The 55,000-nt window shown below is 40.2% G+C and overlaps 1 protein-coding gene and 1 pseudogene across 1 annotated transcript; both read left to right on the forward strand.

The window, feature by feature from the left end:
• The first annotated feature begins 9,310 nt into the window (after positions 1–9,310).
• Positions 9,311–19,309, forward strand: LOC139317550 (vomeronasal type-2 receptor 26-like). Its single transcript, XM_070944645.1, has 5 exons — positions 9,311–9,616; positions 11,235–12,089; positions 12,535–12,762; positions 17,998–18,124; positions 18,414–19,309. Exons 1-5 carry the CDS (start codon positions 9,311–9,313, stop codon positions 19,307–19,309), a joined length of 2,412 nt encoding a protein of 803 aa, XP_070800746.1.
• A 9,917-nt stretch (positions 19,310–29,226) lies between these two features.
• On the forward strand, positions 29,227–44,815 carry LOC139317528 (vomeronasal type-2 receptor 26-like; annotated as a pseudogene).
• Positions 44,816–55,000: the final 10,185 nt, after the last annotated feature.

Raw genomic sequence — 55,000 nt, forward strand, 5'->3', positions numbered from 1 at the left:
GGCAGCAGTGATGGGCAGCACCAGCACCAATCGGTGGCAGTGATCCCCGCAGCCTGGAACAGCTGATAGGAGGTATTCCAGGAGGCAGATCCAACCGCCAATCAGCTTTTTGTGTTAAATCAGTCTGTGCTGAACCTGACCATGCTGTTTGCTCTTTGATGCAAGGAGGCAAATTGCTGGGAGGCAGAGTCAGAGGTAGATTTTTTTTTCTTGTTTTCCTCCCCAAAAGCTAGGTGTGTCTTATACTTCAGAGCATTTTATAGTCCTGAAAAATATGGCATATATCTATATATATCAATATATCAATAAATCAATTTATCAATATCATCTATATCTATATCATCTATATCTATATCTACAGTATTTCTTTATTATTTGCTTAGTTATGAGGCATTACAACACTGCTCCAATCCCAAAGGACTTTAAGAAACTTACAGACCTGCTCCTATTATTATCTGTTCGCTCACATAGGGCCGCTCTCCTCAGGGTTCCGACAGCGAGCCAATGTCACCTTGCTGTGCCCAGGGGTAGGGCGTTCTCTGTGGGTGCTCCCACCCTCTGAAATGAATTACCTACTGAGCTCCGGACGGCTCCTGATCTCCGCTCCTTCCGTCGGGACTTGAAGACTTGGCTTTTCAAACAAATAGGCTGTGACTGATTCCAGGCTTTATTATTTACTACTAATTAATTATTTGGATTAAATTATGATTTTATTGTACTTGTTTCTTAACTTGTGTTCGCCACCCTGAGTCCTTCGGGAGAATGGCGGCATATAAATACATGTAATAAATAAATAAATAAATAAATAAATAAATAAATAAATAAATAAATAAATATTACGACATTTAAACCAAATGTCATAATAAAATTGAATTACAAATACAATAACTGAAGAACTTAAAGACTTTCCCAATAGAATAAAGGGGTGTGTGTGGAAGTCTACAACAGGATGGGTCCACCTGTCTTTGGATTTTTGGATCAGGGATTTTTTAATGTGCTTCCAAAAATTCATCAGGGTGGAAGTCAGTATTCTATTGTTCCAGAGAATTCCATTTTTACAGCCACAGAATTAGCACAATGTTGTTTAATGATAATTTTTTCATTGGAATTGTTTTTTTCCTTCTAGCTCCTATATAATTGTCAGTTATGGGCCCTTTGGTTCTGAGCCCATGGATGTCATCATCCTATTTCTTACTCAAAGCCTCTAAGGAGCTTCACTGAACATCCATCAATTTCTCTTATAATTACCAGCAGAGTCTCGGTAATGCAACTTCTTCTCAAATCCTTAGGGATGTCCAAGGGACAACCCCCCCCCCCAAAAAAAACCAGGTGATGACTGAGAGGTGCTATTAGTTGTGGAGCCAGAGGGCTAGAAATGTCACATTCTGGGAAAGAATATATATGCAGACTATTCTGAATAATGAGACCTTCTCTTTTTAATGTTTCATTGTTGCAAGTGGAACTGGTTGTTATCTGGTAATGAAAATCTTCTTGAAAAAATGGTATTTTTCCTGGCAGTAATAGCAGTCCTATTTCCAGGGGTTACATGCTTTATTTCTCGTACTAAAGCATGTGCCGTGGGGGAAACCTCAATTTATTAAGCACAAGTATTTTCTGCCAGGAGATTTCACGATAGCTGGGATAATCTCTCAGTTCTACATGCCATCTGATCGAGTGGATTTCTGAAGACATCCATCTGAAGAACTGGTTGATGAGTTCATGTAAAGACTTTCTTTTTTTAGCTGTAGCATGTCTCAAACCAGATATCTTTCTCTAAGCAGATGCCTGGACTGAGTTAACTAGTGGTATTGCTTACAGCAGAAATTATTTCTCCTGGTTTCTTGCTGGTTAGTTCCTTCATTCTTAAGCTAATAGAAATGGATTTTGTTAGATCAGGCGCAGGAAATGAAGACGTGACCAGCTCGATACATTAAGTAACTTTATTAGTTACAAGTAACAGACAAGACAAGACTGGAACTGCGCTGCCGGAGCTCTCCTTATATTCGCTCCGGCAGTCGCACCGCCCCTGACAGGGATTCAAACTTTCCCGCCCGGTGGCTGGCGGCCAATCCGGGCAGATGTCCTTATAAGGACATAACACTCCTCCCCCCTTAGTCCGGGAACTGTCAATCTTCATCAATAAAAGTCACGTAATCACGCAGGTACGTAGGACGCCTCGGCACCCTAGTTGACCTGCGCAGTCTCACTTCTTCCTCGTCCCCGACCTGGACGGACGGGGCTTCTGTGTCTCCTGGTTCCCTCCCCGGAACCGGGTTCGGTTCGGCTGGCGAGTGTGCGGGGTCACCCTCAGCGCCTCCGGCCAGACCGCAGACCTTTGATGGCTGGTTCTGATGGTCTTCCTCCTGGCCTGTGGATCTGTCGTCTCATCGCGGCTGCTCGGTTCCGACCCGGGAAGAGCGTCTGAGTCTCGGTAAGTCCCAGGCTGTCACTTGCTCCTCCCCAGTCTCCCGGGTACCGTGGTTCGGCTGCGGTTTGGCTGGTTGTTGTTTGGTGGGTGGTCCGGATCGGTGCCCTCGGGTCTGGTCTGCCAGCTGTGGGTGGTGTTGTCTCGTGTCGCGTTGTCCGACCTTGCAGGTGTGGCGCAGGTCCCCTTGGTTGGGCTGGTGTTGGCCTACCCCGTCGGGTCGGCGGCGGTCGACCTGGCCGGGCTGTTGTTGAGTGGCTACCTCTGTGGATCGGCGGAGGTTTCCCCTGCCGGGGTGGTGCAGATCTCCCTGGCCGGGTTGTTGTTGGCTTTCCCTTCGTCCTAGTCCCTGGTCTACCGCCGGTTGGTGACTGGGGTCGTCTGGGTCGGGTTGTTGTTGCCGGGCTGTCTTCTGTGTTGGGCGGGGGTCCCCCTCGCCGGGGAGTCATATGCCACCCTCACCCATGGGTAGTGGGGTGCCCGTCTTGGCTAGGTCCCGGTCTACTCGCCTGGAACGGAGGTCTCCCTGGCCGGGCTGGCGTTGGCTGCCTTCACTGGCGGGGTGCGATGCTTCCCCTCTGGGCAGGTCCCGGTCTACTCGGGGACTGGGTTGGTAGTCCCTTGCCCTGTCGTGCCGGGTGCCCACCTCGCTGGGTTGGTGTTGCCATCCCCCATGTGGCTGGCCCCGGTCTACCTCGTTGGACTGTCGACGTGACAGTGCCTGGTAGTGTGCTTGGCCGGCCTTGCTGGGATGGCGGTGGTCTGCCTCGCCGGGGTGTGGTAAGCCTACCTCGTCGGGGTGTTGTAGGCCTACCTCGTCTGGGTGTTGTAGGCCTACCTCGTCTGGGTGTTGTAGGCCTACCTCGCCGGGGTGTTGTAGGCCTACCTCGTCTCGGTGTTGTAGGCCTCCCTCGTCAGGCTGGTTTTCGTGTGCTCCCCCCCACCTTTTCCGGAGCTGGTCGATGTGACGTCTACAGACCTGTCCATCTTCCAGCTCCACGGTGTAGGACTTCAGGCCAGTTGTGCTGTCTATCTTCCCCTTCAGCCACTTAGGAGAGCCGTTGAAATTCAGCGCGAAAACTGAATCTCCCTTGCTGAAGGCGCGAAGCGGGCGGCTGGCGGTTGCGGTCACTTCTGGGCTGTATTGGGGTGCAGCCGGTCCAAGGGTGACCTCAACCTTCTGCCCATCAGCAGTTCGGCTGGGCTCTTGTGGGTGGTGGCATGCGGCGTGATGTGCTGGGTGAGGAGGAAGTTGTCTATCCGTTCCTGCCAGTCTCCCGTGCCCATCTTGGTGAGTGCCTCCTTGGTGAGTCTCACCATCCGTTCCGCTTGTCCGTTCCCAGCCGGCCTGTATGGGGCAGACAGGGCATGGCGGATGCCCAGTCCTGCCAGGAATGATTCCATGGCCAGGGATGTGAGTTGGGGCCCGTTGTCGGAGACCAGCACATCCGGTAGTCCATGAGTGGCGAAAAGGCGGCGCAGGGCTCGGATCGTTGCTTCTGTTGTGGTAGATACCATGGGTACCACCTCGAGCCACTTAGAGAAGGCATCTACCACGATGAGGAGGTGTCGCCCTTGCATCGGACCCGCGAAGTCGATGTGGATCCTCGACCAGGGGTTGCTGGGGGTCTCCCACTTCGCTGTCTCGGTTTGTGGTGGCGCTGGGCGTACTTCTTGGCACGGGTTACATCTGGAGACCCAATCCTCAATGTCTCTGTCCAGTGAGGGCCACCAGACGTAACTCCGTGCCAGGGCCTTCATGCGGACGATGCCCGGATGCCCTTTATGTAAAGTCTCTAGCGTCCGCCGTTGCAGAGTGCTTGGGATCAGCACCCTGTCTCCCCATAGCAAACAGCCCTTCATGGTGGACAGCTCCTTCTGCTTCCTGGCGAACGGGCTGAACCTCTCCCCCGTCTTCTCCGATGGCCACCCCCTGAGGATCCAGGACTTCACTTGGCGGAGTGTGGGGTCCTTTTGGGTGTGGACGGCCACATCTGCGGACGAGACTGGACAGCTGGCGTCGTCATCTATGTGGAATAGGTGGAGCGTGGGGGCTGGGTCTTCTACTGGATCCTTCAATGGGCATCTGCTCAGCGCGTCGGCGTTTCCTATGGCTGTGCCTGGCTGGTGCACGAGCCTATAGGAGTAGCCGGCTAGGAAGATGGCCCATCTCGTCATCCGCGGGGACATGAAGGTCGGGGTGGGTTGGTCGCCTGCGAGGAGCCCCAGGAGTGGCTTGTGATCGGTGACTATGGTGAAACGTCTCCCATAGAGGTATTCATGGAAGCGTTTCACTCCTGCTACGATGGCCAGGGCTTCTTTGTCCAGCTGGCTGTAGTTACGTTCTGCGCCGGACATGGTCTTCGAGAAGTATGCTATGGGGGCTTCTGAGCCATTGGGTAGTTCGTGGCTGAGGACTGCCCCCACCCCGTAGGGCGACGCGTCGCAGGTTAGCTTGATGGGTAGCGTCTCATTGTACTGGATGAGGACGCTTTTGGAAGTTAATAGTCCTTTTATGGCTCGGAATGCCGCTTCCTCTTCTGGGCCCCACTTCCAGGAAGCCGCTTTCCCCAGCAGGCGGTGGAGTGGCTCAGCAACGGTGGCTTTCTGTTTAAGAAAGATGGCATAGAAGTTAAGCAACCCAAGGAATGCCTGAAGTTCCGTTTTGTTTTTTGGGCTTGGAGCTTCATGGATTGCTTTCACTTTTGATTTGGTGGGGTGGATGCCAGTACTATCTATGAGATAGCCCAGGAACTCGACTTCCTGTACTCCTAGGATGCACTTATCACGCCTGACCCTCAAGCCCTTAGCCTTGAATCGCTGCAGGACAAGCCTGAGCCTTTCAAGGAGTTGTGCTCGTGAGTCTCCGGAGATAAGCACATCGTCAAAGTAAGGCACCACCCCTGGAACGCCTTGGAGAAGGCGTTCCATCATAGATTGGAAAATGCCGGGGGCAGCGCTGACTCCAAATTGGAGGCGGTTGCATTTGAATGCCCCCCTGTGCGTGACAATTGTTTGTGCCTCCGCCGTTTTTTTCGTCCACTGGCAGTTGCTGGTAAGCCTGGGCCAGGTCCAGTTTCGCAAAAATTGAGCCAGATCCCAGGGAATGCAGCAGATGTTGCACTACTGGGACTGGGTATGCGCTCTGTGCCAACGCCTTGTTGATGGTACAACGGTAATCGGCGCAGATGCGCACAGACCCATCATGCTTCAGTGGGGTCACAATGGGGGTCTCCCATGAGGCATGATCGATCGGTTCCAGGACGCCCTGGGCGATCAGCTTATCCAGCTGTTCGTCTACTTTCGGCCGCAGGGCAAACGGAACCCGGCGGGGCTTAAGTCTAATTGGGGTGATTCCCTTGTCCAGATTAAAGGAGATTGGCCTTCCCACAAATTTCCCCAGCTTATCATCGAAGACTTATTTGAACTCTTCGATGAGGTTGTCGAGTTCATCCCTTTGAATTTGGTGGATGCCTTCGATGGAAAGCCCCAGCGGCTTAAACCACTCCACTCCTAACAGGTTCGGTCAGCTGTTCTCCATGATTGTGATGGGCAGCTCTCTTTGGAAGTCCTTGTATTGGATGTGGATGGTGGTTCTGCCCAGGACTCCAATGGGATTTCCGCTGAAGTCCACGAGCCTCGACTTCGGGGGTTTCAGCTGGGTCTTCTTGCAGGATGGCTTCAGCTGCTGCAGATGCTGCCAGTCCATGATGGAGTAGGCGGACCCGGAGTCTACTTCCATCTTGCACGGTGACCCCTCTGCCAACAGTGTCACGTGGAACTTGGTGGTTCCTTCGTCGCTCGTGTGGGCGATGGTGGTCTGGTGCACTGCTCTGTTGTGGGGATATTCTTCTTCTCCGCGCCGGGACTGGTTCGAGGACCGTTTGGATGTCCTCTGGGTTTCTCTGCGGTTCTCGCGGAATCTTGGCCTGGGCGGTTCCGGGGCTGGATCTGTTGCTCTGCAGGCCTCGGCGATGTGTCCCCTCTTCAGGCATCGGCGGCAGGTTGCGTCTCTCCATCTGCAGGTTGCCCTGGGGTGGTCGCCTTTGCAACTGCTGCAACGTTCTCCCCGGTCACCATGTTGAGGGTTTTCCCGCCTGGGGGGGCGGGAAACCTTGTGGACGGCCATTTCCTCATCAGACTCTGATGGTGTGGTCGAGTCATCTGATGAGTTCAGGCCGGACTTGTGGATCTTGTGGATCCCTCTTGCCTTTACCATCGCGGCTGCTGCTTTCTCGGACGTTTCGGCCGCTGTGGCTTCGTCGAGAACTTCCTTGAGCGGGATCCTCTTTCGGCTCAGGAATTTCTTCTGCAGGCCCACATCCCTCATTCCGAAAACAACGCGGTCTTGGATGGCATTATCCACGTTGTCGAATTCGCAGTTGGCAGCGATTTGGCGGAGCACTGCCACGAATTCTTTGATGGATTCACCTTCCCGCTGGTTTCTCTGTTGGAAGGTGAACCTGTTGGCGATCGGGGTGCCTGTGGGTGCGTAGTGCTCCTGTAGGACTTCCTGCAGGTCATTCCAGGACATCTCCTCAATGTCCCTGGGCGCCACGAGGTCAATTGCCATCTCCAGGACATCGGATCCGCAGTGAGCCAGGAAGAGGGCTCTTTTCTGCTCGTCGTCGAGGTTCTGGTAGCCGTTCCCTTGCAGGAATTTCCGGAATCGGACCATGTACGACCTCCATTTCTCTCGTGCCGGGTCGAATGGGTTCAGCGCGGCAATCGGAGCTTGCGGGTTTGCCATTCTGAAGGTCGCTGTGGTTTAGTGACTTCAGCTCGGTTGGCGATCGTGCCACGAGTCTTGCTCAGGTTCTCTTCTCTAGTCCTTCATCGCCAGTGTTAGATCAGGCGCAGGAAATGAAGACGTGACCAGCTCGATACATTAAGTAACTTTATTAGTTACAAGTAACAGACAAGACAAGACTGGAACTGCGCTGCCGGAGCTCTCCTTATATTCGCTCCGGCAGTCGCACCGCCCCTGACAGGGATTCAAACTTTCCCGCCCGGTGGCTGGTGGCCAATCCGGGCAGATGTCCTTATAAGGACATAACAGATTTCAACTGATACATTTTACCTGGCAAATAAATTACAAACACACATACATATGCACATGTTTAAGACAGATTTAACCCCATTTGCTTTTGTTCAAATTCTATATTCATTTTCTTTCTGTGGAATGAATCTTCAGCGCTCTACTATTGAAACACTGTTTATAGCTAATCGAATGTCAACCTTTAAAAGTTTAATTTTTCTTCTGAATATTAGGGAACAATGGCATTTTGTAGGACTTTTAATTTGTTTGTTTAGCATGTATGGAGTACAAATGTAGGGCTGCCCCAATGAAACATTTACATTTCTTCCTAGGATAAGTGATTCCAGAAAAAGAGTTCCATACATCACTTGTGTGGAACATATGAAGAACGGTTGCAGGAATTGGGTATATCTAGTTTAATGAAAAGAAGGACATGTTACAATGTTCCAATATCATAGGGGCTGCCACAAAGAAGAGGGGTCAACCAATTCTCCAAAGCACCTGAATGTAGGACAAGAAGCAATGGGTGGAAACTAATCAAGGGGAGAAACAACCTAGAATAAAGAGAAAATTCTCTAGCTTGCTTTACTTACATCCACTTTAGGCACAGGAGTTGAGGAGCTTAAATCTGTAATGTTGAAGGAAAAAAACACTGTGTATTAACAGCCCCAATCTTTGTTGCTACAGCTTCCTTGTAAGTGAGTGAGGAGGAGAAGCAGTGAGTGGAAACTAATCAAGGAGAGAAGCAACCTAGAACTAAGGAGAAATGTCCTGGCAGTGAGAACATTTAACCAGTGAAACAATTTGCCTCCAGAAGTTGTGGGTGCTTCAACAATGGGATTTTTAAAGAATAGATTGGATAATCATTTGTCTGAAATGGCACAGGGTTTCCTGCTTGAGCAGTGGGTTGGACGAGAAGACTTCCAAAGTCCCTTTATTTACGTATTTATTGTTTATTGGTTCTATTTATATGCCACCCTTCTCCAGAGACTCAGGGCGGCTTACAATGCATTAAGCAATAGCCTTCATACTTTTGCATATACCTGCTTAGTAGGGCTTTTGGCCCCCTCTAAGTGGTGTTTTTTTTTATACAAAGTCAGTTTATTACTCCCACAATCCGGGTCCTCATTTTACCTACCTCGGAAGGATGGAAGGCTGAGTCAACCTTGAGCCTGGTGAGATTTGAACTTGCAGTAATTGCAGGCAGCTGGCAGCTAAGTGCTATTTAACAGCACTTTAGTCCGCTGCGCCACCAAGGCTCTTTCAACTCTGTTATACCGTTTGTTCTCGAGTAAGGTTCAAAATACATTTTCTTCCGCTACCCATAAAAGTACCCAAGGTGTACTTTTACAATATCCAATTACAGGTGAATCATAATGTTATTATTAATATTCCTTCAAGCAATCCATCAGTTTCCTAGTGAATACTTTTTAGGAATCATAACACCTGACTTAGAAAAATAATGTTTTGTCCAAGACCATTTTCCCTTTGATCGAAAAATAATGTTTTAGAAGACTGTAAAATTTCTCTCTCTCTCTCTCTCTCTCTCTCTCTCTCTCTCTCTCTCTCTATATATATATATATATATATATATATATATATATATATATATATATATGTATGTATGTATGTATGTATGTATGTATGTATGTATGTATGTTGGTTATTAATTTATAAATTAATTCCATAATTCAATCCATCTGTGGCAATGGGAAAAACTTTGGGGTTCTAATGCACTTACATGATTTCTTGCATGGTACTATACAATCTGTTTTTTTCTGCATAGCATTTAGCTGAATTGTAAAGAAAGTATGCGGCATTCTTTAAGAGAATAAATATGATTTGTAATGTATCTGTGTAGATTTTTTCTACAGAACTACCAACATATCCTGGCCTTGGTTTTTGCTGTAAAGGAGATCAGTGAAAACAATCACATTTTATTCAACATGAGTCTGGGTATGCACCTCTCTAACAGTTATTTCATGGCAAGATGGACCTACTTGGCTTCAATGGAGCTCCTCTCAACACGGGACAGATTTATCTCCAATTATAAGTGTGATACTAAGGACTGGGCAGTATCTGTTATTGCAGGACCTAACTCTCACATCTGTCCCTTCATGGCAAATGTTTTGAATGTCTACAAGATGCCCCAGGTAAGATTTGCTCTTGAAATACATATCATAGGCTGTGACAATAACTTTGAAGGATAGGAGGAAGAACTGTAGCCTAGAAAATGATCTGGTTAAAAAAAATCTTTGAAAAAGCATCTCAGAATTAACTCTAGGAAGGAAAGAAGGAAGGAAGGAAGGAAGGAAGGAAGGAAGGAAGGGAGGGAGGGAGGGAGGGAGGGAGGGAGGGTTAGGGTTAGGGTTAGGGTTAGGGTTAGGGTTAGGGTTAGGGTTAGGGTTAGGGTTAGGGTTAGGGTTAGGGTTAGGGTTAGGGTTAGGGTTAGGGTTAGGGTTAGGGTTAGGGTTAGGGTTAGGGTTAGGGTTAGGGTTAGGGTTAGGGTTAATCAAGTCCATGAATACTTAATATTATTATTAAAAGATGGTGAGAAAAATTATTGATGAAAATACAGTGCATTAACATTTCTATTAAGTGTATTTATAAATTAAGGAATCATAGCGTTTTAGTTAGTTTGGATTCAGATTTAGTAGTAAATCGAGTATAGTACCTAAACATATCTGCCACATGGTCGCCACCACATTATTCATCATATTGATGATTGATGAATGTAACTTTGTAGGTGAAACCAGTAGGAGGGAAATGCTTTCAGACTTGTAAGATTGTGGTTTCATGGTCTGGATTACCTCAAATGATTGACATCAATCTTGCCCACCTAAAAGTGCTTCTCCCCTCAGCTGCTTTTACACTTCAGTGAATTAGGGAGAATCAATTCTGAGATGGTTATAACATTTCCTGAATTAGATGGTTATAACATTCTTCTTTTAATTGTTTTTATTAAAGTCTATTATATGATAAAACTGTTTTCTGATTTTTTTAATAGCATTAGGGTATACGAAAAAACTACAACCTCAACCTTTTCTTTACATTTCCAGTTAATGCATTTCTATAACAACAAAGTTGATCAAATCATCAAAATCTAAAATCAAAGTTTCATTTTTTTTTTCCATTTTAAGTGTAAATTCAGAAGTGGTTTCCAAGTGGAAAGAAATTAAGTTAATTGTTCCCTTTAATTAAAGCTGTCGATTTTACCATCTCTGCTATCTCGGTCACAAATTAATGCATTTCAGTCTTCAGCTTTGCAATTATACTATTTCTAAACATCAGTTTTTTATGAACAAGATTTATTTATTTATTTATTTATTTTATCGGACTTATATGCCACCCTTTCTCCACAAGGACTCAGGGCGGCTCACAGCAATAAGCAACAAGAAGTCCAGAATAAAATTCAAACAATAAAAGAAACTAAAATTCCCATTAAAACCCCATTCAGTCCAGGCCAGCCTGGCGAAACAACCATGTTTTAAGGTTTTAAGATTACTGTGTTTCCTCAAAAATAAGACCCTGTCTTATATTTTTTTTTGAACCCTGAAATAAGCGCTTGGCCTTATTGCCATGACTCAAAAGCCCAATTGGGCTTATTATCAGGGCATGTCTTATTTTGGGGAAAACAGGGTAGATATCTTTTAATGCTTGCATTAATGTTTACAATAAAGATCATGAATTAAAAACATATTTTTCAAAAATAATCAATACTTAATTTTGGAAAATCATATCTCCCCTCCCCCCCTTTTTTTCTACATTTAGCTGATATATGGATCTTCTCCTATGAGAGATGACCAGATACAAGCAGCTTTCTTCCATCGCTTTTTCCCAGATGGTGACCAACAGTTTGTGGGTATTCTCCAGTTGCTGTTGTATTTTAGGTGGACATGGATTGGGTTGATTCTCCAGCGTAATGAGAGTGGAGACAGATTCATTCAAAATTCTGTTCCGTTGTTTTCCCAACAAGGTATCTGCTTTGAGTTCATAGGAGAGATGGCCAAGGAAACATTTTCTAATGACATCACAGCAGCCTTTAAAGATTTTAGTAAAATGTACATTGTTATCATGAAGAGCACTACCAATGTCATTATCCTATATTGTGAAAACCAAGTCACCGTCATTGTTAGAATGTTGCCCTATTATACAGAATTTGAAGATATGCCCATCGAGAAAAAAGATAAAGTTTGGATAATGCCAGCCCAGATGGAGTTTACATTCCTTCCCTTTCAAAAAACCAGGGGTATGGATGTCTTCCATGGTGTTATAAGTTTTGAAGTTTCTTCCAAGGAGATTTCTGGATTTAATAAATTCCTTCAGATGAGAAACCCAACGTCAGAAGCGGAAGATGATTTAATGAGACTGTTCTGGAAAGAGGCTTTTGAATGCTCTTTTCCTAAAGATAAGTTAGATGAAGATGCTGGGAAGCTGTGCACTGGAGAAGAGAAGTTGGAGAATCTACCTAAGTCTGTGTTTGACACCACCATGACTGGACAGAGTTACAGCATCTACAATGCAGTTTATGCTGTGGCACATGCTTTACAAGCCATGTTTTCCCTCAAACACGGGACAAGGTCAGAAGTTGGGAGAGAAATTATTTTGACTCAAAAGGCATGGCAGGTAATAAGTGACCCATTGCTCTTCTCTCTAATGCAGTGCTCTGCCCTACTCTAATGGATACACCAATGACACTTATGATTTTAAGTCTCCTGCTACTCCGTTTTCCATATCCTTTTGGGACCTAGAGAAACCTTTGTAACTGTGAATAGATAATAAGGCCACAACAATGATACAACAATATGGAGGAAAGGATTAAGACGCAGCAATATGTGGCTGTTTGGAACAGGTTCAAAACACCTGTGGCAGGGGAGAAACATGGATGAGGAGTTAACAAACACTAATTCCATTAATGTACTCAGTTGTATTAAATCAATATCCATAACTTAATACCATTGAAATTGATCTCCCTCCCTCCCTTCCTTTTTTCTCCTTCTCCCTCTCCCTTTCCTTCTCCCCTCCCCTCCCCTCCCCTTCTTGTTAATTACCAACCTTTGCTTCATTTTAGTTACATCACTATTTGAGAACCATGTCATTTAATAACACTGCAGGAGAGAAAATTTCCTTTAATGAAAATGGGGATTTAAATACTGGATTTGACATTATCAACTGGGTCACATTCCCAAACAAGACCTTTGTTAAAGTCAAAGTTGGAAAGATCGACCCAGCAGCTTCTCCAAATAAGCTATTCACCATTTCTGCACAAGACATCACCTGGCCTACCATGTTTAACCAGGTATTTCCTGCTCTGATTTCAAACTGTGTATTCTTCCCCTTCCCTTCTTTTTTCCAGAATTATTGATTCAAATGGACCTTACTCTTAAAATTGTCAGGCCAAAAACTGCAAAGATGAAGAAATAATGACCAGAAATTTTGAAATAAAAACCTTAAATCACCGTATATATCACTATAGCAACATAAGTTATACAACATAAGAGCCTTGGTACTACAGTGGTTTAAAGCACCCTGTTATTAACACAGCTGCCTGCAATTTACTGCTGGTTCGAATCTCTCCAAGGCTCAAGGTTGACTCAGCCTTCCATCCTTTCTAAGGTAGGTTAAATGAGGACCCAGTTTGTGGGGGCAATAAGCTGACTTTGTATAAATATACAAAAGTATGAAGGCTATTGCTTAACGCATTGTAAGCCGCCCTGAGTCTCCGGAGAAGGGCGGCATATAAATCAAATTAAAAAAAAAAAAAAAAAAAATAAGTTAAATCTTTATGGTTTTAGCGGAATTTAATCCAATAGCTGCTATCTATTTCTGCTGGCATTTCAAGCTTGTCTAGTTTAAAAATATATTTGAAAGCTGCTAAAGTAATTAAAGCTATTTATCATATAATTCACAAATTAATAATGAGACATATGAAATATTTCAATTTGTCTATTAAACAGTCCCATTCATCTGAACGTTGATTTTCCCCACAAAAAATAACATTTTCCCTTAATCTTCTCTTTTCTTTTCTTTTTTCCAATTTTTATTTATAAGTACAAACTAAACAGAACAATGAAACGTACAAAACAAAAACATAAACATCTATTTCAATACATGTCCAGTTTGTCGCAACTGTAATATACATTTCTCTTTGTATTTTGACTCTTCCTTATTTGGTCGTTCCCTTTTGTCTATCTACTATAGATCTTTGTTGACCTATGTCTGTTCTTTGTTTCCATCAAACTATATTTGGTCATTTTGTTTACTTCCTATTGCTTCATCTCTTTCCTATCTTTCAACCAACTATACCATTTTTCCCATACTAGGTAAAAGTCATGTTTTCCCTATTTTGTAATTCCTTTGTGAGTCTATCTAATTCCGCACGTTCCATAGTTTTATTGATTACTTTATCTGATGTTGGTATATCACTACTCTTCCAGTGTTGCGCGTATAGTATTCGTGCTGCTGTTATCATATGTATAATTAAATATGTTGTTTCTTTTTCGTAGTGTCCATTCACTATGCCTAATAGGAAGATTTCTGGTCTTAGTTCTATCTTTTGGTGTGTTATTTCCTCTATTTGTATTTTGATCCTTTGCCAATATTGTTTCGCCATTGGGCAGGTCCACCACATATGGTAATAGGTGCCTTTGTGGTGATTGCATTTCCAACATGTTGATGGCGTGCCGGGGAACATTCTTGCCAATCTGGCTGGTGGCAAGTGCCACCTATAAAACATTTTATAGAGATTTTCTTTATAGGATACAGACATTGTCAATTTATAATTTATTTTCCATAGTTTTTCCCATTTGTCTAATTGAATACTATAACCGAAATTTTTTGCCCAGGTTATCATATTTTCTTTCACTACCTCTTCTTCTAATTTAAATCCTCATAAGTAATTGTAAATTTTTTTTGATCAATTTCTCCTGTGTCCCTTGCAAAATTTTATCTAATTTGGTTTGACCTTTTTGGAATTCAAATTGAATTAAATTAATTAAATTAATTGTTAAACAACCGGGGGGAACTAAGAACGAGGCAAAAACTAAAAGAGATGGGTACAGACATTGACTGGTGGCCGTATGCACAAATAAAATCAAGATACAATAAAGATTCGGCTCAATTTGAATTCTAATCTTCTCTTTTCTTAAATAGCATGTCCAGATTTTCACGTTTCCATTTGCAAATCTTTGTTTCTGGGGAACAGTCAACCTCTATTTGATCCAGTGATTGATTATCCTGACTTGGAAATGCCCAGCCAGGGAGAAAGAAGGAATCAAGCAGGGAATTAGCCTTGAATCATTGCAAAGTTACAAGCAATCAAGGACCCGCATCCTCCTAAGCTCCATGGAATTTTATTTATCTGTTTCCCAAGGAAAACAAGAAGTCTGGAGAGATTCCTATATTATAGGTAGTATTGCCATAAAATAGTCAATCAATCAATCAATCTATCTATCTATCAAAATAGAGCTGGAAGGGATCTTGGAGGTCTTTTAATCCAACCACTTGAACTAATTGAACAAGTTGTTTGTCCAGTCACTTTTTGAAAGAGCACCCACAACTTCTGAAGGCGCGCACGCTGTTCCATTGGTTGATTACTCTCATTGTTTTGATATTTCTCCTTAGTTCTTGGTTGCTTCTCTCCTTGGTTAATTTCCATCCATTGTTTCTTGTCTTGCCTCGTCTGCATCATATACAGCTATCTATCTTTTTCTTTCTTCTTTATCCTCAGTGTCCTTATTTCCAAGACATGCATTATAGATGGCAAGGCCATCTTTGAAACTTGTCACCAAAATATCCTCATTCTTCTTCCCTTTTTAAAAAGTTGTGGTTTGGTTTCTTTCCTAGAGATAATCTCTTCTACATGTCTTCTGTGTATTTTCCACTTTGCTTGTTATTGAGTCCTTGGAAACAACCTCAACATCCTTTCCTTTATTACTTTCAGTTGTATGTTCAAACAAGCCTGCAGCTACTTGTTATACTTTTTTTCTTATTTGTTTTAAAAACATTATTTTTCTCTTTTACTTTCAAGATGAGGGATGAACCACCATTCTTCTTTTCTTCAGCAACAGATGAATGTCCACCTCCCATTTTAGGTACACTGGAAATAGTATGATTGTCCTCAGCCTATCCTAAGGTGCTGGGAAGGCAATTTCTAATCATGCTTTATTTCCCCATATCAAAAGCAAAGGTTCCCCCATCTGCTATCTTTCATGTGTATGCTGGTTTACTCTGGCAAGTATGCCCCCCCCCCACCATCTGCTTTCTTTCTTCAATGGTCTTTCATCTGGGCTGCTGTTGTGGCCCGCCAGCGGCCTGCGCAGATCGTGGCTGATCCCGACGACGCGGAGGCTGGTGTGGTGTTGCGCCAGCAGCCGGCATAGCCGGCACTAGCGTTGGACAGAGAGGAGGCTGAAGAGGATGTGGTGCCAGAGGCAGAGACTCAGTCAGGGCCTTCAGAACCTCCAGAAGCTCCTTCAAGTGGAGATAGCGAAATGGAGGAGCCTCTCCTCAATGTTCGAGCACGCAGGGTTGCCAAAAGGCAGGAGTGGCTACTCAGGAGGAGGAGGTCTCCTTGAGAGTAAGGCTTGAGGATAATTGGCCACTCCCTTAGCCTATTTAAGTCACATGCCTTTAGTAAGTTTCTTGCTAGAAACAACTTGTAATTATCGTCAGAGCATTTTTGGAAAAGTCTTATCGTATCTTGCTTTCTGGGCTGATTGCCAACCTTTGCCAAACTTTGGTTTATTCTTGCTACTTAAGAAATTTGATAAGGACTGTTGGTGTGTGTCAATATCCTCGGGAATCCGGAGCTGGGGCAGAACAGCTGCCTGGATGATGATGATGATTCTTGTTGTTGTTGTTCTTGTTTATTTGGATGATTTTCAGCAGTGGAGTTGTGAAATTCTTTTTTAAAAAAAGGATCAGCAGTGAAATGCAGGAAAGAGAAATAAATACTCTAGATGGGTGTATAGATTTAGAAAAGAAAGGCCAGTGGTGACATGACAGCAGTGTTCCAATATTTGAAGGGCTTCCACAAAGAAGAGAGGGTCGACTTATTTTCCAAAGCACCAGAAGGCAAAACCTGAAACAATGGATGGAAACTAGCCAAGGACGGAAGCAACCTAGAACTAAGGAGAAATTTTCTGAATGAGAACAATCAATAGCTGGCCTTCAGGGGTTATGGGTGCTCCCTCACTGGAGGCTTTTAAGAAGAGACTGGGCACCCATTTGTCTGAAATGGTGTAGGGTCTGTTGTTTGAGCAGGGGGTTTGACTAGAAGATCTCCAAGATCCCTTCCAACTCTGATGATGATGATGATGAGGAGGAGGAGGAGGATAATGGATGGGGATTCTGTCAATGTCCCCTCTTTGTCCAAAATGACAGGAAGAATGGTGAAATTGTTGTTCTTACTTTGTTACTTTTCCTATCAATTCTTGAAAGACATGGGTTCTCAAAGGAAAACAATTGGTGCTTCCCTTCCTGGCATGGAAGGGAAGGAAAAAGGCAAGGGGAGAATCCCATATGAGGAACCATGCATGGTCCAGACAGAACACCTGGCCACTGCTGTGGCCAAAGAAGAGGACAGAATTAAAATTTGGGGGAAAAGAATAATTCATCTCTATTTCCACTTGATGTATACATGTGAAACAAGTTCTTATGGATAATAGCTAAATGATGCTATTTTCTTAGTCTTCCTACCTTCACGTTTGATTCTAGCTAAATATTTACATTCACGTAATATAACTGTTCTAAATCAGAAGGCAATTTTGGGACATCAACATCATACTTTCATTTTGTAAAAGGTCCTTCATACATCAAAAAAACAAAGATAAGGGATAAACAAATAAAATCAGATTTGAAAAAAGAAAAGGCTCAAGAAAGAAAAAGAGTGAAAGTATAGGAAAGAAAGAGGAAAAGAAGGAAAACTGAAAAAGAATAACTTCCAACTTTCTTTGGTACAGAAGAAAGTAAAAAAATATAAACACAAACTCCTACTCTAAGATTAACATTTGTCTACATTTAGCACCTTTAAGGTGCATGGACTTCAATTCCCAGAATTCCCAAGGCAGCATTAAGTTCACCCATTTTAAACTTGCCAAGACTGAAAAGCGCTGATCTACAGATAGGGATTTTTCCATTCCTCTTTTACTGGTTCTTACTTACATATGAGCAATCATAGTGCAAAATTCTCACTTCCACCCAATCCCAGAGCAATGATAATACAAAACCCTCACTTCCACTCCATAGCAACCACAATTCCCTCACTAACCAGCTCTCCAACTCTTTTCTCTTGCGTGCAGGGCAACAAAAGAAGACCATGTGACTGTCAGTTTAAAAAAAGTTCAGTCAGACCTTTCAACTTCTTGGAGAAAAGACCTCATGAAGTTGGAAGGTCTGACTGAACTTTATAAAACAGAAGGAAATTTTGTGACATCGAGATCCTACGTTCATTGTGTTAAAGTAAAATCCACAGCCAAATACAATGTTCTGAAACTTTTCAGTTTTAATAAATCCTGGTTTCACTTCTTGATAGGTTCTACCTCTTTCTCTTTGCAATGACCATTGCCATTCTGGGTCCAGGAAGATGAAAATAGAAGGGAAGCCATTTTGCTGTTATGATTGCCTTCCATGTGCAAAAGGGAAAATTTCAAACCAGATGGGTAAGAGCTATGTCGTGCAAAACTATTCATTAACTGTGATTCAAAATGCTAATTTTCAAACTTCCTATAAATGACTTCTAATGTGGTGATCGAACCAATGATATAGCTATATAAATACTAAAAATGAAAGGGTTACCACAAACAATATGTAAGTATCTGCATATTTACAGATTCCCACTAAATACAAATAGGTATTACTTATTTAGGAAATATTAAATCCAATAATTAACTCTCAGTCCTGCTACCTGAGCATTTCTAGAAATTGACCATGATGTTTTGTTTTTTGCAGATGCGGTTGACTGCTTTCGATGTTCAGAAGACCAATATCCAAACAAGGCTCAAAATCTTTGTATTCTAAAAACAACCACCTTCCTGTCTTACAATGAGCCACTGGGAATCACCCTGGCCAGTGTTAGTCTCTTCCTTTCTTTCATCACAGCTTTGGTGCTGGGGATTTTCATTAAACAGAGGGACACCCCCATTGTCAAAGCCAACAACAGGAGCCTCACCTACATTCTTTTCATTGTTCTCCTGCTCTCATTCCTTTGCAGTTTGCTCTTCATTGGGCAACCTGGCCAAGCAAAATGTTTCATGCGACAAGCTGCTTTTGGCATCATATTCTCTGTAGCCCTTTCTTGCATATTAGGGAAAACAATCCTTGTTGTTCTTGCTTTCATGGCCACCAGGCCAGGTTCCAAAATGAGGAAATGGGTGGGGAATAAACTGGCTTTTTCTATGGTCCTATTTTGCTCCCTGGCACAATTTATCATTTGTACAGTGTGGCTGACAATTTCACCCCCATTCCCAGATTCTGACATGCACTCTATAGCTGAAGAAATTGTCTTAGAATGTAATGAAGGTTCAACCACAATGTTTTATACAGTGCTTGGCTTTCTGGGGTTCTTGACTGCTGTCAGTTTCACTGTGGCCTTCCTAGCTAGGAAGTTACCAGATAGCTTTAATGAAGCCAAATTTATCACCTTCAGCATGTTGGTCTTTTGTAGTGTCTGGATATCATTTGTTCCCACCTATTTGAGTACCAAGGGGAAATACATGGTGGCTGTGGAGATCTTCTCCATTTTGGCTTCAGCAGCTGGATTACTGTGCTGCATCTTTTCCCCCAAGTGCTATATTATTATTATGAGACCTGATTTGAATACAAAGGGACACTTAATAAAAAAATAATCCAGAATATGACGTTCAGTTTTCTCATTGATTCAATGCAGCCCTCCCCCCTACTCTAACAAAATAATACAAAGTGACATTTATTTTCTCTAAACCGAATTCTCTATCACCTCATTTGATCTTTCAGATACTACCAAGAAGTTAAAGGACTTGCTGAGGCCTTGCCCTGATCACTTTCATGACTGCTGTTGTTTCCTATGGCAGCCTTTTTCTACTAAGCCATGCCTTCTCAAAGTATCTATAGCACAGCAGAATTCCGTTTTCTTTGATTCTCAGAATGTACCTTCTTCTGCATACCCAGTTATCCTTATTTCCTTTTCCCAACAACATATATTTCTTGGATCCAAGTAATGGATTTAAGTAATGAATCAAGTTAACATTACTCAAAGTAAATCCTTCTAATTCCTAAAGATCTGAGTAATTTATAGACATTGGCTCAATTAAGCTTTGCTCCAGCATATGATTATTTCCCAGGCTGCTTAAGGAAAAGTGATACTTATTGTTAGACAAAATAGTTAGGAAACCAAAGACACAGGAAAAACTCATGACTTTGCAGCTAGGCAGCATAAATAAATGAATAATAATAGACACCCCCCCCCCCCCAAGATTAAGAGAATAGGAGTTAGGTCTAACTGGGTAGAAGTGTTTCATTAATACATGCCAGTATGAATCAGAACTATGAGTAGGTTGTGGGAAAATGTAGTTTTATAGAACCTTAATGTATTTTGTAATTATTATTTTTAGATCATAGATTTTTATTTTATTTTTTATTTTATTTTTACTTTTCATTTGCCACATACCACTTTGTATGTGGAGGTAGAGATGGCAATAAGCAATTACATAGTCCTTGATATTCTAAAATATTAATAGTGGATAAATTGATTGGCAAATTGACCATTCATTTTGGTCATGTTGTTAAAAATGTTTAGCTTAATCATTTAGTTCTCAGAATATGGAATTACAATAATTAAGAATATGTAAAAAGTAGTCTGTGCTTTGCATTAAAATATGTTGAAAATTATGACACTGACTGATCTAACTTTAACTGTCTTTATAATTGTAGCCCAGTTATGAACTTAACTTCCAGTACAAAGAATAAGTCAAGTAGAATGATATAACTAGATTAAAAATGACAGAATAACAGAGTGGAAATGGACCTTGGAGGTCTTATCTAACTCCCAGCTCAAGCAGGAAACCCCATACTATTTCAGACAAATGGTTGTCCAATTTCTTCTTAAAAACCTGTGTTGGAGCACCCACAACTTCCGGAGGCAAGTTATTCCAATGATTTCTTTTTATCAAAAGTTTTTTTTTTTATCTTATAGACAAACAAACATAGAATACATAATCCAACATTCAGTGTATCATCTGAGTACATCTTTTGTGTCTTTTTCTTACTCCTCCGATATTTATCATTTCTTAATATTATCATTTCTTTAATTATAACATTTTCCCCACATTTCTTAATTTTCTATTAATAATTTATACATTTTTATACTTGCTGTTCTATTAATACATCTATCTATCTTCTTTCTCCTCTTTCTTCATTATAACATTATCCTATCTATATCCCTTCTCCAACCAATCATAGAATTGCCCCCATATTTTAAAGTATTCCGATTCCTCTCTTTCTTTAACTATCAAGGTCAATCTATTCATTTCTGCACAATCCAATATTTTCTTAATTATTTCTTCTTCCATAGGGATTGTCTCCGCTTTCCATCTTTGCGCAAATACTATCCTTGCTGCAGTTATAACATGTACAATCAAATATATGTTCTCCTTACTAAATTTCTCTGGTAAAATACCCAATAGAAACAGTTCAGGTTTTAAATCTGTCTGTTGTTGTATCATTTCTTCTAACCATGTTTTGATTTTCATCCAATAATTTCTTACTTCTGGACATGTCCACCACATATGATAGTATGATCCTGGTATCTGATTACATTTTCAACATTTTGCAGATTTATCTTTAAACATTTTTGCCAGTTTTCCCCATGGCATATGCCATCTATAAAACATTTTATATTGATTGTCCTTATATGCTGTGGACATTGTTAATTTATAATTCCTTTCTCATAGCTGCTGCCATTTATCTAACTCAATTGAGTATCCAAATTTTTTTGCCAAGGCTATCATTGTTTCTTTTACTTGTTCTTCTTCTAATTCAATACTAAGTAAATAGTTATATATATTTCTGATTATTTTTTCATCTGTTTCTATGAGTATGTTACCCAGTTCCATCATTTCGAAATAAAAACCATATAATTTAGCATCTTTTTCATATCTTGCTTTAATTTGCATATGAGTATACCAGTCCATCTCAATTTTCTGCCCCAGCTACGGACCCCAAAGAACGCAGCATACACAAAGTCTGTACAAACCTTAATTTACTAATTAAGGACTACTAATGAGCTTTCTTAGTAGTTTTTTGAATACAAGTACAGTTTAAATCAGTCTTTTCTGAACAAGGGCTGCTAATTTAACTTCATTAACAGCCGACAAAAATCCAAAGAATAATAATTCAATTCTGAGGCACAGTATTTCAGATAACCGTAATCTTACTGTGGTTGGCAGAATGCCCAGAAGCAATTTGCAGGAAAACTGATAAGAGAGACACAAGAGCCGAATCAAAACGTTTCTGGAATCAAGACGCGAAGGAATATGAATGAAGTTGTTTCCTGCAAATTGCATCAGTCATCGTCCTTAAATAGGCTAGGGGAGTGGCCAATTAGCCCCAAGCCTTACTCTCGAGGAGACCTCCTCCTGAGAAGCCACTCCTGTCTTTTAATAGCTCTGTGCGCTCGTGCATTGAGAAGAGGCTCCTTCTTTTCTTCCTCTTCACTTATGGGAACTTCTGAAGGTTCTGGAGGCCCTGGCTGAATCCCTGCCTCTGGCACAAAATCTTCTCCAGCCTCCTCATTGCCTGACTCGAGCGTCAGCTGCACAGGCTGCTGGCGCAGCACCATACCAGCCTTCTCGCTGTCGGAATCAGCTACTAACCGCACAGGCAGCTGATGGGCCACTACAATCAATCCCTTGATCTTCTATTTCTTGTTTCCCTTTCAATTCCCCCTTATTTGTTAAAATATCTTTATATCTAAGAATATTTCCAATATTAATAATGTTTGGATGTATTAGTGCTTCCATTGTTGATAACCATGCTGATATTTTCATATAAAGTTTATCTCTAATCTTCTCCCACACTAATAGTAATGCATTTCTTACATAATGTCTTTGAAAATAAATATGCATCTTACTTGTACCATACCATAAAAAGGCATGCTATCCCAATTGCAAATCATGACCTTCCAAAGTCAATAGTCTTATATTTTTAGACCAATCCATTCTCTCATCCAAGTCAACGTTGCTGCCTGATAATACAGTTCCCAGTTCGGTAGTCCAAAACCTCCATGGAGTCTCGCATCTTGTAAAAGTTTTATTTTAATTCTCGCTTTCTTCCCTTGCCAAATAAATTCCCTTACTATTTTGTTCAGATGTTCAAAATATGTCTTTTCCACTTTTATCGGTATTGTCTGAAATAGGAATAATAGTCTCGGTAATATGTTCATCTTTCTTATTGCTATCTTTCCCATTAATGATAACTGTAGATTTTTCCATTTCTCCAAATCTTCCTCAATTTGTTTCTTTAGTTTATAATAATTATCTTCCTTTATCATTACACATCTTGAGGTTAAATATATTCCTAAATATTTTACTTTCTTCACAATTTGAATATTTAAATTCTCCGTCAATTCTCTTTTTCTCTTTTTCTGTAATATTTTTGACCAGTATTTTTGTTTTGTCTTTATTTATTTTTAGCCCTGCTACCTCTCCATACTTTTCTATTTGTTCTAATAATTTAGGGTGCACTGTTTGAGGGTCCTCCAATACAAAAATAAATCATCTGCAAAGGCTTGTAATTTATATTCTTCTTTCTTAATTTTCATTCCTTTTATTTCTTCATTTCGTCTTATGTTTCTATTTAACACTTCTAATGTTAATATGAATAACAATGGTGATAGTGGACATCCTTGCCTTGTGCCTTTCATTACATTAATTTTTTCTGTCATCTCTCCATTTATCATTATTTTTGCTGATTGTTTTTTATAAATTGTTTTATCATATCTGTAAATCTCTCCCCAAATTCCATTATCTGTAATTGTTCTATCATAAATTGCCAGTTTACGTTATCAAATGCTTTCTGTGCATCTAGGAACATCATCGCCGTTTGTTTTTCTGAGTGTACCCCATAATATTCCAAAGTATTCAAGATTATCCTCATATTGTCTCTAATTTGTCTCTTAGGTAAAAACCCATTTTGATCCATCTGAATAAGTTTGTTTAACAGCCTTTTTAATCTATTCACTATTATTGAAGCAAAGATCTTGTAATCAACGTTCAACAGTGAGATCGGTCTATAATTTTTAACTTGTTGTAAGTCTGTAACTTCTTTAGGTATAAGTGTAACATACGCCTCTGTCCATGAGTCTGGTATCTTTGTCTTCACCAATAGTTCATTAAATAATTCCAACATTACATTGCTTAACGCATCTTGAAATGATTTATATAATTCTGCTGGTAATCCATATGGGCCCGGTGTTTTCTCATTTTTTTTTTAATTGCCTCTGTCAATTCCATCATCGATATTCTTTCTTCTAAGGCTTCCTTATATTGTTCAGGTATTTTAGATAAATCAGATTTCTCTAAAGATTGTTTTATTTTTCTGTCAGGTATCATCTCTTGTTTATATTGTCTCTCATAATAGCTTTGAATTATTGTTTTCTTTTCTTCATTTCTATAACATATACTTCCTTTTTCATCCTGTAGTTGGTTAATTAACTTCTTCTCTTTTTCTTTTTTCATTTTATATGCCAACCATCTACCTGGTTTATTTGCATTTTCAAAAAAGTTCTGTTTAACGGATCTCAATTTACATGCCAAAGATTCTTGTTCAATTAAGTTTATTTCATGTTTTTTCAATTCCATTTGTTTTTTAACTTTATCATTTTGTGGGGTTTTTTTTGTAATTCTTTCTCTACTCTTTTATGTTCTTCTTCCAATTTTTTCTTTGTTTGTCTTTTCTTTTTGTTCTTTTTTCCCAAATATGTTATTGCCAGGCCTCTAATATATGCTTTCATTGTATCCCATACATTCTGAAGTGATGCATCTTCCTTTTTGTTTATTTTAAAGAAAAACTCCAATTCTTTTTCTAGGAATTTTTGAAATTCTTTTTCATTTAAAATTGTTTGATTCAAAGTCCATCTATATTTGTCCTTTCTATATTATTATCATCAGGTTATGGTCCGCCGAAAGATTTGAATCAATGTTTATTTCTTGTATATTGTCTATTAGGTCTGTTGGCATCCATATCATAACTATCCTGGACCATGACAAGTGCCTATTTGAATAAAAAAGTATATTGTTTTTCTTTCAAATGTCTATTTCTCCATACATCTTGTACACTTAATTCCTCTATCATTGTAAAGAAAGCCTTCAGCAGAATTTTTCTGGGTTTTTTAAAATTTATTTTTTCATTTTATAGTCCAAATCAACATCAATTACTTCAATGAAGTCACCCATTATACATATATTTTCATATTCCAATTCTAATGTTTTTTTTATGTAGTTTCCCATAAAATTCTTCCTGATTATCATATAACGCTATTAAAAATATTTGTTTGAGCTCTACCTGCCCCCGCCGGCTCTATCTCCATTTCCACATGGAAACGGAGTTTTTTCGAGCCGCCTTTCAGTTATAAAGGCGGCTCTTTACAGGCAATGGGGCCGGCGGTCCCGAGGGATCGTCTGGCGGTGGCGAGAAGCAAACCGGAAGTCCTTGTTTGAAGTTCATTCTTACTTCCACCATCAAGATCTTTCCTTCTTCATCTACAAATATTGGTTTAGGCTCTAATTTTTCTTTTATGTATAATGCTACTCCTCTTTTGCTTTGTTGTATCAATGAAGTAAATAAAACTCCTAGTTTTGGATATTCTAGTAATTTTGTGTGTTGTTTTCTGATGTGTACTTCTTGTAAACATATAATGTCCATTTTTAATTTTTTTAACTTGAATAGAATAGAATAGAATAACAGAGTTGGAAGGGACCTTGCAGGTTTTCTAGTCCAACCCCCTGACCAGGCAGGAAACCCTGCACCACTTCAGACAAATGGTTATCCAACATCTTCTTAAAAATTTCCAGTGGTGGAGCATTCACAACTTCTGCAGACAAGTTGTTCCACTTATTAATTGTTCTATTGTTTAAAGAACAATAATTAATTGTTCTTGTTTAAAGCTCTATTTCTTTTTAATGCCGAATTCAACCCATTTACATTCATTGATATTGCTTTTATTTCTTCTTCCATGTTTTACTTATTATTAACTTTCAATCTTGTTGCTCTTTGTTCTTTTGGCTCTTTTGGTCTTGCTCCTTCCCTCATTACTCTCTCTTCCTGTTCCTTTGTTTTTTCTTCTTTCTCTTTTATGCTTCCCTCTTGGTATCCAGTCTCTCTTGCTTCTCCTGCTTTTCCATCTTTTAATGGTCCCCAAAACTGCTCATAGAATGCTTTTGCTTTTTCAATGGAATCTAATCTATGCCTTTGTTCTTGCCATGTCACCAATATCCCTTCTGGTATTAACCACCTAAAACTCACTCCTTTTGTAATTAAAAGTCTTGTTAGGAAATGGTATTTCCTCAAATCAATAACTTTTCTCGGTATTTGTCTCAATACCACTATCTCTTTATCTTTATATTTGATTGCAGTATTTCTAGTTATTTGTAGTATCTCTGTTTCTATCACTTTCTTTGTAAATCTTACATGAACTTCTCTTGGTAATTTATTTCTCATTGCATATCTTGTGTGTATACTAAATACCTCATCTATCTCATTTATTATCTTCTCCTTAGGTTGTTCCATCACTTCTGCCAACATCTCTGCCATCACCTCTGGCAAATTTTCCCCTTTCTTTTCCTCTATATTTTGAAATCTTAAATAATAATCAGATCAGTCCATCTCAAGAGAGATAATTGTTTGCTCTTGATTTTTGTACACTAATTCTCTAAAGAATCCTCTAATTCTTCCACTTTCTTTTCTGTTGACTCTGCCTTTTCCTCTACTTTTTGAATTCTTTCTTCATTTTTCTGAATCATCTCCTTCACTTGTTTTAAGTCTTCTTTCAAATCATCATGGAGCATCTGTATAAGATTTTTTAAATCCATCATTTCTGATGTTTTAAGAGTTTCTGTCAAAGAGGGACTTGCTGCTGAATGCAGGTGTGCTGTGAATTTCTTCATCTCTTAATGTGATGTATCCCAGGTTTATAATCCATTTATGATTAATATTTGTAATCCAAATATCTAGTTCACCCCGATGGATGAACTAGAAAGTTTAAAAAGAAAAAAAAAAAAAGAAAAATATAAAAAAAGGTTGCAAAAAAAATCCAATCTGTCCCCCTAGAGAGAAATTATCCACAAATACTATCTGGCAAAGAAAAAAGATGGGAGAAAAAGGGAAAAAAACCAAATATATCAAAATAAAATTGTGGTCGCTTTATCATAACCCTCTGATAGTATACCTAAGAGGCATGTTTCTGGTTTAAACTCAATATTTTGTTCAGTTATCATTTCTAGCCAGTTATGTATGTTCTCCCAATCTTTTCTTCCTTTACCGCACATCCACCACATATGGTAGTAGGTGCCTGGGGTCTAGTTGCATTTCCAGAATTTGGCGGATAGTTTACTGAACATTTTCGCCAATCTGTAAAACATTTTGTATAGGGTCAACTTGTCTATGGCTTTTTGGATCAGTCATTTTTTAATGTGCTTCCAAGAATTCATCAGGGTTGGAGACAATATTCTATTGTTCCAGAGAATTCCATCTTTAAAGGCACAGAATTAGCAAAATGTTTTCTTAAATGATATGTTTTATTGGAATTGGTTTTTTTCCTTCTAACTCCTATATAATTGTCAGTTATGGGCCCTTTGGTTCTGAGCCCATAGATATCATCATTCTATTCCTTACTCAAAATCTCTAAGGAGCTTCACTGAACATCCATCAATTTCTCTTATAATTACCAGCAGAGTCTCAGTAATGAAACTTCTTCTCAAATCCTTAGGGATGTCCAAGGGACAACCCCCCAAAACAGGTGAAGACTGAAAGGTGCTATTATTTGTGGAACCACAGGGCTAGAAATGTCACAATCGGAGAAAGAATATATATGCAGACTATTCTAAATAATGAAAAGTTTTGGTTTTTTTAATGTTTCATTGTTGCAGAGGGAACTGGTTCATATCTGGTGATGAAAATGTTCTTGAAAAAGATGGTATTCTCCATTGCAGTAAAAGCAGTCCTATTGCCAGGGGTTGCATGCCTTATTTCTCATACTTCTCGCAAAGCATGTGCCGTGGGGAAACTTTCATTTATTAAGCATAAGTATTTTCTGCCAGGAGATTTCACAATAGCTGGGATAATCTCTGAGTTCTACATGATATCTGATCAAGTGGGTTTCAGCAGACATCCATCTGAAGAACTAGTTGATGAATTCATGTAAAGACTTTCTCTTTTTAGCTGTAGCATGTCTTAAACCAGATATCTTTCTCTAAAAAGATGCCTGGATTGAGTTAATTAGTGGTATTGTTTAAAGAACAAATTATTTCTCCTGGTTTCTTGCTGGTTAGTTCCTTCATTCTTAAGTTAATAGAAATGGATTTCCACTGATAAATTTTACCTGGCAAATAAAATACAAAGTCACATACAGATGCACATGTTTAAGGCAGATTTCACTCCAGTGCTTTCGTTCAAATTCTATATTGGGCTTTTCTTTTTCTTTCTGTGGAATGAATGTACAGCGCTCTACTATTGAAACACCATTTATAGCTAATTTAACAGTTTAATTTTACTTCTGAATATTAGGGAACAATGGAACTATGTAGTACTTTTAATTTGCTTGTTCAACATATATGGAGTACAAATGTAAGGCTTCCTCAATGAAACAGTTACATCTTTTCCTAGGATAAGGGATTCCAGAAAAAGAGTTCCATACATCATTTGTATGGAATATATGAAGAACAGTTGCAGGAATTGGGTATATCTAGTTTAATGAAAAGAAGGACATGTTGGCAATGTTCCAATATCAAAGGTGCTGCCACAAAGAAGAGGGGTCAATCTATTCTTCAACGCATCTGAATGCAGGACAAGAAGCGATGGATGGAAAGTAATCAAGGAGAGAAGCAACTTAAAACTAAGGAGAACTTCCCTGACAGTGAGAACAATTATTCAGTAGAACAATTTGCCTCCAGAAGTTCTGGATGCTCCAGCACTAGAGCTTTTTAAGAAGAGATTGGATAATAATTTGACTGAAATGGCATAGGGTTTCCTGACTTCCAAAGTCCCTTTCAACTCTGTTAGTCTGTTTGCTGTCAAGTAAGGTTTAAAATACATTTTCTTCCTCTACTCGTAAAAATACCCAAGGCAAAGATTAAACAGGTAAAGATACAAGACTTAGAAGTAGGTATGAGAATTACAGGTAGATCATAATGTTATTATTAATGTTCGGTCAAGCAGTCCATCAGTTTCCTAGTGAATCATTTTTAGAAATCATAACAGCTGGCTTAAAAAAAATAATGTTTCGTCCAAGACCATTTTCCCTTTCATTGAAAAATAATATTTTAAAACACTCAGAAAAATCTCTCTCTCTCAATATGTATGTATGTATGTATCTATGTGGTTATGCAATTTATACATTATTCCTATCATTCGATCCATTTGTGGGAATAGGAAAAAAATTGGAGTGCTAATGTATTTACATGATTCCTTCCATGGCACTATGCAATCTCTTTTTTTCTGTAGAGCATTTAGCTGAATTGTAAATAAAATATATGTAATGCCACATTCTTTAAGAGAAGAAATATGATTTGTAATGTATCTGTGTAGATTTTTTCTACAGAACTACCAACATATCCTGGCCTTGGTTTTTGCAGTAAAGGAGATCAGTGAAAACAATCACATTTTATTCAACATGACTCTGGGTATGCACCTCTCTAACAGTTATTTCATGGCAAGATGGACCTACTTGGCTTCAATGGAGCTCCTCTCAACACGGGGCAGATTCATCCCCAATTATAAGTGTGATGCCAAGGACTGGGCAGTATCTGTTATTGCAGGACCTAACTCTCACATCTGTCCCTTCATGGCAAACGTTTTGAATGTCTACAAGATGCCCCAGGTAAGATTTGCTCTTGAAATACATATCATAGGCTGTGACAATAACTTTGAAGGATAGGAGGAAGAACTGTAGCCTAGGCAATGATCTGGTAAAAATAATCTGAGCCCAAACCAATTTGAGAAAGCATCTCAGAATTGACTCCAGGAGGGAAGGAAGGAAGGAAGGAAGGAAGGAAGGAAGGAAGGAAGGAAGGAAGGAAGGAAGGAAGGAAGGAAGGAAGGAAGACATTCTGTAATATAAAGATCAAGATAAATATTCCCAAATACTAATACATTGAATTGCTTAATCAAGTCCATGAATAAATATTATTATTAAAACATGGTGAGAAAAAGAATTGATGAAAATATATTAACATTTCTATTAAGTGTATTTAGAATAGAATAGAATAGAATAGAATAGAATAGAATAGAATAGAATAGAATAGAATAGAATAGAATAGAATAGAATTCTTTATTGGCCAAGTATGATTGGACACACAAGGAATTTGTCTTGGTACATACACTCTCGGAATACATAAAAGAAAAGTTACGTTCATCAAGAATCATAAGGTACAAATAATGATATTTATAGGGTACAAATAAGCAATCAGGAAACAATATCAATATAAACCGTAAGGATACAAGCAACAAAGTTACAGTCATATAGTCATAAATGGAAGGAGATGGGTGATGGGAATGATGAGAAGATTAATAGTAGTGCAGACTTAGTAAATACTTTGACAGTATTGAAGGAATTATTTGTTTAGCAGAGTGATGGCATTCGGGAAAAAACTGTTCTTGTGTCTAGTTGTTCTGATGTGCAGTGCTCTATAGCATTGTTTTGAGGGTAGGAGTTGAAACAATTTATGTCCAGGATGTGAGAAGTCTGTAAATATTTTCACAGCCCTCTTTTTGACTCGTGCAGTATACAGGTCTTCAATGGAAGGCAGGTTGGTAGTAATTGTTTTTTATGCAGTTCTAATTATCCTCTGAAGTCTGTGTCACACAAACCAGACGGTTATAGAGGTGCAGATGACAGAGTCAATAATTCTTCTGTAGAACTGTATCAGCAGCTCTTTGGGCAGTTTGAGCTTTCTGAGTTGGCGCAGAAAGAACATTCTTTGTTGTGCTTTTTTGATGACGTTTTTGATGTTGGGTGTCCATTTTAAGTTGTGAAATATGGTAGAACCTAGAAATTTAAAGATCCCTACTGTTGATACTGTGCGGTGGTAGTATGGGAGGGTTTCTCCTAAAGTCCATCACCATTTCTATGGTTTTGAGTGTGTTTACTTCCAGATTGTTCTGGTCACGCCACGAGGCTACTTGTTCAACATCCCATCTGTATGCGGATTCATCATTGTCTCGAACGAGACCGATCACTGTTGTGTCATCTGCGAATTTCAGTAGTTTAACAGATGGATCCTTTGAGATGCAGTCATTGGTATATAAAGAGCAAAGATGTGGAGAGAGCAACAGCCTTGGGGGGGGGGGGCTGTGCTAATTGTAGAGGTATCTGATGTGATTCTGCTTAGCTTCACCAGCTGCTTCCTGTCTGTTAGGAAGCTTATGATCCATTACAAGTGTGTTCAGGTACCACTAGCTGGTTTAGCTTAGTTAGAAGAATGTCTGGAATGATGGTATTGAATGCTGAATTAAAGTCTACAAAGAGGACCCCCTGCAAATTGCAGGGGGTCTAACAGTGGATCCGTGATGGTTTTCAAGTGGGACAGCACTAGCCTTTCAAAGGTTTTCATAACTACAGATGTTAGAGCAACTGGTCTGTAGCTGTTCAGTTCCTTGGTGGTGGGCTTCTTCGGAAAATTAAATTAATTAAGTGTATTTATAAGTTAAGGAATCATACCTTTTAATTAGTTTGGATTCAGATTCTGTAGTAAATCTGTAGTGACCGGGGGATTTTTCATCAGGTTCACCTGATCCGCCAGTTGCGTCCCTTTCTAGATCGGGACTCCCTACACACGGTCACTCATGCCCTCGTCACCTCTCGTCTGGACTATTGTAACGCTCTCTACATGGGGCTCCCCTTGAGGTGCACTCAGAGGCTCCAACTGGCGCAGAGTGCAGCCGCGCGGGTGGTTATGGGAGCAACGTGGAGCTCCCATGTAACACCTCTCCTGCGCGAGCTGCACTGGCTCCCGGTGGTCTTCCGAGTGCACTTCAAGGTTCTGGTTACCACCTTTAAAGCGCTCCATGGCTTAGGACCTGGTTATCTACGGGACCGCCTGCTACCACCAATAGCCTCCCACCGGCCAGTACGCTCTCATATAGAGAGGCTCCTCCGGGTGCCGTCGGCCAAACAATGTCGACTGGCGGCCCCTAGGGGGAGAGCCTTCTCTGTGGGGGCACCTACGATCTGGAACGAGCTCCCCCCGGAGATACGGAGGATCCCGGATCTGCGCACCTTCCGTCGCGCGCTTAAAACGTTTTTATTTCATCAAGCTGGCCTGGCCTAAATCTTCTCCCTTTTAAAATTTTTAAATTTAAATTTTAAACACTAATTTTAATTTGTTTAATTATGGGATATTTTAAAATTTAGCCAAATTGTTTAATCTGTTTTAATCTATTTTAAATTTTGTATCTCTGTGTTTTATCTTTTGGCTGTTCACCACCCTGAGTCCTTCGGGAGAAGGGCGGTATAGAAATTTAATAATAATAAAAAAAAAATCGAGTATAGTACCTAAACATAACTATGTCATATGGTCACCATTACATTATTAATTACGTTGATGATTTGTGTTGTTCTTTTAAATGTAACTTTGTAGGTGAAACCGGTAGGAGGGAAATGCTTTCAGACTTGCAAGACTGTGGTTTCACAGTGTGAATTACCACAAATGATTGACATCAATCTTGCCCACCTAAAAGTGCTTTCCCCCTCAGCTGCTTTTATACTGCAATGAATTAGGGAGAGTCAATTCAGAGATGGTTATAACATTTCCGGAATGAGATGGTTATAACAATCTTAATTATTTTTATTAAAGTCTATTATATGATAAAATATATAATAGATATTTTTGATATCAAGAAAAGTAAAGAAAAAGAAAGATAAAGTCAAGAAAAATCAAGAAAGAAAAGGAAAAAGAAAAGAAACAAAGGTGTAGAAAGAAAAATAAAAACCAGTGGTTTCTGATTTTTTTTAATTTTATTTTTATAAATTTTCATTCATAAACATTTTTGAAATCCAGTGCATTGTCAGAGTATCATCTACAAATAGAACAAAGCCAAAGAAAGTTGGTAGTAAATATTAGCACACAAACTAATAGCAATAGTAATCATATAATAGCAGTAATAATATAACCAAAAAGTTTAAACTAGGTTTCTTCTTACATTAGCTTATTTACATTTTTATCAATTACTATGATTATAGTTATATACCTCTTTATTTTCAATATTGATAATATTAACATTCATAATCTTACTTTCTCTAATTTCTACCTCTTTTCTCTATCCATTCATAAAATTTATTCCATGTCTGATAGTATTCTGAATGTTCGTTATCTTTAATTTTTAAAATTAGTCTGTCCATTTCAGCACAGTCCCAAATTTTTCTACTTACAACCTCGTCCGGTGGGATGTTCATATTTTTCCAGTATTTAGCATATGTGATCCTTGCTGCCATCAGTATATGTAACACTAAATATGTGGCTGCTTTATCATAACCCTCTGATAGTATACCTAAGAGGCATGTTTCTGGTTTAAACTCAATATTTTGTTCAGTTATCATTCCAGCCACTTATGTATGTTCTCCCAATATTTTCTTGCTTTACTGCATGTCCACCACATGTGGTAATAGGTACCTGGGGTCTGGTTGCATTTCCAGAATTTGGCAGATAGGTTACTGAACATTTTCACCAATCTCGCAGGTGGTAAATGCCACCTGTAAAACATTTTGTATAGGTTTTCTTTGTATGCCGAGGCCATAGTCAATTTGTAATTTCTGTCCCAAAGTTTTTGCCATTTCTCTAATTCTATATTATAACTGAAATTTTTCGTCCAGGCAATCATCATTTCTTTACCTATTTCTTCCTCCATTTTATAGTTCAGTAAATAATTATATATTTTTTAAATCAGTTTTTCATCCGTCCCCATTAAAATTTTGTCAGATGCTCTTGGTTCTTTATTTACACCCCATGCTCTAACGTGTTTCTCATATCTTGACTGAATCTGGAAATACAGTCCCCAAGCTAGATCTACCCCTTGGTTCTGCAGTTGTTGCCTAGATTTAAGGTTTCTGTTTTGTTAATCGCAGTAGGGTATACGAAAAAGCTACCACCTCAATCTTTTCTTTACATTTCCAGTTAATTCAAACCATTTCTATAACAACAAAGTCGATCAAATCATCAAAATCTAAAATCAGTTTCATTTTTTTTCCATTTTAAGTGTAAATTCAGAAGTGGTATCCAGTTGGAAACAAAACTCAGTAAATTGTTTCATTTAATTAAAACTGTCGATTTTGCCATCTCTGTCACAAATTAATGCATTTCTGTCTTTAGCTTTGTGATTATATTACTTCTAAACATCAGATTTTTATGAACAAAATTAGATATCTATTAATGTTTGCATTAATGTTTACAACAAAAACCATGAATTAAGAACAGATTTTTGAAAAATAATAAATACTTCAATTTGGAAAATCATGTCCCCCCCTTTTTTTTTTCTACATTTAGCTGATATATGGATCTTCTCCTATGAGAGATGACCAGATACAAGCTGCTTTCTTCCATCGCTTTTTCCCAGATGGTGACCAACAAATTGTGGGTATTCTCCAGTTGCTGTTGTATTTTAGGTGGACATGGATTGGGCTGATTCTCTAACATAATGAGAGTGGAGAGAGAGTCATTCAAAATGCTGTTCCGTTGTTTTCCCAACAAGGTATCTGCTTTGAGTTCATAGGAGAGATGGCCAAGGAAACATTTTCTAATGATATTTCAGCAGCCTTTAAAGATTTTAGCAAAATGTACATTATTATCATGAACAGCACTACCAATGTCATTATCCTATATTGTGAAAACCAAGTTACCATCATTTTCAGAATGTTGCCCTATTATGGAGACTTTGATGATATAACCATTGAGAGAAAAGATAAAGTTTGGATAATGCCAGCCCAGATGGAGTTTACATCCGTTCCCTTTCAAAAAAACTATTGCTATGGACATTTTCCATGGTGTTATAAGTTTTGAAGTTTCTTCCAAGGAGATTTCTGGATTTAATAAATTTCTTCACATGAGAAACCCAACTTCCGAAGCGGAAGACCTTTTAGTGAGACTGTTCTGGGAAGAGGCTTTTGAATGCTCTTTTCCTAAAAATAAGTTAGATGAAGAAAACACTGGAATGCTGTGCACTGGAGAAGACAAGTTGGACAAACTACCTAAGTCTGTGTTTGACACCACCATGACTGGACAGAGTTACAGCATCTACAATGCAGTTTATGCTGCGGCACATGCTTTACAAGCCATGCTTTCCCCCAAACACAGAACAAGAGCAAAAGTTGGGAGAGAAATGTTTTTGACTCAAAAGGCATGGCAGGTGAGAAGAGATTGAATTAACATTTCCCATTGCTCTTCTCTAATGCAGTGCTCTGTCCTACTCCCATGTATACAAACACACACACACATATACATATATACATATATGTTTTCTTTTCATAGGCCTTTATGTGTATTTCTCTTTAGCCAGGTTCTTCCAAACAAATACTGTACCTTTACAGGGAGGATACATGGGTTGAAGGTGTGGCTAACTGATGAGGGCTTATAAATCCGAAATAGATCTATCTTAGTCTCCTTAGTCTCCCAATGGGCAGCAGGGTGCTTGCTGCTGCTTGAAGAAAAAAAGCCTAGAAACTAGTGGATTAGGATTTCACTGAACTAGGGCTGCATAAAAATCTTGGTTTACGTAGGAAGAACCTGGCTAAAAAGAAATACATACATATATACATATATACATATATACAAAGAAAGAAGCAGACATCCTGCGAGCTCTGGGACTTAAAATTTTAAAATAATTAAAATTTTATTTTACTAAGCTTTCATCAGCCATTTGCTGACATCGTCAGAGTATTAAACTACCATTACAGAGATCTCTGCATTTATATGCCATTAATTAATTTGGTCATTGCACGTGTAATAGGCCCTTCTAGCCGTCTCCCAGCTGTGTTGTTTTTGCTGTTGTCATGCTGGATGATGGAGGCTTGATTCCTACTGCTTTCTCCCTCCTAGCTTGCTTATCAGTGGGGGATGATGTTAGCCTGTCAACCATTGCAATTTGCTGCCTTGTCCATGACCCTGTGGTCAGCCAGGTTCGTTTCTCATTAATCCTATCTGTTACAGTTTGAGACAGCCCTGCTGGGTTGCCCTATGTTTGGTCAGGACTGACTATGCCTTCATAGGCTGAGTCTGCATGCTCAGAAGTGGGGGGTGGGTGCCATTGGTCTCTGCTCACTGATGGAAAGCCATCTCTGCTCATCCTGCAGGGTCTTTCCTAGTGTCTCAAAGCCTGGTAGGCCGGTGGCAGTTCGATATGCCTGTTGATGGAATTGTTATTGGAGAACCAGGCTTCTTTTAGTAGGCGTCCTCCTTTAGTCCTATCATGGGCAATAACCTCAGCCTCTTGAAAATCAAATGTGTGGTTGTGCTCCTTCATATGCGTCCAGATCTGGGAGCATTGTTCCTTGCGTCGGACAGCCAGTTTGTGTTTGTGTACTCTGGTCTGTAACAACTTGGCCATTTCCCCTACATAATTGCTTGCCCAATTACTACAGTTGATGCGGTAAACTATTGAAGATGTGTCCTCCTTGGGTAATGCTTCCTTTGGGCGCATCACTCTCATTCTCAGTGTTTGGTCTGGCTTATGCGCCACTTTGACTCCATGTGCCGAGAGGATGCGTGCAGCAGTTTTGGAAATCCCCTGTACATATGGGAGCACCCTCCATGTAGCAGTTCCACTGTCATCTTCAGTAGGCTGCCGAATCCTAGGCATAGCACACCTTCGGATAAAGTCCATTGAGTATCCATTCAGCTTGCAGACCTGATAAAGATATGCCCACTCCTTGGCTTTAGCTGCTGGTGTACTACAATGAGTGTCTATCCTACTGAACAGTGCCCGAATACAACTGATTTTATGTGCCATGGGGTGATTGCTCTCATTATGTAAAATACGGTTCATGTTCGTGGTTTTCTGATACACATGTGTGTTGAGACTCCTGTCTGGGTTGCGGTTGACCACCACATCCAGAAAGGCCAGCGTGTTGTTGGTCTCTTCCTCCATCGTAAATTGAATGTCTGGATATATGGAATTGAGGGTTCTTATAAAGCTGGTCTTATCTCGCCATTTAATGATGACAAATGTGTCATCGACATAATGTGCCCAAAACTTGGGCTTGTAAATTTTCATAGCCTCATTTTCCAATTTCTGGAGGACCGCCTCTGCTACCACTCCCGAGATCAGAGATCCCATGGGCATCCCCTTTAACTGTTCATACCGATTGTCTGCTTCTTTCTTTACATATATGTATAAATGTGTGTGTGTGTGTGTGTGTGTTTTCCTCTAACCAAGGTTTTTCTGCAGCCCTAGCTCAGTGGAATCACATCCACTCGATTCTGGGCTTTTTTCTTTCTGGCAGCCAGCAAGTTCTTGCTGCCAGGTGAGAGACTTATATAGATCTATTTCTGGCTTGTTAGCCATCATCAGTCAGCCACACCCACATCTCATGTATCCTCCCTGTAAAGGTACAATATCTATTTTCTTACTTCTTCGTAGGATTTATGTGTGTTTTTCCTCTAGCCAGGTTTTTCCTACGTAACCAAGGTTTTGGTTAGCTAGGGCTAGGGCTGCAGAAAAACCTTGGTTACGTAGAAAAAACCTGGCTAGAGGAAAAATACACATAAATCCTACGAAGAAGTAAGAATATATATATATGTATATGTATATGTATGTGTGTGTGTGTGTGTGTGTGTACAGTATTCATAGACATTTTGAATACAGTGTATTGTCAGAGTATATAATTTACAAAAGAAAAACAAAAAAAAGGCAGTAAGAAGTATTATCACATATATTGGTAACAGTAGTAACAATGTAACAGAGTAATTTAGCTAAAATTCTCTTTATATTGACTTATTTATAATTTTGTTAAATATATTGACATATTTATAGTTATAAATCATCTTTATCTTTAAATCATATGTAACAATAATCTTCCTTCCTCTAATTTCCACCTCTTATCTCTAACCACTCAAAAAATCTATTCCATATCAAGCAGTGGTGAAATCCAAATTTGTTTTACTACCAGTTCTGTGGGGGAAGGATATTGCAAAATCTCCATTACCATCCCACTCTGGGACCAGACAGAGGTGGTATTTGCCAATTCTCTGAACCACTCAACATTTCCGCTACCGGTTCTCCAAACTGCTCAAAATTTCTGCTACCGGTTCTTCAGAACCTATCAGAACCTGCTGGATTTCACCCCTGATATCAAGTAATATTCTGTGTCATCCTTCTCTTTTATTTTTAAAGTCAGTCTGTCCATCTCAGCACAGTCTAACATTTTCCAAATTATATCCTCATTTGGAGTATGCTTATTTTCCAGTATTTTGCAAATATGATCCTTGCTGCTGTCAATACATGCAAAATTAAATATGTGGTCCCTTTATCATAACCCTCCGGTATTTTTCCTAACAGAAATACTTCCGGTTTCAGGTCTATACATTGCTTAATCATTTTTTCCAACCAGATGTGTATTTTCTTCCAATATTTTCTTGCTTTCATACAAATCCACCACACATGAAAAAAAGTATTTGGGGTCTGATTGCATTTCCAGCATTTAGCAGACAGATTACTAATAACTTTTGCCAGTCTTGCCAGTGGCAAAAGCCAACTCTAAAACATTTTATAAAGGTTTTCTTTATATGCTGTAGCCATTGTCAACTTATAGTTCTTATCCCAAAGTTTTTGCCATTTGTCTAATACTATAGCGTAGCCAAAAATATTTGCCCATAAAATCATTGTTTCTTTGATTTGTTCCTCTTCCATTTTATAATTCAATAAGTAATTATATATTTTAAAATAAGTTTGTCATCTGTCCCTAATAAGATCTTATCAAGTATTGTTGGTTCTTTATAAAGACCCCATGTTTTAACGTCTTTTTTGTATCTTGAATGTATCTGCAAATACGGCCACCAAGCTAAGTCCACTCCTTGATTTTGTAATTGTTGTCTAATTTTAAGTTCACCATTCTCATTTAAAATGTCTTTATAGGATACAATTTTTTCCAAGTTAATGAGATTTAGATATATTAATGCTTCCATTGTGGAGAGCCAGACTGGTATTTTCATATAGTTTTGTAATTTATTTTTTTCCCATACACGAAGCAAAGCATTCCTCACATAGCGTCTTTGAAAGTATCTATGCACCCTACTACTTCCGTACCATAGGAAAGCATGCCATCCTAGTTGAAGATCATGTCCCTCTGATAACAGCAGTCTTCTGTGTTTCAAATTTATCCATTGTTCTACCCATGTAAGTACCCGATGCCTGATAGTATAGCTCCCAGTCTGGTAGTCCAAAGCTCCAATTGCTTTTAGATTCCTGTAGCATTTTCAATTTTATTCTTGCTTTTTTGCCTTGCCATATGTACTTCAAAATTATTCTATTTAGTTCATCAAAGTATTTTTTTCCCCTAATTTTATCGGTATCATTTGGAATAGAAAAAGTAATTTCGGTAGTATATTCATTTTTATGGAGGCTATTCTCCCTATCAAAGATAGCTGTAAATTCTTCCATCTCTCCAGGTCCAACTTAATTTGTTGAGTTAGTTTTATATAGTTGTGCATCTTGCTATTAAGTAGATGCTTAAATATTTCTTTACTATCTGCAGATCTATTTTCTCTGTCAAATCTCTTTTTTTTATCTGTAAGATTTTTAACTATTACTTTGGTTTTTTCTTTATTTATTTTCAACCCTGCCACTTCTCCATAAGATGTTATGCAGCCCTAGTTCAGTGAACTCACAATTCACTAGTTTCTGGGCTTTTTTTTTTCTTTGCTTTTCTTCTGGCAGCCAGCAGACCCTTTGCTACCCATTGGGAGACTAAGATAGATCTATTTTGGCCTTATAAGGCCTCATCAGTTAGCCACACCCTCATCTCATGTATCCTCCCTGTAAAGGTACAATATTTGTTTTTCTTTCTTTTTCGTAGGTTTTATGTGTATGTCTCTTTAGCCAGGTTCTACCTACGTAAACCAAGATGTTATGCAGCCCTAGTTCAGTGAACTCACAATTCACTAGTTTCTGGGCTTTTTTTTTTTTCTTTTCTTCTCGCAGCCAGCAGACCCTTTGCTGCCCATTGGGAGACTAAGATAGATCTATTTTGGCCTTATAAGGCCTCATCAGTTAGCCACACCCTCATCTCATGTATCCTCCCTGTAAAGGTACAATATTTGTTTTTCTTTCTTTTTCGTAGGTTTTATGTGTATGTCTCTTTAGCCAGGTTCTACCTACGTAAACCAAGATGTTATGCAGCCCTAGTTCAGTGAACTCACAATTCACTAGTTTCTGGGCTTTTTTTTTTTTTCTTTTCTTCTCGCAGCCAGCAGACCCTTTGCTGCCCATTGGGAGACTAAGATAGATCTATTTTGGCCTTATAAGGCCTCATCAGTTAGCCACACCCTCATCTCATGTATCCTCCCTGTAAAGGTACAATATTTGTTTTTCTTTCTTTTTCGTAGGTTTTATGTGTATGTCTCTTTAGCCAGGTTCTACCTACGTAAACCAAGATGTTATGCAGCCCTAGTTCAGTGAACTCACAATTCACTAGTTTCTGGGCTTTTTTTTCTTTTTTCTTTTCTTCTGGCAGCCAGCAGACCCTTTGCTACCCATTGGGAGACTAAGATAGATCTATTTTGGCCTTATAAGGCCTCATCAGTTAGCCACACCCTCATCTCATGTATCCTCCCTGTAAAGGTACAATATTTGTTTTTCTTTCTTTTTCGTAGGTTTTATGTGTATGTCTCTTTAGCCAGGTTCTACCTACGTAAACCAAGATGTTATGCAGCCCTAGTGTGGCTAACTGGTGAGGCTGGATCTTGCCTAATACTTCTGGTTAAGACTTCTAATGTTAGTATGAATAATAAGTATGAATAATAATGGAGATTGAGGACAGCCTTGTCTCATTCCTTTTTTTATATTGAAATTTTCTGTCCTACTCTTACGAATACACCGGAGTTTTGATTTTAAGTGTGCTGCTACTCTGTTTTCCATAACGTGAAACCCACCTCTGGTCCTAACACCTGTGACAGGGGAGAAACCTGGATGAGGGGTTGAAAAACACTAAGTCTATTAAAGAACACAATTATATCTATCTAGACCCGTACCAGTCGGGCTTCAGGCAGGGGTACAGCACTGAAACGGCATTGGTCGCGTTGGTGGATGATCTCTGGAGGGCTCGGGACAGGGGCTGCTCCTCTGTCCTAGTCCTATTAGACCTCTCGGCGGCTTTTGATACCATCGACCATGGTATCATGCTGCAGCGGTTGAGGGGGTTAGGAATAGGGGGCACCGTTTTGCGGTGGTTCTCCTCCTTCCTCTCCGACCGCTCGCAGTTTGTGTTGGCAGGGGGACAGAGGTCGACCTCGAGGCATCTCGCATGGGGAGTGCCGCAAGGGTCGGTCCTCTCGCCTCTCCTGTTCAACATTTATGTGAAGCCGCTGGGTGAGATCATCCGTGGTTTCGGGGTGAAGTGTCATCTGTACGCTGACGATACTCAGCTGTACATCTCCACCCCAGACCACCCCAACGATGCCCTTGATGTGATGTCCCGCTGCCTGGAGGCCGTGCAGGCCTGGATGGGGAGGAACAGGCTCAGACTCAACCCCTCCAAGACCGAGTGGCTGTGGCTTCCGGCGCCCCAATATAGTCAGCAGGTGCCATCGCTGACTATTGGGGGTGAATCTTTGCCCCCCACAGAGAGGGCTCGCAATCTGGGTGTCCTCCTGGACGCACAGCTGTCTTTAGAAGAGCACATGATGGCCGTGGCCAGGGGGGCCTTTTATCAGGTTCGCCTGATTCGCCAGTTGCAGCCCTTTCTGGATCGGGACGCCTTGCGCACGGTCACTCACGCCCTTGTCACCTCCCGGTTGGACTATTGTAATGCTCTCTACATGGGGCTCCCCTTGAAGAGCACTCGGAGGCTCCAACTGGTCCAGAATGCGGCCGCGCGGGTGGTTATGGGTGCAACCCGTTGCGCCCACGTGACACCCCTCCTGCACGAGCTGCACTGGCTCCCAGTGGTCTTCCGGGTGCGATTCAAGGTGTTGGTTACCACCTTTAAAGCGCTCCATGGCATAGGACCCGGGTACCTTCGAGACCAACTTCTGCCACCAATAGCCTCCCACCGACCAGTCCGCTCCCACAGAGAGGGTCTCCTCCGGGTGCCATCAGCCAAGTTATGTCGGCTGGCGACACCCAGGGGGAGGGCCTTCTCTGTGGGAGCCCCAGCCCTGTGGAATGAACTGCCCCCCGAAATACGAAAGATTTCCGACCTCCGGGTGTTTCGCTGCGCTCTGAAGACCCTGTTGTTCCGCCAGGCAGGGCTATTAACATAACGTTTTAAATTGGGGTATTTTAAATTTCTGGGATTTTAATTGGAGCCTAATTATTTAATGATTTTAAATTTTAAATTGTTGTCGTGTTTTTTGTGTTTTAAATAGGCTGTACACCGCCCTGAGTCCTTCGGGAGAAGGGCGGTATAGAAATAAAATTATTTATTTATTTATTTATTTATTTATTTATTTATTTATTTATTTATATTAAATCAATATCCATAATTTAATACCATTGAAATTGATCTCCTTCACCCCTCCCCTCCCTTTCCCTCCCCTTCCCTTCCCCTCTTTTTTAATTACCAATTTTTGCTTCATTTTAGTTACATCCCTATTTGAGAACCATGTCATTTAATAACACTGCAGGAGAGAAAATTTCCTTTAATGAAAATGGGGATTTAGACACTGGATTTGACATTTTCAACTGGGTCACATTCCCAAACAAGACCTTTGTTAAATTCAAAGTTGGAAAGATCGACCCAGCAGCTTCTCCAGATAAGCTATTCTCCATTTCTGCACAAGACATCACCTGGCCTACCACGTTTAACCAGGTATTTCCTGCTCAGTTTTCAAACTGTGTATTCTTCCCCTTCCCTTCTTGTTTCCAGAATTATTAATTCAAATGGACCTTACCCTTAACGTTGTCAGGCCAAAAACAGCAAAGATGAAGAAATAATGACCAGAGATTTTGAAATACAAAAACTTAAATCTCTGTTTAGCAAAATAATTTACTGATATATCCTCATTAAATCTTTATGGTTTTAGTAGAATTTAATCAAATAGCTGCTGTCTATTCCTGCTGGCATTTCAAGCTTCTCTAATTTAAAAATATATTTGACATGACAGCAGTGTTCCAATATTTGAGGGGCTGCCACAAGGAAGAGGGTGTCAACTTATTTTCCAAAGCACCAGAAGGCAAAACTAGAAACAATGGATGGAAACCAACCAAGGACAGAAGCAACCTAGAACTAAGGAGAATTTTTCTAAATGAGAAGAATCAATAGCTTGCTTTCAGGGGTTATGGGAGCTCCCTCACTGGAGGCTTTTAAGAAAAGACTGGACATCCATTTGTCTGAAATGGTATAGGGTCTGCAGTTTGAACAGGGGGGTTGACTAGAAGATCTCCAAGATCCCTTCCAACTCTGATGATGATGATGATGATGATGATGAGGAGGAGGAGGAGGAGGAGGAGGAGGAGGAGGAGGAGGAGGAGGATAATGGATGGGACATTCTGCCAATTTCCCCTTTATGTCCAAATTGATAGGAAGAATGGTGAAACTGTTGTTCTTACTTTGTTACTTTTCCCATCAATTCTTGAAAGACATTGAAATAGAATGTTCTGAAACTTTTCAGTTTTAATAAATCCTGGTTTCACTTCTTGATAGGTTCTACCTCTTTCTCTTTGCAATGACCATTGCCATTCTGGGTCCAGGAAGATGAAAATAAAAGGGAAGCCATTTTGCTGCTATGATTGCCTTCCTTGTGCAAAAGGGAAAATTTCAAACCAGATGGGTAAGAGCTGTGTTGTGCAAAACTATTCATTAACTGTGATTCAAAATGCTAATTTTCAAACTTCCTACAACTGACTTCTAATGTGGTGATCGAACCAATGATATAGCTATATAAATACTAAAAATAAAAGGGTTACCACAAACCATATATAAATAGCAGATCTGTATATTTACAGAATCAGACCAAATATAAATAGGCATTACTTAATTAGGAAAAATTAAACCCAATAATTAACTCTCAGTCCTGCTACCTGAGCATTTCTAGAAATTGACCATGATGTTTTGTTTTCCAGATGCGGTTGACTGCTTTCAATGTTCAGAAGACCAATATCCAAACAAGGCTCAAAACCTTTGCATTCTAAAAACAACCACCTTCCTGTCTTACAATGAGCCACTGGGAATCATCCTGGCCAGTGTTAGTCTCTTCCTTTCTTTCATCACAGCTTTGGTGCTAGGGATCTTTATTAAAAAGCGGGACACTCCCATTGTCAAAGCCAACAACAGGAGCCTCACCTACATTCTTCTCATTGTTCTCCTGCTCTCATTCCTTTGCAGTTTGCTCTTCATTGGGCAACCTGGCCAAGCAAAATGTTTCATGCGACAAGCTGCTTTTGGCATCATATTCTCTGTAGCCCTTTCTTGCATATTAGGGAAAACAATCCTTGTTGTTCTTGCTTTCATGGCCACCAGGCCAGGTTCCAAAATGAGGAAATGGGTGGGGAATAAACTGGCTTTTTCTATGGTCCTATTTTGCTCCCTGGCACAATTTATCATTTGTACAGTGTGGCTGACAATTTCGCCCCCATTCCCAGATTCTGACATGCACTCTATAGCTGAAGAAATTGTCTTAGAATGTAATGAAGGTTCAACCACAATGTTTTATACAGTGCTTGGCTTTCTAGGGTTCTTGACTGCTGTCAGTTTCACTGTGGCCTTCCTAGCTAGGAAGTTACCAGATAGCTTTAATGAAGCCAAATTTATCACCTTCAGCATGTTGGTCTTTTGTAGTGTCTGGATATCATTTGTTCCCACCTATTTGAGTACCAAGGGGAAATACATGGTGGCTGTGGAGATCTTCTCCATTTTGGCTTCAGCAGCTGGATTACTGGGCTGCATCTTTTCCCCCAAGTGCTATATCATTATTATGAGACCTGATTTGAATACAAAGGGACACTTAATAAAAAAATAATCCTGAATATGAAGTTCAATTTGCTCATTGATTCAATACAACCTCCCCCCCACTCTAACAAAATAATACAAAGTGACATTAATGAAGACCTTTATTTTCTCCAACCTGAATTCTCTATCACTGCATTTGATCTTTCAGATACTACCAAGAAGTTAAAGGACTGCCTGAGGCCTTGCCCTGATCACTTTCATGACTGCTATTGTCTCCTATGGCAGCCTTTTTCTACTAAGCCATGCCTTCTCAAAGTATCTATAGCACAGCAGAATTCCGTTTTCTTTGATTCTCAGAATGTACCTTCTTCTGCATACCCAGTTATCCTTGTTTCCTTTTCCCAACAACAATATATTTCTTGGATCCAAGTAATGGAGCTAAGTAATGTATCCAATTAACATTACTCAAAGTAGTAATTACTGAAAGTAGTAAGAAGGAGGTTGTGAGTTCAATCCTAGGTAGAGGCAGATCTAGGGTCTCCTGCTTGGGTGGAGGGTTGGACTTGATGACCTGTAAGGTCCCTTCCAACTCTGTTAATCTGTTAAATCTGTTAAATCCATTCTAATTCTCAAAGATCTGAGTAATTTGTAGAGATTGGCTCAATTAAGCTTTGCTCCAGCATATGATTATTTCTTAGGCAGCCTAAGGAAAAATGATACTTACAGGTGAAACTCGAAAAATTAGAATATCGTGCAAAAATTCATTTATTTCAGTAATGCAACTTAAAAGGTGAAACTAATATATGAGATAGACTCATTACATGCAAAGCAAGATAGTTCAAACCTTGATTTGCCATAATTTTGATGATTATGGCTTACAGCTCATGAAAACCCCAAATTCACAAACTCAGAAAATTAGAATATTGTGAAAAGGTTCCATATTCTAGGCTCAAAGTGTCCCGCTAATTAAGCCATAACACCTGCAAAGGGTTCCTGAGCCTTTAAATGGTCTCTCAGTCTGGTTCAGTAGGAATCACAATCATGGGAAAGACTGCCGACCTGACAATTGTGCAGAAAACCATCATTAACACCCTCCATAAGGAGGGAAAGCCTCAAAAGGTAATTGCAAAAGAAGTTGGATGTTCCCAAAGTGCTGTATCAAAGCACTTAATAGAAAGTTATGTGGAAGGGAAAAGTGTGGGAGAAAAAGGTGCACAAGCAGCAGGGATGACCACAGCCTGGAGAGGATTGTCAAGAAAAGGCCATTCAAAAGTGTTCGGGACTTTCACAAGGAGTGGACTGAGGCTGAATTTGATTTTTTTTAAAATTTGATTTATATGCCACCCTTCTCCGGAGACTCAGGGCGGCTTACAATGTGCTCAGCAATAGCCTTCATCCTTTTTGTATATTTATACAAAGTCAGCTTATTGCTCCCACAACTGGGTCCTCAATTTACCTACCTTAGAAAGGATGGAAGGCTGAGTCAACCTTGAGCCTTGGCGAGATTCGAACCTGCAGTAATTGCAGGCAGCTGGTCTTAATAACCAGCTTAATAACAGGGTGCCTTAATAACAGGGTGCCTTAGACCACTGTACTACCAAGGCTCTTGATTTGATCAAGGCTCTTGATTTTGATTTGATTTTGATTTTATTATATTTTTATACCGCCCTTCTCCTGAAGGATTCAGGGCAGGTGAACAGCCATAATAAAACAATATACAAGACAAATTTAAAAACCATATTCAAATAATTCAATTTTTGGCTGAATTTAAAATTCCCATTCTACAACCCTTATAAAACCATGTTAAAAACCCATATTTAAAACCCGATTAAAATTATTGTCTCATCAGACTGGCTTGCTGGAATAACAGGGTCTTCAGCGCACGACAGAAGGCATGGAGGTCGGGGATCCTTCATATATCCGGGGGCAATTCATTCCATAGGGCAGGAGCCCCCACAGAGAAGGCTCTCCCCCTGGAAGTCACCAGTTGACATTGTTTGGCCGACGGCACCCTGAGGAGGCCCTCTCTGTGGGAGCGTATCGGTCGGTGGGAGGCAGTCAGTGGCAGCAGGCGGTCCTGTAAATATCCAGGCCCTAAGCCATGGAGTGCTTTAAAGGTAGTAACCAACACCTTGAAACGCTCCCAGAAGACCACCGGGAGCCAGTGCAGCTCACGCAAAAGAGGTGTTACATGGGAGCGATGAGTCGCCCCCATTATCACTCACGCGGCCGCATTCTGGACCAGTTGGAGCCTCTGGGTGCTTCTCAAGGGGAGCCCCATGTAGAGAGCATTGCAATAGTCCAGACGGGAAGTGACGAGGGCATGGGTGACTGTGCGCAAGGCGTCCCAATCCAGAAAGGGATGCAACTGGGAGATCAGGCGAACCTGATAAAAAGCCCCCCTGGCTACGGCTGTCATATGATCATCCAACGACAGCCGTGAGTCCAGGAGGATGCCCAAGTTGTGAGCCCTCTCTGAGTCAGTGCATCAAGAGCCACCACATACAGATGGATCCTGGACATGGGCTTCAAATTTCGTATTCTTCTTCATCAAGCCGCTCCTGAACAACAAACAACGTCAGAAGCATCTTACCTGGGCTAAAGAAAAAAAGAACTGGTCTGTTGCTCAGTGGTCCAAAGTCCTCTTTTCTGATGAGAGTAATTTTTGCATCTCATTTGGAAACCAAGGACCCAGAGTCTGGAGGAAGAATGGAGAGGCACATGCTGCAAGATGCTTGAAGTCCAGTGTGAAGTTTCCACAGTCTGTGTTGATTTGGGGAGGCATGTCATCTGCTGGTGTTGGTCCACTGTGCTTCATTAAGTCCAGGGCAACGCAGCCGTCTACCAGGAGATTTTGGAGCACTTCATGCTTCCTTCTGCAGACGAGCTTTATGGGGATGCTGACTTCATTTTCCAGAAGGACTTGGCACCTGCCCACACTGCCAAAAGTACCAAAACCTGATTCAATGACCATGGGATTACTGTGCTTGATTGGCCAGCAAAGTCGCCTGACCTGAACCCCATAGAGAATCTATGGGGCATTGCCAAGAGAAAGATGAGAGACATGAGACCGAACAATGCAGAAGAGCTGAAGGCTGCTATTGAAGCATCCTGGTCTTCCATAACACCTCAGCAGTGCCACAGGCTGATAGCATCCATGCCACGCCTCATTGAGGCAGTAATTGATGCAAAAGGGGCCCAAACCAAGTACTGAGTACATATGCATGCTTATACTTTTCAGAGGTTCGATATTGTTCTATTGTTCATAGAACAATATCGGACCTTGTTTTATTGATTTCATGTAATATTCTAATTTTCTGAGATTGTGAATTTGGGGTTTTCATGAGCTGTAAGCCATAATCATCAAAATTATGACAAATCAAGGCTTGAACTATCTCGTTTTGCATGTAATGAGTCTATCTCATATATTAGTTTCACCTTTTAAGTTGCATTACTGAAATAAATGAACTTTTGCACGATATTCTAATTTTTCGAGTTTCACCTGTATGTAATTCTAGGATCTCTGAAATGCGACTAGAATTTATTTATTTATTATTATTTTATTTATTTATTTTTTTCAATTTGTATACCGCCTTTCTCCTAGTGGACTCAGGGCAGTGCACAGCCAGAACTAAAACACATACCAGTACAAAATTTAAAATTATTAAAAGAATTACATAACTGGCCCAAATTTAAAACAATTCAATTAAAACCCAATGACAATTTAAAAACTAAAAAACTAAAAAAGACTAAAAAAGGGGGAGGGGGTTCACGCCAGCCCTGCTTGATGGAAAAGAAAAGTTTTCAGGGCACGGCGAAAGACCCAGAGATCCGATATCCTTCATATCTCCGGGGGCAAATCGTTCCAGAGGGCAGGAGCTGCCACAGAGAAGGCCCTCCCCCTGGGGGTCGCCAGCCGACATTGCCTGGCTGACGGCACCCTGAGGAGTCCCTCTCTGTGGGAACGTACTGGTCGGTGGGAGGCTATCGGCGGCAGAAGGCAGTCCCGCAAATACCCAGGTCCTATGCCATGGAGCGCTTTAAAGGTGGTAACCAACACCTTTATATGTTTATCATATACATATATACATACAAACATATGAAATTTATATGTTCATCATATTTTAACTGCCTTCAATTACAATTTAAATTTGTAGTCAAGGTGTTAGGGAAAATATTAGCATGTTTCATGAAAAAAGTAGCCATGAAGAATGCTATTTAATGGATTCTTTTTATCAGATGCTCTTTTCTATTAAAGTCAGGCCTCAACACAATGATATAGTATTTTGGGGAAAATATACAAACCAGGAGCCCCCCACTGGAGGCCAAGATGGCAAAGATCTCCACGGCCACTATATATTTGCCTTTGGTACTCATGTAGGCAGGTATGAAAGACAACCAGACACTGCAAAAGATCAGCATGCTGAAAGTGATGGATTTGGTTTCCTGGAAAGTGTCTGGAAATTTCCTGGCTAGGAAAGCTGCAACAAAAGTGACAATAGCCAAAAGACCCATGAAGGTAAACATACAATAAAGCATCACAACAGAACCTTCATTACATTCCAAAATGATTTCACTGCTAAGAGAATTCATGTCAGTGTTTGGGAAGGGGGGAGAGGTAGAAAGCCAGACTACACAAAGAAGAGTTTGTACAAGGGAACAGGAGTAAACAACAGAAAGAGCTAGTCGTTGTCCTATCCATTTCCTCATCTTTGAATCTGGCTTGGTGGCCATAAATGCAAGAACCACTGTGATTGTTTTGGCCAACATACAAGAAACTGCCACTGAGAAGATGATGCCAAAGGCAATTTGTTGAAGGAGACAGGTCATCTTCATGGGTCGGCCAATAAAAAGTAGGGAACAAAGGAAGGAGAGGAGAAGGGAGATGAGGAGGATGTAGGAGAGGCTGCGATTGTTGGCTTTGACAATGGGAGTGTTGTGGTACTTCAGGAAAATTCCTAGGATGCAGATTGTGGTGAAGGAAAGCCTTTTATGTCTTCATAAAATAGGTAACTGATGGGTTTAGGAATGCATGAATCACGGTCTTTATTTGGGTAATGATCATTTGGACACTGAAAGCAATCATCCATATCTGAAAAGCAAAAGTGTATGTTAAATTATGATAATTCTGACATGTCAGAAAAGGTTATTGAGTTACATCCAAGTGAGGTTTTGTTTTCTTCATCATCAACCAATTGATGAAATGCAACCATAAACTTACTATCTGCAATGAAAATTCAGCCTCATAAGGATTATAGGGCATTTCTGAAAAACTGAACAGAACTGAAGAAGCTTCTTGAATGAAAAGTGAAATGCTTTCAAGGAAAAAACCAAGAAAGTCTGGTTGCCTTTTGAAACACACCTTTGGGACTATTCACATTTATATATCTATGCTTTAATCTCTTCTATTTACAGTGTATTGGTAGTACATATGCTCTTCTCTATGGAAGATCAATAGAGGTTAATTTACCACATTTCTCCTCATTTTTGTCCAGCTGCCTATGAGATGAGTTCAAACCTATAATGATAAAATGTGGTGCTCTCCCTTTCTGAACAGCTGGATTTTCCTGACAAATATAGTCAAAGTATTATCTTCTTCTGGGATTATTATTATTATTATTGTTATCTCTTTTATTCATTAAACATGAAACTCAGTCAAGTGAACAATTAAAAATGTGTCACAAATATGATTGACTGGTGCTAATGGTTGATACGGGTTGCTGCCACTGTCCAAAGGTATCAACCAATATCTTCTTAAAATATATGATGTTCCAAGTAGCGCAATTTTTTGCAGTTCTGCTGGTGTTATTGCAAGAAGCTGCAATTTCTTGATGTGTTTTGTAAGATTCTTGGACATGGTATCAAGTTCCCCGATGACAATGGGTATCACTGTTACAAGTTTCATCCATAACCATGTAGTTTCAATTGCCAGGTCACGATATTGCATATCCAGTTCTTTTTCTTCAATTCTGGCATCTCCTGGTACAGTGATATCAGTAAATTGTACACTTCGGCCCTCGAAACCATGATATCTTTCATGTTATGTTCCAAATGACGATCCATCTGTATTCAAAAGTCCTATAGGATCTTCACTGGTCTCATTTTCAATAACCTTTTCCATTTTGTGCTCCCATGACTTTTCGGATGTCGTACTTTTTACATAATGACCAGTGGACTAATTTAGCAACTTGATCATATCTAGCTTTGTAATCAGTTAGTGCGATGTTGCTGCATTCACATATTAAATGTGAAACAGTTTCGACTTTCGTGTTGCAAAGTCAGCAGTTTGGATTGTCAGTGGATTTTTATATCTTTGCTTTCATGGCATTAGTTTGTAGTGCTTGTTCTTGAGCAGTGAATATCAAACCTTCCGTTTCTTTCTTGATGGTTCCCATCTTAAGACATGCCCGTGTAAAGTTGTCATCACATTTTCCTTCAATGTTTTTCAAGTGCTGTCCATGCAAAGCTTTGGTTTTCCATCTGTTTAATCTGTCATCCAGCTGTTTTTCCTTATATTCTGCATTGCTATTCTTCTTCTTCTTCTTCTTCTTCTTCTTCTTCTTCTTCTTCTTCTTCTTCTTCTTCTTCTTCTTCTTCTTCTTCTTCTTCTTCTTCTTCTTCTTCTTCTTCTTCTTCTTCTTCTTCTTAACTTTATTCATTAAACATGAAACTCAGTCAACTGTGCTAATGGTTGATACGGGTTGCTGCCGGCATCCTAGGTATCAACCAAGTACCTTCTTAAAATATATGATGTTCCGAGTAGTGCAGTTTTTTGCAGTTCCGCTGGTGTTATTGCAGGAAGCTGTAATTTCTTGAAGTTTTGTAAAATTCTTGGACATGGTACCAAGTACCCTGATGACAATGGGCATCATTGTTATATGTTTGATCCATAGCCGTATAGTTTCGATGGCCAGGCCGCGATATTTCATGATTTTTTCCAGTTCTTTTTCTTTGATGATGATGATGATGATGATTAATCATTGCATAGTCAGCCAGATGTTCAAACTGGATATAGCATTTTTGTCTACCTACCGGGTCCTTGCAGTTGACCGATGGTGATTTTGTCAATGTTCAAGTGATGCTCCAGTTGTTTTGGGATTGCACCCAAGGCACCTATAACTATTGATAATACATTTTCTTTTGCCACACTTGTCCTATTTCTATTTGCAGGTCTTTCTCTTCTTTTGCTGTCTCCAAGTATTGCAGTATTGCCAGTCCACTATTCAAACTTCTGTGTATGTTTTTACTAACAGTTGTTAAGTCTGGGGTGTTATCTGGCAGGTGCTTGCTTGTTTGAAATGTCAAATCCTAGGGCACTTATTCTTCTTCATTTTTTATCTCTTTGTCTGTGTTATAGTCCCACCGGTTCTTGCTTGTTGGCAAATGGTATTATTGTAACCACTGCCCGGTGGGTGCAGTGGTTACAGTGCAGTACTGCAGGCTACTTCTGCTGACTGCTGTCTGGCTACAATTTGGCAGTTCAAATCTCACCAGGCTTAAAGTTGACTCAGCCTTCCAACCTTCCTAAGTGGGTAAAATGAGGACCCAAATTGTTGGGGGGCAAAACGCTGACTCTGTAAACCGCTTAGAGAGAGCTGTAAAGCACTGTAAAATGGTATGTAAGACAAGTACTATTGCTATATTACTCCACTCCTATGCCTGCAATAAAATACCTTACGCCACCAGGTTTGAAATTTTGGGCTTGGACAACCTAGAACTACACTGCCTATGGTCCGACCTACACATAGTACACAAAATTACCCATACAACATACTAACTGTAAATGACTACTTCAGCTTCAACTGCAATAATTCATGAGCACACAATAGATACAAACTCAAGGTAAACCACTCCAAACTCAATTGCAGAAAATATGACTTCAGTAACAGAGTGGTCAATGCCTGGAATGCATTACCTGACTCTGTTGTTACATCCCCAAACCCCCATAACTTTAACCTTAGACCAGTGGTTCCCAACCTTTTTTGGCCATGTCCCCACCAAAACATCTCTAAAATTATGATGCCCCCCCCCCCCCGTGACATATAATTCTTAATACTCAAAAAGTGAACTCCTACTCATGTGGAGGAAGCCTAAAATGCCATTAACTTGGTTTGAACAAGGTTCCAATTGCCCCCATTAAAAATCAGATTGCCCCCCTGTGGGGTGTGGGGCCCATGTTGGGAACCACTGCCTTAGACTGTCTACTGTTGACCTCATCCCTTTCCTAAGAGGTCAGTAAGGGGCGTGCATAAGCGCACCAGCGTGCCTACTGTCCCTATCCTACTGTCTTCATTTATTTGTACCCATTTACTATGTTCATGTTTATGTTTATGTTTATACTTATAACTGTTATGTACATGTTAGATGAACTAAATAAATGAAAATGAAATGAAATTTGCGGATCTTCCAATACATCATTGTTGCTATTTTTTCATGCCATAATTTTGTAATTAGTCTATGCAATCTTATGTGTGGATAATTCAGAATTAGATTCACAGTTTACAACTGGTGAAAATTTAATTTGAATCATATCCAAACACCCAAGAATGCCTAAGAATATAAGTAGTACCAATCAGGGTGTCTTTTTAAAAAAACAAAAATAAAAAAATAGGGCATTCAAGTCTGATAAATTTAATAGTTCCAGAGATTAAATTATACAAAGGGAGATTTTGAAGACTGAAATTTCATTTCCAGTGTTGTTGCTAATTTCTGGAACAGTATTAAAGAAAATTGAACATTTATTTACAACCAGATGTCATCAGGAAGCAATATGGGTCTGGTTTGTCATAATCATAATCATAGTCACAGATTTTTGAGATACCTCCTGGAGATTGCACTTTGGGTGACTATAAATACTCCATTGGGTTTAGGAGCTATCCAAATAATGATAGTTATAGGAAAGTGTCAGGTGTGCTTCCTTCAAAGTCCAGGAAAGAATGACCCAAACTCCATTGTTTATAGAGAAAGGTACTTTTACTAGAAAATGAAGTGAACGCAACCAAAGGAAAGCAAAATCTAAGGCAATAAGTGCGAAAATTGCATATAGAAAGCATCCCCTCCCACTGTCCACTGTAAATCATCCAATCCAAAGGTCTCCCAGGGGTCAGGTGGAAGCACACGTCTGGCAGCGTCATCAATCAGGAATGCCATGACCGTTGACCCGACAGCATCTTCAAAGATAGAGTCCGGTGGCTTAACTATCGCTTCCGATTTCTCCAGATTCCTCCAGCATGCTTCCCCGCCCCCCCATGATACCTAGCTCTCCCCCCCCCCGTTACTATGGCAGCCAAAGCAGTAAAGGCGGAGGCTGACAGAAAGGTTATAAATTTCTACATTTTTAAGTAAATGGAAGGGGTTAGCGTTAGCGTTAGCGTTAGCGTTAGCATTAGGGTTAGGTGGTGTTCAAATATTGAAATCTAACCCATATTCTGATAAGGCTTTTTACCTGTCTGGTTGGAGATCTTCCCTTCTGAACATGGAGTACAAGCATAACAGCAAAAGGGTTCTCCTTCTTTTGTGCTTTTTCTATAACCTGAATGGCATTTCTTATTACACAAGGAAATGGGCTGTTCCTGTCCATGAATAGAAGAACAGAAGAAGATTAAATATGCAAGAATCAGAAAAAGCTCAGTCATGCATTTTAACAATTTTTGGTCTAAAGGAGCAGACTAGAATAAGGCAGACCTAATACTTCTCAAGGGACATGGTGGCTCAGTGGCTAAGATGCTGAGCTTGTCAATCGAAAGGTCAGCAGTTCAGTGGTTCGAATGCCTAGTGCCATGTAATGGGATGAGCTCCACCCCTCTGTTCTACTCTACATAGATGCGGTGGCTCAGTGGCTAAGACACTGAGCTTGCCGATCAAAAGGTTGGCAGTTCAGCGGTTTGAATCCCTAGTGCCGTGTAATGGGATTAACTCCCATTACTTGTCCCAGCTTCTGCCAACCTAGCAGTTCGAAAAAATGCAAGTAGAAAAACAGGGACCACCTTTGGTGGGAAGATAACACCATTCCATGCACCTTTGGCATTTAGTCATGCCGGCCACATGACCATGGAGACGTCTTCGAACAGCGCTGGCTCTTTAGCTTTGAAACAGAGATGAGCACCGCCCCCTAGAGTCAGGAACGACTAGTACACGTGCGAGGGGAACCTTAACCTTAATACTTCTCATTGTCCTCTGTGCATTTAATCTACATTTTTGCAGAGAGACTGAAAATCTGAAAAAGACCCACCTTCCTTCCTATCTCATTGAGAAT

This window comes from Pituophis catenifer, unplaced genomic scaffold (genome assembly GCF_029215685.1).
Source record: "Pituophis catenifer annectens isolate HBS135680 unplaced genomic scaffold, rPitCat1.0.hap2 SCAF_5, whole genome shotgun sequence".
Lineage (NCBI taxonomy): Eukaryota > Metazoa > Chordata > Lepidosauria > Squamata > Colubridae > Pituophis > Pituophis catenifer.

Bases quoted from the DNA above. Each gene is read 5' to 3' on its own strand.
- LOC139317550 (XM_070944645.1), top strand. From the start codon at position 9,311: ATGTATCTGTGTAGATTTTTTCTACAGAACTACCAACATATCCTGGCC. The intron at 9,617-11,234 runs GTAAGATTTGCT...TTCTACATTTAG, and splicing joins ATGTCTACAAGATGCCCCAG to CTGATATATGGATCTTCTCC. The intron at 18,125-18,413 runs GTAAGAGCTATG...TGTTTTTTGCAG, and splicing joins GAAAATTTCAAACCAGATGG to ATGCGGTTGACTGCTTTCGA.